We start from the raw sequence: 72089 nt of genomic DNA on the forward strand, positions 1-72089 counted from the left end.
CTAGTCCGAGAGGAAAGGTACGCGATTCCCTATATATTATGTTAGTAAAATACTGTCATGTGTGGAAACACGTTATCCACACCTAGAAAAGTTGTCTCTAGCTCTCGTAGTCTCCTCTCAAAAGCTTAGACCCTACATTCAATGTCACTCGATAGCCGTTGTGATGACTTTTCAGCTAATGAACGTCCTTCATAAACCTTAATTATCGGGTTGTTTAGCTAAATGGGTAGTTGAAATTAGTGAATTTGATATTGAATATAAACCTAGGATTGCGATTACGTCACAAGTTTTGGCCAACGTTGTGGCTGGTTTTAGTTCGAGAATGATACCTTTAGCTGCAAAAAGAAGCATTTATGGTATCGGGAACTATTTTCGGTGTTTGGACCTTGTTTACGGATAGAGCTTCCCACGTAAAGGGTTCTGGTCTTTGGATAGTGCTAATCATTCTTTCAGGAGAAACCATGAGACATTCCATTAGAACTGTTCCATTGAATAACAATGAAGTCGAGTACGAGGCTATGGTTGCAGGACTTGAATTAGCCCGAGGACTAGGCTCCGAGGTGATTGAAGTAAAGTGTGATTCCTAGCTGGTGGTAAATCAGATATATGGATCTTTGATGCTAAAGAAGAGAGCATGCAGCAGTACTTGACTAAGGTTCAAGTTTTACTCTCCCAGTTCAGGGAATGGTCAATGATCCATATTCCAAGAGAAAAGAATGTGGAAGCGGATGCATTGGCTAACTTATGTTCGTCCACAGTGATGAAAAGTGTTGAGTCTAGTGCAGTTGTTCAGCTGTTACATTTGGTCCTAGACGTAGATGGCTATTGTGAAGTTAACTCAACCAATTTGGACTGGGATTGGAGAAGTGTGTTTATCGAGTATTTAAGGCATGGAAAACTACCAGGTGATTCTAAAGCCTCCGGGGCACTACGAACAAAAGTTGCCCGGTATTGTCTCGTTGATGGAAAATTATACCGAAGGTATTTCTAGGGTCCGTTGGCTTGGTGTTTAGGACCATCAGAAGCTGACAATATGATGAGAGAAATTCGCAGAGTTTGTGGAAATCACTCTGGTGCAGATTCGTTGTTTCCCAAGTTAATGAGAGCCAGTTACTATTGGCCCTGGATGGAACAAGATGCAAAGGTGTTTGTACAAAAATGTGATAAGTGCCAACATCATTCTCAATTGGTGTATCAGCCGACGGAGCTTTTACTTTCAGTGGTGTCACCATTGCCATTCATGAAATGGGGTTGAATATAGTTGGTCATTTGCCTCAAGGGCCCAAGCATGTAAATATTTATTTTAATTTTGAGTGATTATTTCATAAAGTGGGTTGAAGCAGGTGATTTCAAGAAGATTGGAGAACGAGAAGTGATTTATTTCATTTGGGATCATATCATTTGCAAGTCTGAAGTACCAAAAGAAATTGCTTGTGATACTGGGCCACAATTTATAGGTTCCAAGATTACAAAATTCTTAGAAGGATTGAAGATTTAAAGGATCACATCCTCCCTATAACATCCAAGTGCTAACGGTCAAGCGGAATCAACTAACAAGGTGATAATTGAGAACCTCAAAACAAATTAGAGGATGCTAATAACAGATGGCCAGAAGAGTTGCCGGGAGTATTGTGGGCGTATCGAACAACGGCAAAGTCAAGCACAGGAGAAATGCCTTTTTCCCTTGTGTAAGATGCAGAAGCTTTGATTTCGGTGGAGATTGGGGAACCGACCATTAGGTATTACCGAGAAAATAAGCAGGAGAATGATGAAGCAATGTTGATTAAGTTAGACTTACGTGAGGAGCACAAGAACTTAGCTTATGTAAGAATGGTGGCCCAAAAGAAAAGGATGGAAAGATACTATAACCGCATAGTAAATCTTCGCTATTTCAAAATCGGAGACTTGATTTAACGGAAGGTAACTCATAATACCCAGGAAGTCAATGCTGGAAAGTTGGGACCAATATGGGAAGGACCTTACTGGATTTTAGCTATAAATGGTAAAGGAATATATCAACTGGAAAATCAAGATGGAGTAAAATTACCAAGCAACTGGAACTTGACTCACCTCAAAAGGTATTATTGTTGAAGATCCTTAATGAAACCGAACGTATGCGATGCACTCTTTTTTCCTTCATCCATTTTTTGTCTCAAATAGATTTTTCTTGAAAGGTTTTTAATGAGGCAGCAACGTAAAGCATCCTCCGAAGAAGGATCGTCGATATCAGCAAGAACTCCAGTGTTCGAATTCTCATACTTTGCATCCGAACACTGGAGAGGAGTTATTGTATAATAGAGCACTAAAAGTGTCAATGAAATTGGGGACTGCTAGAACCGTGAATTTTCTCTTGAACTTAAAAAGTTCAGTTACTATGAAAGACCTCGAGTCAGGACAGGGGAGGGTATGACTAGCTCTGTAGAAATAAGTTGTACAAGTTAGCTGCATGTATTGGCAGTTTTATTTACTTAAGCGAAGAAAATGTACAAATTTTTTGGCTTATGTAAATGTACTTTGAAACGAAAGGAATAAATAAAAGTCCTTTTTTTTTTATCTTATTTGTTGTCCGAATGATATGACTTGGTCTTTTTCCGTTGAATGTTACTTAAACTTCAAATGCAAGTGCCGGAATGAACAGGAGACATCCTTTTCAAAAGAAGTGTAAACATAAGAGCCCTCTCTTATGAAACCCTCAAATTAGAGGGTAAAAATCGGAAGTATGAATGCCCGGTACTAAAGTTGACCGAGTGTGAAAAATTCCCAAGTTTTGCCAATAAAAAAACAAAAAGATACTTTTGCATAGAAGTTAGGTAAAATAGTATCTTTTATTTCGAAAAATCCTGGACCAAATAAAGGCTCTGGGGTAATTACAAAAGAAAGAGAGAAAAAATACATTAGTTTGCTTTATCAGTAGAGTCTGAAGGGCGAGAAGTCTATGCTGCATCTTTTGAAGATAAAGGTTGCTCAGCATCCAATTCAACACCTTCATCTTTATCTTCTCCTTAATCTTCAGTTTTCGAGGACTCAGAGCAAGTGCTCGAGGAGCTTGAAGCAGTGGGCCGAGTAGGAATGTTCTCGAAGGAAGTTATCTCCAAATTAAGGGCTTTAACAATGCATTCATCTGTATTTAAAATGCCTTCTTTGACATCCTCCAAAGTTTTTCTCCTCATGTGATAAAGTGCAGGAGTTTTGTTCAAGCAAGAAAGAATCTTCTTGATCTCGGAGTTTGGTTTGGAGTCTTTGGATTTTCGATAGCAACCGCTCGTTATCAATCTTCAAGATGTCACATGTCCGGGAAAGGTCAGTATTGATCTTCGCATGTTCGCGATTTTGCTCCATGACCCTTTTGAGCTTTTCCTCCATTCTTTTCCTCTTTTCCTCGGCCGCAATAACTTTCTCGGTTTTGGAACGTAAGTTTGCTTCCAAGTTGTTACTTTTTTCCATGGAATAAGACTCGTATTCGGCTGCCAAAGTTATAGCATACTGCAGCTCAGCCCACTTGGCCTTTAACTCAGCAAGTTCAACATGCAACTGAGTGGCCTCTTGGCTATGGGCCATTTTTTCTTGCTCGGTTTGCTCCAATCGGGCTTCGAGTTTGCCTATCTGAGCAAGCCTTGCCTCTAAAGCCGGGAGGTGTTCCGCTTGTTGATCCCGTTTAACAGCGATTGGATCCCGTTCAGTAGCAAGTGCCTCTTTATCTTGGATCAACCTATGTAAGCCCTCAAAGGCGAGGAGTTTAGCCTTTAAAGTTGGAGATTAGAGTTTCCAAAGGCGTAGGTTAGCAAGTGAAAAGGAAAAGAGAATGATGAGATGATACCTGAGCAGCAAGGTGCATATTGTTGTTGATTAAATATTCCGCAGAGAGACCACCCATTTTTCTTCGATCTTTGTACGAAGCCAAAGGTTTCAAGTAGTTGGCTACTCCCACCAGTTTGAAAAGCAAATAGAATTCATCCGAAACCAAAAAGGTAACACTGCGTTTATCGTTAGGATTTCGGATGGACATCGGGAAGGCATTTTCTATATTTCCTTGATCGGGTGATCGGGAGAAGCACATCTTCCTCTTGTTCGGTTGCCATCGGCTGTGAGGTAGGAAATGATGGTGCAGGAGCTGGTGATGGAATAGAAGTTGGAGGAGCATCAGAAGTAAAACCCTTCTGACCGGAGGCAACAACTGGAGCCCGGAAGCGGGACTCAACATTCTCAACTAAGTCAAAGTCTGTAAAGAGTCCTTCTACATCTTCCGGTTGAGCTGGGGGGGTTCTTCTTTTTCTTCTTCTATGAAGAGAAACTGCTTCACCATTATCCTCAATTGTATCTACATGGACCACCGTGGTCGGTCCTTCTAGGATATTTTCCGTGATTGGAGGCTTCTCATGTTCCTTCACCCGAACCAAGAGCGGCATCACGAGCCCTCTTTAGGTCAAGGGATTCTTGAATTCATTGTTGAGCCACCTTCGGGTCATGTGAAACTACGACGATAAAAGTCAAAATTCTATATTGCATAGAGTTAGAGGTTAAGAAAGGAAAGGGGAAGTTTTTATTACAGGAATCAAAGGCAAGCCACCATGCGCCATATTACCGGTCCTACTTGAGCTAAACAAAATCGATAGTTCCAGAAAAACTCCAAGATCATTGGGTCAATTTCCTTGCAAAGTCTTAAAGTAAAAGGGTACGTGTAAACGTAAATGTACCCTAGTTTGCTTAAAGTAATCCTTGAAAAAAAATCGATCTACTTTCATTTGGTATTTTGGCCTAAATTCCTTGACTCTGGGTGGATGAAACCTCAATATCTTTTCAGCCACAATCCTCTTTTACGACAGGAATACTAGCCGGGAGAATAGAAGAAGGATATTCACCAACATCTCTGTTTATGTCGTTATCGGGGTCAGAAGATTCCTTTTGAATATGGAGATCCATCTTCCAAGATAACTGAGAAGGGATGATTGTGTTAGTAGAGGGAGGACCGACATCGGGTTTCTTTAACTTGTTCTTCTCGGATGGGCCACTACATATGCAAGTGCCTGTGTAACCAAAGGAATAAATAGCAGAAGACATATTGACGGAAAGTATGTATTTGTAAGTTTTTACTAAGAAAGGGGGAGTTGCAAAAAAACTTAAAGAAGACTCAAAGAAAAAAGTTTGTAATAATTAAATATGAAAGTGGTGAAAAGGGGAGAAGTTTATATGCGGCAGAATGCAAGGTCATCATTACCTAGGTAACTGGCAAAAATACTTGTCGAATCAAAGGACAACACGTGTTCAGTTCATTAAATACAAAGACACGTGCGTCCTTTCAAGTGTCAGAGACTGTTAAAGAACTTTTCCGCCAAGAAAAGAGGTCCTATTTACTTCCCCGTCACATCAAGTTGAGTCGCCGAAAAGTAGGGGAACTATCTGTATGGAATAAAATTAACGAATAACAGGTGGACATGCGTCGAGTTGACACGTGGCAGTAAAAATAAGTAGGATATGATGAGTAAGCAAATAGTTGGCACCGGCTACAAGCATGCGACTGATGTTGCATGAGTTCCGAAGACATTGAAACCGGAGATAAGAGTTTGCAAGCAAGATATTAGTTCAAGAAGGCATCATTAAAGGAGCAGTCGTTACAGAGTATCTTGAAATTTACACACAACGGTTATACGACCATCAAAAAAGGGTGTTTATTCACTTTAAAAAGGATTTTGATTTGGGGATCTTGTTTCCCTTAATTTAGCTATAAATAGAGAAATTTGTACTCATTGAAAGACACGAAATACTTGTATGAAGAAAGGCTAATATTACTCTTTTATTCTGCTAAACATTGCTCCGGTACTCCATAATTTTGCTCCTAATATTATTCTTGTTTCCGGAGAAGTTCAATTCAAGGCCCCGACTTATTTTTCCTTCAATTATTCTTATTTTATTCAAGTTTGTTCTTCATTACTTTATATTCTTGGATTAATTTGATTCACATGTCTATAAACCACGTTACAAATTCAATTATACTATTTTACGGGTAAACATATTTTTCGACAATCTCTTCGGCATTACGTTATTCCTTGTCTTTAACCGCCATTAGCTAATGAATACTTTTGAATCCATCTAAACTAGTATTACGATAGTAATTTAATTGTGTTTTTATATATCCCTATCGGTTGGAAAACCCCCCATTGATTTGAGACACAATCAGAATTCACAAAGGATTTCTTACGCGGCTAACTGTTCCTTATGCTCTCTTTAGCTAAAAAATGGAATTCATCAAACATTGCACAACTCGTTATTTAGTATTCTACTTGGCCTACTTAATTAAAAAATAAGGCATGCATAATAAATGCCTATTTTCTCTATTTTCTGAAGAGTATATGCTATCTTTAATTAGAAGAGGCGATAGCGCCTAACTTAAAAATAAATGTTCTTTCCATTCTTTACCTTTAAAGCTAGGGGAATATATAGCCTGTGGCGCAAGGTGAAAAACAGAAAATGCCATCACTAGATTGCAACTTTTATTAACTTCTCTTTACTATTTAATCTTGTTTATATTAAATCATCTCCACAACATTAAGAGTGCTGACTAATGATTATAGTAGTAACTAGTGTTATACCCGCATCATGCGCGGACAAACTTAAAGAATCTTATGAAATTATGATCTCATATATCATATTATTTTAATAAATTTTAGTTGCTATTTTATTTTTTAATACAATGTGCAGAAATATAACAAAATTTATATAATTGAAGGATACACATCAATAAATTATTTATTTGTTATTTTATTTTTTATTAAATTAGCAAGCACTTAGTACTAAATATTTACTAATATAACTTTTTATTAACTTGTCAATTGGCTTAATATTTTGTTACTGTTTTTCTATAATATAACATAGATATATATTTTCTTAATCTAAAAATATTTTTATTATTTTTTATGTTTAAAATTCTTTAACTGTAAATTTATCAATATATTTTTTGAGTATTATTTACTTACCTCTCATTTTTATTAATTAATTTAGATTATAAATATTCTAATATTATCTTTATCCCTCTCTTTTTATACATTCTTTTCTACTGTAATATTTGATTAGTCTTCTCATTTTGCATTCTACTTGTAATTAAAATTATGTAATATCTTTTTTTTTTGTTTAAATTATAATTTTGAATTCATCAAAAATATAAAAAGATAAGCCTTTTATTATTTTTTAAAAATATATAATATTTTATATATATATATATATATATATATATATATATATATATATATATATATATATATATATATATATATATATATATATATATATTATGTATAAATATCCTAATATTATTTTATTTATTTAATTATTTTTCAATAAGGAATTATGAGTTATATTCTTCTATTTAATAACTAAAACTTCCTATATGAAAACATTAATTAATATATACATTTCACGTTATCACTTGAAATTCCTTCTTTCTTTAATATTCTTCCTTTATGACTCTTTGTTTATTATAATTTCAATTATGTGTATATGTACGAATTTTCTCATCATAATTCTACTTATAAGTCTTATATTTCTATATTTTTTCTAAAATTTATATTTTTTTTGTTCCTTGCTTATTTTAATTGTATTATCCGCTACTTAGTATTGTCAAATTATGACATGAAATTTTTAGCAACTTACCACAGTAATATAATAAAATGGATATAGTTTTGTATTACTCATAAAATTTAACTTGACTTTATTTTGGATGACTATTTCTCAGAATTTTCTCGTTGTTCAAATTTATCAATAACATTTTTTAGTATTATTTATTTATATTTTTGTCAAATAAATTTAAAGTATGGATAAAATTATATTATCTCTATTTTCTCTTTATACATTAGTTTTTGTTCTATAATATTTTAACGTTTTTTGTTTAGCTTTTATCTATAATATGAATATTTTATATTATTTTTCTAAATGTGTGGTGTTGAATTAGTTCAAAGCCTAAACAGAGAAGTTTGTTTGTTATATGTCATAAATCTACTAATAACTATAATAAATATTATTTTAGTATCACTTTCAATAAGCAATTAAATTAAATTCTTCTTCCTTTTTGTATTTAGTATGAAAGTTGACTTTTACTTTTTTTATTAAAATTATTACATAAAAATTTATATTATTTATTTATATTTTTATTTGTTTCTTTGAATTATGTCAAATGTCTATATTTTTTATTTTAGTTTTAACTATTATAATATTTTCAGTTACGTGATCTTATCTATAGAGAATGACCATATGAATTATTTCAAAAACAAAATCTTATCTCAAAGATCAAATAAGTCTTATCCTTTTATATATCTCAATACTGAAATCTTGTATTTACATATTTTTTTCTCCCTTTTGGGGGGTTTTTTTGTCCATATTATTAAGTTACCCATAATTTAGAATTGTTGATATCTTCCGCTATTCTCATTATAACAATGACTTTTGTTTTTGTTTTTCTTGTAATAAATTTTTTTATCTACTTTTATTCTTGTGTTCTTTTATTCTATAGCTTAGATTAATGTTTAAACTTATCAATAATATTTTTGAGTATTATTTATTTATTATCCTTATTTTATTTTTTACATTACTCAAAGTATAAATTTTCTCACACTATCTCCACCCCCTCTTTCTATATTATTTCCCTTACTATAAAATTTGATATAATTATTTCATCTAGTATTTAATTTAATAATAAACAAAAAAAAAGTAAGTGTGCATATGCTCATACTTTATACTTTATCAAAATCTCAAAGTATTTTTTCGTCTTTGGAGTTCTTTTTTGTTTTCAATTCAAAAGCTTGGATAAGTTTTTGTTTGATTTTGTTTAACAGAATAAATAGAGAGAAGAATATAAACTATTATTATTATTATTATTATTATATACGTAAATCTTGAACATATAGCTTAACGCATATGTCGTTATTTCAAGCATAAATTTATGTTCTCCTTTATTTTCAATATAGAATATTGAGTTTTAATTTTATTTTAAATTTTTGCTATTTACTGTGTGGAAGAGCAATTTACTCTTTTCTTTTTTTAACAGTTTATATAGCTTTATTCATTTCGTCTTCCTTTTTGTTAAAGTAATTCCTATAACTTTTAATATCCATGACTGTTTCGACGGATTTGTCTTCTCTTTTTTTTTGCCATAATTATAGTATTCTATATGGCAACTGCATCTTTGTAGGAAATTGATGCGTCTTTTAATTATCTTAATAAATTTCTACTTTTCTTTTTTTCATATTTGTCGGGACAAAAGAAACTACTTAGCCGGATATGAAACAATTAAAGATTCATTACAAGATTGAATTGAAGATTGCCATATAAGAGTCAAAACTAAATTTTAAAAAAAATTAAGATTTTCATTAAATGGGATTCCATATAAGTTCTATTTTCTTATTTGAAAATCTCCCCCCTAAACTTACTTTAAGAATGCCAAGTGGCTTTTTAATAGCTTGTCATTTGGCTTAACCACAATACCAATTATATATGAAAATTTTATTCCATATATATATATATATATATATATATATATATATATATATATATATATATATATATATATATATTCGAAGGTTAATTTAACAGAGAGATCGAATCAAAATTTACAATATAAAAGGTCGATGAATTAAAACCTAGAATACTATTATAAATTTTCAGTTGTATATATTTATAACGTAAGAAGAATTCTATCATTAGTTTCATTTGACAAGTCACAAAGATGGATACCAGAAACTTTATTTTGGGTCTCGCAAGTTGTGTGGTTTTTTTGTTTTACAAACTAGTGGACAGTGGACACAAATCTTACACTTTTTGATTGCAAATTTTGGCCCGTTAATTTGTGAAACAAGAAAAAAGAAAAAAGAAAAAAGAAAAAAGAAAAACTTACATAACTTGTGTGAAAGTGTAAAACACAAAACAAAAATCCTAAAATATACAAAGTCTTCATTTACCATTTTTGTAAATGAAACCAATATGTCGACACGTGGTTGCCTGGCGAGGCCATTGTATTAAGCATATATAACACAATAGTTTACCAGTTACTATGTTGTTATGTGATCACCCGGCTGCTGCTATTCTTCAAAGAACTTTTCAAACAAATCCCACCTACTCTTTCTAATTCTCTCTCTCTATATATATGGCACGAATGTGTATGAAAGAGCAAAACCAGGAAGCGTGGAATTCATGTTAGAGAGATCGGTTGAGATGTGTTTGTTTCAAGCACGTCATTTCAGAACGAAGAGTTTAATCTAATCCCTATGGTAATGTCAAATTCCCCCCCCCCCCCCCCCCCAAAACCCACCCACAACTTAGTAATTTTTTGAGACTACTGAATATATGCACTTAATTAGCAGATAAAGCACTGAAAAGAACGCAGGGAGCTAAAGCTAAAAAAATCTTTACTTACTACTATTTACCGGAAGCGAGAATGCAGCTGATGTCATTTTTAAGGTCATCTCCTACCAGCTCAAAGCGATCCAGTTACAACCGGAACTTTGACATGCCAGAGGATTCTACGGCGGAAACGTCGGAGCATGTTGGTGGCGCAATGTTGCCGATTTTCCTCAACGATTTACAGAGAAACAACGACAAAGACATAGTTGAGGTCAGGCTAGAACTTGATGATAATTCCATTGTTTTGTGTAGCGTAACACCAACTCCACCGCACAATACCAATGTTGCTGCTGGGGAAGAAGAACATTCTCCCAGCGGAATTCCATCGAACAGCACGTATGCATCTGCCATCGCTTCTAGAATTTGCCGGAAATTCCAGTGGCTGAGATCACCGGGAAGGGATGATCACCATCAGTTTCATGGCAACCAGCTGATGACGACGAATTTATCGGCGGCACGAGAGGAGATGAAATCGAAATTGCAGGTGGAGAGGAATAAACCGAGTGCTGGATGCGCGCTTGGAGGGTTGAGATTTATAAGCAAGAGCACGAGAGAATCTGACATTAATGAGCTTTGGGGAAAAGTTGAGACGCGCTTCGATGCTTTGGCCAAGGATGGTTTGCTCTCTAGAGAAGATTTCGGTGAATGCATTGGTACATTCAATTTATTTTTTCTTCCTAACTACTTGCCCGATGAATTTAAAATATATGGAGAGATTTGCCCTTTCATGCAAATCACAAAATGCCACTGCCGGATTCACAATGCTTACAGTGGACACTTCCCTCTTTCATTTTTAATTTATTTTTAAAAAATAACAAATTTATATTTAAAAATAACTTTAACATAGGGTCGTACATAGTAATATCTTCAACTGTAATTATAAGAGTATGTAATTAGAAGTAACTCTAAAAATATATATATATATATATATATATATATATATATATATATATATATTTATGTGCAGGAATGGAGGATTCAAAAGAGTTTGCAGTGGGGATTTTTAATGCATTGGAGCGACGACGACGGAGACAAAAGACGGCAAAAATAAATAAAGCAGAGCTTCACGAATTTTGGTTGCAAATTTCGGACCAAAGCTTTGACGCTCGACTTCAGATTTTCTTTGACATGTGTGTCTCTCTCAATTCTCATCTTCTATACTTTTCGGTTTCCGCTGTCTTCCTCTTCAATTCCCCAGTTTTTACTTTGTTTGTAAGCGTGCATTCGGCTTGCCACACGAAAGCTTTATCGTCCTCTTCTGTGAAGTAAATAAATTATGTACATTCACTTCTTCTCACGTACATCAAATTCTCGCCTGTACGTAATATATATAATCTGATTCTGACAATCTACTACGTCAATAATCCCATTTTTCCCAAATTATATTCTACGAGGTAACAGGTAAAGCAGAAAATATTAATTATACGCCTAGAAGGTACACTGAATCAGATTCTACTGATAAATGCCTTGAAGGACCTAGGGTGTGTTGGGGGAAAAGAGAACATAAAACAAATAAAATGCAAAACAAGAACCTCAATAGCACAAGGCAAACTACATGTGATATTGGAGAATACGCCAATAATTAAAAATAAAATTAAAGTAATTTAATATTATAAGACCTGATTGAGTAAAAATCTCTTTTATCTACGGTTATGTTGGTCAATTTCAAAAAGTTGACAATCCCAATTTCCACGTCAATAATTAGTTCACTCTTACTCTTAGTGTAGACACTTCTCCGTGTAAACATTTATTGTTGTCTAATAATTCACTGTTTAAACTCTCAACCTTTCATTAATGACGATGTAAATATCGTGCTTTCCTTGTAGGGCTGATAGCAATGGAGATGGGAGAATCACGAGAGAAGAAGTTCAAGAGGTAAGATTATCATTGGTTGAACTTTCTCAATCAAAACAAAAAAGGGTGTACTACTAAAAGAAAAAACAAAAAGAGTGGTTACGTTTTGGTCGACCATATATTACTTGTGTAATTTCCATCAGGAATAGGGCCATCTTAAATTATTGGGAAAATACAAATCCTATTTCTGGGTTTACTGCATAATATTCCCTCCGGTCCCACTTTATTATTTTTTTTTTTGGCCCTTTTGTAATGCTTACAATATTTGATTTTTTTTCTATATAAAAAACGAATTAACTTGTTTTTTTATTTTCAAAGTTGTCTCGTAGAAACAATCTCTATCTCAACAAGATAGAGATAAAATCTACATACACACTACCCTCCCAAATCTCCACTATGTAAGATTACACTAGGTTTTTTGTTGTTGTTTTCAAAATTGCCCTTGGAGTAAAGAGTCTAGGAATATTTGTTATATTTTTAATGAACAAATTAAGATTAATATGGTTAATTTCGTTGTTAATTAATACTAAAAGGTGTATTATTTAATATGTGTGAAAACAACAAAAAAAATCAATTAAAGTGCATCGAAGAGAGTAGTATTTGTAAACCAATTTCGCAAATTTCATCCATAGATAAGGGTAACGAAAAGAATTCCTCAATCAAGTTATTATCAGTAATTATATATAGTAAGTTAAAGTCAAAAACTCAAGATGATAAGTAACTCGCTGCAACATGTCGGACTAAACTAATTGAACATGTACAAATTCTTACATTTTGAATTATCACTATTCACTAATCTGTTTCTTCTTGTTCCTTCACCAGCTGATAATGCTGAGTGCTTCAGTAAATAAGCTCTCCAGATTGAAGGAATGTGCAGCAGAGTATGCTTCTTTAATAATGGAGGAATTAGACCCAGAAGGTCTCGGTTACATTGAGGTATATAACAAGAGATAAAAAAATGTTCGTACCTAGTATCTACTAATTTGCCCTCCTTATTTCCCCAGAGTATTTAAGCACAGGCATATTTAGGATTTTAAGTCATTTTGCAAAGTGCTACTGCAAACACAATTTCTTCATATTTATTTGGGACAAGGAGGGCGGGTCCTGTGTATGTACATTCCAAATACTTTCAACTATATATAGTTTGAGACAAAGACAACTGTATTTACTACCAATAATAACGAAACAGAGACCTCATCTCGAAGCTTCTAGCTCTAAATCATAGGAAATCCAAGCATCCCCTTGGATTTGCCTCCAAATAAGAGAAAATTATCTTCTTAAGTTTCTCCCAACTTCATACCAAAGAAAGAACAGAAAGGAATTAACACTTTCTCCTTTTCTTCTCTAATCATTGCTTGAACATATCACTACGAAACAGCCCAAGTATAATGCAGCTTCAAGCTCAAACAACATCAGAATACTTCCACTATGAACTATCAAGTCATCATTTTATCTAGGCATTACAACATATAATTAAGCATCAGCACAACACAAATGTGTCTATCTGATTCATGTACCAACACTTGTTTGGTTTAGAACTGCAAGTGATAAAGATCTCTTTATGTGCCTTTTCATTCAGTTATGGCAGTTGGAAACACTTCTTCTACAAAGGGACAACTACATGAGCTACAGCAGACCTTTAAGCACAACAACCCTTGAATGGAGTCAGAACCTAGGAATCAGCAAGACCAACATCATAGTAAAGAAAGCAAGTTGTGCCCTCAAATGCCTTGTCTTAGATAACTGGCAGAGGGGCTGGATTCTGCTGCTATGGTTGTCGGTGATGACTGCACTATTCACTTGGAAATTCTTGCAGTATAGGCAAATGGCAGCATTTCAAGTTATGGGTTACTGCTTGGCAACAGCTAAAGGAGCTGCCGAGACTCTCAAGTTTAACATGGCACTAATCCTTTTACCAGTTTGTCGAAACATATTAACTAGGTTACGGTCAACAAGAGCCAGGATACTTATTCCATTTGATGACAACATCAATTTTCACAAGGTAAACACAGCATACCTGAGTTTCTTCTGAATTTGTCAGTAGTATCATATTCTTCTTAACTGTGTCATCAACTTAGCAGATTATTGCACATGCCATAGCTGTTGGCATAATACTTCATGCAGCCAACCATTTAGCGTGTGATTTTCCCCATCTGGTTAACTCATCGCCAGAAAAATTTGCACTCGTAGCTTCTGATTTTGACAAGTTAAAGCCAACTTACAGAAGCCTTTTGATTGGTGTTGAAGGCATAACTGGTATTTCTATGGTAACGTTGATGACTATAGCCTTCACACTGGCAACACGACGCTTCAGGAGGAGCATACTGAAGCTACCACCCCCCCTGAACCGATTAACAGGCTTCAACGCATTTTGGTATTCTCACCACCTTCTGGCATTGGTCTACGTATTGCTAATACTACATGGAACATTCCTGTTCTTTGTCCACAAATGGTATCAGAAAACGGTACGGATTATGAATAGAATTAGTACAAATCGAACATTAAATTTATTTACATTTTTCCATTGATTATATGCCAACAATGTGTCGCTGATAACTATTGCAGACATGGATGTATATCTCCATTCCCTTAATCCTCTACATTGCAGAGAGGAGTTTGAGAATATGGCGTTCAGAAGACTATGCAGTTAAGATCTTGAAGGTAAGTTACTAATGAGGCCTTCAACTCTAGCGAACTAAAAGCAAGATACTGATACATATGGGTAAATAGATGAAATTCATTAACTACTCTTGTATTCTTGGGAAAATACAAGCAACTAGCCCCAAAAGTTAACTGTAAAACCACCTAAAAATATAGAGAGAGGAAGATCAAGAACAAAAATAGGAGGAAACAAATGAAGAATTGATTTTCGGACCTTACAGGTTTCTGTACTTCCAGGAGATCTCTTAAGCTTGATCATGTCAAAACCAGAAGGCTTCAAATACAAGAGCGGCCAGTACATATTCCTGCAGTGCCCAACAATATCCTCATTTGAATGGTAGGTATGGTTGTTTCACATTCAAGCTGACTTTGTTCCACCAACAGGCATTAAACGTACATCTCAACTTTTCTCCAGGCATCCATTTTCTATAACATCCGCACCAGGAGACAACTATCTCAGTGTTCACATCCGAATTGTAGGTGACTGGACAAAAGAACTTAAGAGGGTATTCACAGAGGATAGAAGTTCAGCATGTGTAGTTGGTCGAGCAAAGTTTGAAGAACATGAAAATGTTGATCAAAGAGGGTAACTTTACCTGTACTTCTGACCTGTCAAACCTACATCAAGATTTCCCTTCTAAGGTCTAAAAATTCTATGTATTACGCAGCTTACCTCGAATGCTAGTCGATGGACCCTATGGTGCCCCAGCACAAGACTATCAAAATTATGATGCCTTGCTTCTTGTAGGACTTGGTATTGGAGCTACACCTTTTATAAGTATCCTAAAGGATCTATTGAACAATACAAGACCACATGAAAACGTAGTAAATCTTACTTCATCATTAAATTCAAAGCAATAATGTTGAAATCTAGGCTCCAACTAAATATCTTTCTTTCATGATGCTGTTTCAGGATTTGAATACTGAGACTAGCGCATCAGATGATAGCTGGACAAGTTTTGTCTCTTCAAGCACAACATCAAGTGTAAAAAAGAAATCACAAAGAATAAGAAGTGCACATTTTTACTGGGTTACCAGAGAACCTGGATCCTTTGAGTGGTTCAAAGGAGTGATGAATGAAGTTTCAGAGATGGATCACAAAGTAGTAGACACATACTTCTTGATAGATGTCCTTAAACTGCCCACCCCTCTTCGCTCCTCCTAATTGGAATTCTATGTTGGTCTATTTTTGTTAATTGACTCAGTTATCTCCTGTATTCTGGTAATGGAACAGGGTCTGATAGAGATGCACAATTATCTAACGAGTGTTTATGAAGAGGGTGATGCCAGATCAACTCTCATCACCATGATCCAGGCACTTAATCACGCAAAACATGGCGTTGACATCCTGTCTGGCACGAGGGTATGATCCATCACTACCCTCTCCACAGCTTCTCAAAGAGAAATGTAAAAGAAAAAACAAATTGACAAGTAAATGAAAAAGGAAATAAAAAGGTGTTTGGCTTAGCTCAATGACTTAATTCCAGCCAAAAAGGAAAAGGTTTTACTACTATATAGCTGCCAAACCTTTATGAAAGGTCTTCAACAATAGAACAGAAAATAGTAAGATTGCAATACAACAGTACTGACACCAAAACAAATTATATTGCAGGTGAGGACACATTTTGCAAGGCCCAAATGGATGGAAGTATTCAAGAGAATAGCTTTGAAACATCCCTATTCGACAGTAGGTAAAGAATTTCTACAATCTCAACAATGATAAGTTATTAAGCATGGGCAGTTCCAACAAATGATGCCTCCTACCTGATTTTGCTTGATCCCTTCTAGAGCTAATGGTCACAACCCACAAAAACGAAACAACCTTGTTCCAATGAATAGCATTACATCGTAAAGACAAATAATAATTAATATAAAAATTATATACAAGCATGGCGAAGAATCTAAAAATGCAGCAATATTTGCTATATCCAAAGAATAACATGGTCGTTGATTAGACGATGATAGTGGACAGAACTCTACAATGATAGCACATCATCAAGCGGTTTAATAGCATCCAACAATATTCAACGGGGACTTGTATCTTAAGTTTCTTTAGAGAGGCATAGGTCAGCTGTTATAGAAGTCATGGATAGTAACTTTTTTACTTCATGAAGTATTCAAACAGTTAAATCAACTAATAGCAGAAAGTATTTAGCTTCTTAAAGCATTTAAAAGGTGGAACATCCAACCAGGCACTTCCCAGTTAACATTGAATATTCAAAATGAAAAGTGAACAGAAATAGAACCACAGCCAAAAAACAAAAGAACAAGTAAAAATTAAAAAGAAAAACTGCAAAATGAAACTGGAGATTAAAAATAATCAAAGTAAATTCACTAACAAAAAGATTTGCAGGAGTCTTCTACTGCGGGATGCCTGTCTTGGCAAAAGAGTTGAAGAAGCTATCACAAGAATTAACTTACAAGACATCCACGCGTTTCGAGTTCCACAAGGAGAACTTCTGATATTAGAAAATTTCGCTTATAAGCCAAGTGGTTTTTTCCCTTTTAATTTTGTAAGTATTTTGTGATACATTTACATGTATACATCGATTCGGAGAAATGCAAATGCGAAGTATCAAACAAGATACTATGCTGAAAGAGAGTTCTTTCACTAGAAGACTATAAATTTCATTAAAGTAATCATTTTCCAGAAATACATACGAGCCATATTATTGTACCATCATGCACATCTCATGTGCTGCATGTCAAGAATGGTGTATCAAATTCTCAGAGCATTTGCAAAGATCAATAAGTTGCAATTGTTAGGACAGCCAAAGACAGTTACAGAAAGAGGGGCAAGAGCAATAATAAGGAAATAAAAAGAGGGACATCTGCTTTGTTCGGGCACCAAGTTACAAGGCATTCATAGTATCAAGGTTTCTGAGCAGCAATAGGATGTTTCTTTTGTTATTTGTACATAAAATTTGTGATTGCTAAAGGTAAGTTTGTTCTTGTGTATAATCATTAGTAAAGCCTGCTGATGCATTTCTATCAATTTTTGTTTCTCTTTTTCATTCTGTCAAAAGAGAAGTCCAATGACGTATCAGAAATTACACATGGAAGACCCTTATCAAAAAATTACTAATAGAACAGAGCAGTCAATCGGAAAAGCAAAAGGATTTTTTTTTAAGATATCGAATAAAGCATCATAACTTTCTGAACTTCCATGAAGAACTCAAGTAATTTGTATTATCTTAGAAAGTCAATGTACTCTTCTTATATCAAATATTCCATGATACATTCAAACAAAATTTCTCTACAACACAGAGAAAATTAGTATCATCACACTTGGACATTTGTCATGCATAATTGATAATAGAATCACAACCTACCTACCAAAAAAGAAAAATCATAAACTCTACATCTCAGAAAGTTATTCATCCTTCAATCTCCTGAGAAATTTGGAAGCCCATCGCCGCACCCTACGTTTCAGTGTATAGCCAACAAATACTCCAGCAATAAAACAAATGGCACAGAGTTTTGAGCAAGTCCACAATGATACCAGTTGTCTGCAGAAAAAGATGGACAGAACTTTCCATATGAAAATCACAGCATTTTCATTACTATCTACATCTTTTCCAACAAGACATTAAATAAATTGATCACATGTACATGATTAATGCATTGGTCACATGGTGGAGGCTTGGATTTAGTAAGGGAAGATCACTTAGATGGAAACAGACCTTTTGATATTGCAAATAAAAGAGTTGCAAAGTTTGGTTAGCTGAAATACAAAAATGATCAAGGATAAGGTGTATGATATTAATAGCAAACTTGAATATGGACTTCCCATCTTGGAAGTATAGAGTTCAGGTACCCATTATCTCTCTGGGTTCACACATATAATCAATCATATCAATTAACTACCTCAATCCTAAACTAGTTGGGGATAGCAATATGAATTTATACCTTTCTCTATTTGCGCCCATTTCAGATTGGATCTGATAATTGTTATGCGACACAAAGACATGACATTTTTATTGCCTCTACACATATCGTGTATCTATGGGATTTAAAATACAGATACCTTGTTCAACAATTTCTTTGAGTGAAAAAGAATATGTGATGCTAGCCAATTTCTTCATGTTAGTAGACATCAATCACAAGTCACAAATTGGAAGAAAAAGATTTCTTTTAGTCCCATACCCTACACAGAGACAGGGCCGGCTCTAACAGTGTATGGGGTAAGGCAAGTGCCTTAGGCCCCCAATTTTTGGGGGGCCCCATTTTTTAGGAATAATATATATTTTATAGGTTTATAGGTTTTAATATATATATATATATATATATATATATATAGTACTTTTGTACTTTTCATATAAAAGGAAAGAAAACCTTTTAGATATATTAATAAAATAAAGATTTGACTTACTTAAAAATAGTAGAAACACGTTGGGAAAGTCGTATTGAAAGTATTAAAGCAATAAGATTTCAGTCTCCACAAATAAGAGATGTTTTTATAAAATTAGTAGAAGTTAGTAAGGATCCAAAAACAAAAAGTGAAGCAAGTTGTTTAGCAACATATGAGCTTGAAAATTTTGAGTTTTTATTGGGCATGACTATTTGGTATGATGTATTATTTGCTGTTAATTTAGTTAGCAAAAATTTACAATCAAAAGATATGCATATTGATGTGGCCATAGATCAACTAAGAGGTCTAATTTCTTTTTCTAAAAAATATAGAGAAGAAGGATTTACAAATGCTATGATTTCAGCTAAGGAAATTTCATTTGAGATGAATATAGAACCTGAATTTCGTAATAAACGTGTAATACATAGAAAGAAACAATTTGATGAGAATGTTGATAATGAAATCACAAAGTCTCTTGAAGAATCTTTTAGAGTTGATTACTTCTTATACATAGTAGATCAAGCCATTTTTTCACTTCAAAATAGATTTGAACAGTTTGATGTATATGAAAATATCTTTGGTTTCCTATTTAGTGGTAAAAAATTGAGATCATTAGATGACGAGAATTGGAAAAAATATTGTCTTAACCTTGAATGTTCCTTAAAACATAACAGTCACTCTGATATTGATGGTTTAGACTTATTTTCCGAATTAAAAGTGTTAAGAGAAATAGTACAAGTAGAAGATAATACTTTAATCGATATACTCAATCAAATAAAAAGACTTGATTCTTTTCCAAATGCTTGTATTGCTTATAGCATAATGTTAACAGTTCCTATAACAGTTGCTTCAGCAGAAAGAAATTTTTCAAAATTAAAATTAATAAAATCTTACCTAAAATCAACAATGTCTCAAGAAATATTAAATGGCTTGGCTATATTATCAATTGAAAAGGAATTATTAGAAAAAATCGATTATAAAAAAATTATTAATAACTTTGCATCTCAAAAAGCTAGAAGAATAGATTTTAAATAAAAATATATATTATAACGTTCTTATAAATACTTAGGCCCCATATTAAACTTTGGCCTTGGGCCCCGCATGCGCTTGAGCCGCCCTGCACAGAGAATTGCTATTTTGGTTCCTGAATATACGGTAACTCCTTAGTCTAGTTCTACTTTCTTCGTTTATCAAGAGCACAAAGAAATCTTTAATTTCTTAAAACAGTATTAATCAGATTGGTAAGAGATCATGAGAAATGATAATAGTGAAGAAGCTGCAAACCCATTTTTCTCCGAAGTGATTTGGAACGAAGTGGGCTTCTAGTCCCCTTACAATCAAATCGATGTTTCGTATTTAGAACTCATTCAGTTACAGGATAGCTAAAATCTCCTCCGTAACAGTACTTTTATGAAGTTTCTAGAAAAAAAATTATCTTAAGAAAATTAAAGAATCCACGTCCCAGTTGAGACCAAAATAACATGCTCTGTTACTCTGAACCCCTCAATTATCATTGGTACGGAGGAGATGTTATTGATAAAAATTTCAACTATAATATATATTTCGAGTTGAAGGCACACAAGAAATTTGAAAAATAATAATAAGCAAACAAGAAACAGAGGAAATTGAGGGGGAAATACCTAGGAGGCCGAGCAAGCAAGAGCTGAGACTGGTCAGCTGCTGAAACGGAACGAGACCCAGATGATTTTGAGCTTGACTTTTCAAGAACAGCAGAAATTGAGCTTAAGTTGCTATCTCCATCCTGTGACATCGCACTGCGAAAAAACCCCTTCAACCCCTCCATAAATAGAGAAATTGGGTTTGAATAACAACTAAATCTTGACCGATTTGGTATTCCCCTTCGACTCTTTCTAGGGTTTTAGGACTTTGGAGTGCTTTTCATGACATCTTCCTTTTTTTCTGCTTAAGGTTTAAGAATTAAGAGGGTGTTTGGGTGTGTTTGAAAAGACTTTTTGACCAATATTGTATAGGTCTATTTTGATGATTCAAATATAATGGTGATGACATTTAGTCCCTCGATTATATTAAAGAGTAGTACATTTAGTATTAGTGACACAATACATTTAAAAATTAACTGTGTTACCCAACTCTGATTCATAAAGCAAATCTTATGCTCTGAAGCAAACCGTTTTCTCTCCTTTTATTGGATAACACAAATTATCACTTTAATTTCTCATTTTTAGATAATATCTTCTAAAATTTTGACCTTAAAAATATCTCCCTTTGTACTAGTTTTCAATGAGAAAATGATATTATATAGCCGTTATAAAAATAATAGCCGAAAAAAATATATAAAATTTATATATTTTTATATGTATATATATATATATATATATATATATATATATACATTTTGTATGTTAATATACAAAAATTATACAAATTTTAAATACTTTTTCGCAACCAAATATAAATAATTTCTGACACGAACTAAAAGTGATAATACAACTTGGTTATTCGTTTGCTTTAATAATATGCTTAGAAGTGATCCCGGCAACTCTAATTTTTTTAAATTTTAACTTTTCTTTTTGAAAAAATCAACAGAAATTTTTAAATGTTTATATATATATATATATATACAAATTTTATACATTTTTTCGTCTATTAGTTTTACATCGGCTATACAGTATCATTTTCTCATTGAAAACTAGCACATGAGGAGATATTTTCAAGGTCAAAATTTTAGAAGACATTATCTAAAAATGAGAAATTAAAGTGATAATTTGCGTTATCCAATAAAAGGAGAGGAAACATTTTGCTTCTGAAGCAGAAGATTTGCTTCATGAATTAGAGTTGGGTAACACCGTTAGTTTTTTAATATATTGTGCCAGTGAGACTAAAGGTGCTCCACTTTAGCATACTTATGGGACTAAATATACTCAGGGTTATATTTGAGAGACCAAAATAGACCTACCCTCAAATATAATAGACAATATTGATCAAAAACTCTGTTTGAAAATAAGTCAAATTAACTTTACTAAAAAGATCCATATTTCGAACCGGAGGGAGTAATATTTTAGAATCAAATGTTGAGTTAAAGAGTTTGATTTCTTTTTCTTTTCTTTTTTTAAACTTTTACTTCAAAATTATTATAACTCTAAATTATGAGTAATATTTAGAAATGAAATGACTTATCTTGACTTATTAGAGAGAACATCTTCGACGATTACATATCAAAAGAAATGTCTTCATTTATAAAAGATATCTTATAAACTTTTAACTTTAGAAAAATATCAAAATGAAAGTTTATTAATTTATCGAAAAAGATTGCATGCTATATATATATATATATATATATATATATATATATATATATATATATATATATATATATATATATATATATATATATCTACATATAGTTCATGGCCTAAGATATGGCGATTTTTAAAGCTAGAAATCATATTTATCTTGTACAACAACTTTTTGCTCTTTTCCCCTTTTAAAACAAAATTATGTTATTTTTTAGAATATCCAAAAGTCACCTCATTATTTTTCTACATAATTGCACCTATTCTTATTACTCTTCAAAAGGCACGTCTCTCTCTCTTCCTAATATCTTAATACTAAATAAAAGTTACTATTAACGAAACAGCGTTACTTCAGTTTCTTCAAATACGTATGTGCCACTGCTTCTTCTTTTGGAAGCCTCATCAGTATGTTCTTTTAAAAGTTTTGTTTGAACATCAAAACATCACTATTAATTTTGTTAACCATGTAATCGTACTGACCAATCACTTTTGTTTCACCCCCCTTACATTTGAGGCAACTTCTCTAATTCTTTTCTTTTCCTTGTATTTTTATGATTTTCCTTCTATATTTACATAGTTGTATTTCAATGGTTGGATGCTAAGATTCCAATATATTTGTATACATGTGCTTTACTGAATTTATGCGCTCACTTTTGTCGGAATGTTGAGCGGCTATTGAAGGTATTTATAAAGCCTTGACTTGGGTTGTTATAAACAATTTATCATTTCTTCTCTTTAAAGAATTACAAAATGCAAAAGGTCCTTTGAATCTTCATATCTCCAAACATGCAAGGGTATTTGAAATATGTAACTTCTATTCTCAAATTTTCACTCATCTCGTTAACAAGTTAAACACATTTACACTTTGGGACGTCTTTTTGTGATCAAAATCCTTAATTACTTTTTTCTATTTTTTTTTTTCATTTTTTCTTTAATTTTCAATTTTCATTATTCTTAAAATTCAGATCAACTCTTAATGCCTTGAGTCTATTTTTTACATGCCTTTATTATTGGGAAGTTAGAGAAGAAGAAAGGGAGAATTAACGCTTTTTTCCAAAAAAAAGTGGGTAGGGATCTATAAAAAAAGAAGAAAAAGAGAGATAAATGGGGAAAGGAATAGATTAGTTAAGACTAAAATTAAAGAAAGATTGACACTATTTGATTTAACAAATTTGGGGTGATGGATTCAATTTTGTGTTTTTCCTTATATTTTTCTGTTGTAATTGTTTATACTCTAATAAAAGAAAAAAATTTAGATACTTGTGAATTACAAAGGAAAAGAAGGCCAAAAAGGAGCCAGCACTATTAATGGTACAATCCCAGTATTTGTAGAATCTTCCTATACTTCTATAAGTAACTCTTTGATACTTCTCTCTCTTTTTCTTAAAAACGTAGTTTACGTCATAACTCTTTGATACTTGTATTATATTCTACATAAAATAAATTACTTATGTAAGTAATATTCAACAATTCCCTTTAGAATTATTTAGGGGAAATTTTTTAAAAGTACAATTAACTAAAATTTTATCTTCCAAAGATATTAAATGAAGAGAGACAATTGTAGTGCGCACAATCTTATTACATAATTGTTAATATTATTTATGAACATTATTTATATAGGAATGTTACACAATTAATTTATCTTTCAAAGATATTAATTGAAGAGAGACAATTGTAGTGTGCACAATCTTATTGCATGGTTGTTAATATTATTTATGAATATCATTTGTATAGGAACATTACACAATTAACTTCTCTTTGAGAAGACTGTTTAAAACTACAAATAGGTATGCAATATTTTATTTATTTGTTTTGTTTCTGCTTAATTTTTCCCTTTGAACATTTGATTTGATTTTATTTTTTGTATATTTGTCTCAGATGATATAGTTTTAATTTTAGTACTGCAACTTTTTTTTTATATCAATTCAATTACAAAATAAAATATCTAATGTGGTTAATTAACTGGTGAGAAAAACAAGAGAGGGAACTGATGTTGATCGCACTGGTAGTTGGTTGGGGTCAGCAACGTTCCACCGCGCAGAAACCAAATTCCCACTTTCGCCACATATACACTTTAGCCTCTTCAATCTTTTACTCTATACAACAAAGCAAACAATCTTGATCTTTATTAGTCACTGCCAAAAAATCTTAGAAAAGTTACTCTCTTTCTTCTTTCAATCCCTCCACCCCCACAAATGGCTTCTTTGTCCATATCTGTAAAGCTGGCTCTTCCAAATTCACTGCTCTATTCTCAAACCCCTAAAACCCTCCTTTGTCACAACCTAAGCATTGTCTCAAGATCCAATTTTTATGGTCTCAAGCTCCTTCATTCCCCTTCTTTGACAACCCCTTCTTCAACTAAAAGTTCTATTTTTGCTAAGGTACATACATTGCTTTCCCATTTTACTGCTTTTTCTTTTTTCTGATTTCTTTAAACACTATTAGGAATTTGTGGCATGTTTGGTAGGTGGAAAAAGGCTCAGTGCCTCCACCATTCACATTAAAAGATCAAGATGGAAAAGATGTGAGCCTCTCCAAGTTCAAAGGCAAGCCCGTGGTGGTTTATTTCTATCCTGCTGATGAATCTCCTGGCTGTACAAAACAGGTAGAGTAAAAAGACACCTTAAATGTGCGTCTAAATTCTGTTAATTTCACATTGGTTTGCACATTTATAATCATAGAAAAAACATGATTTTGCTCGTCTTATTGAAGTACAATCCAAAAATAACTGCACGTAATGCAAAAAATTGCACAAAGAAGGGCCTTCTTAGTATGATGAGCTGATAATTAAAATTAATTAGCTGAATAGATGCGAATGAAATCTTCCTCTTAATGCTAAGTATTTGATTACAAGGTTAGGTTGGATGAACTCTATAAATTTTATCACCGAAAGATATCTACAAACTGAAGTCCTATTCTGTGAAGTTAGATCATATGAGACTACTCTCATTTTTTTTTGGGTAAAAATGTAAATAATACCATTAACTCCCAAAAAACCCATACACCTAAAGAGCACCTATCTTCCAAAACCACCTTCTAGGAAGGGTGCAATGAAGGACAGGCCTCCGACGTAGTCCGTGAAGCAACTAATTACAAAGTAACTTGTGTAGTAAACTATGACAACTGCTAGCTTTCCTCAAATCCTTGAGTAATTCTATTCTTTCTATGTCTATTGTTCCTCTGAAGATCTTCCAGTTTACAATTGTTCCTCTGAAGATCTTCCGGTTCCTTGCTTTCCACACATGGTACACCACTGCTCCCCAAATTGCTGCAATCAGCTCCTTGTGGAATTGTTTCCATTGCCTTCTCTTTATCCCTTCAAGCACCTTATGAACTTCTCCTTGTCGTATAGTAATTCCTGTCCGTTGTTGGATGCCTTCTCGCACAACTCCTATCCAGTCACATTCTGCAGATAAATGCAGAGGGGTCTCCACAGCTTGGCTGGTGCAAAGACGACATGTTTCATCTTCCACTGGGATATGTAGATGCCTCGGTCTATCCTTTGTAAGCAATCTGCCCTGTACAGCTAGCCATACTATAATTCTATGTTTTGGTTGAGCTAATGCAGTCCAGATTAGTTCTGCAATCTTTAGTCTCCCATGTTGTCCCACCAATGCATTATAGCTGCCAGTGATAGAATATTGTCCATCTTGCTTCATGTTGTATCTTCCCTGAGTGTACCAGCCTTGCATGACTTATTTTAGTGCATTCACCTTCTTCCAATACCAACTGCAATCTTGGGGTGGTTTATGAGTCCAAATATTAGTATCAGTCTTCATGTAGATGCTATGCACTCACTTCACACATAAGGAGTTTTTCTTCTCGGCTAATTGCCAGAGTAGCTTCCCAACAGATGCCATGTTCCAACTCCTGCAATTTTTGATATTAAGTTCCCCATATTTCTTTGGCCAACACACCTTTTCCCCTGCCACTAATGATACTTTCTTTTTCTCATCTGTACTTCCCCACAAATATTTCCTGCATTTCCTATCAACTTCTTTGAGAATGCTTTGGGGTAGGATGAAGGCAGATCCCCAGAAGCTATGGATAGAAAATAGAACTGCTAATATGACCTGTAGTCTCCCTGCATAGGAGATCCGCTTTGAGTACATAGTGGTGATCCTATTGGTGATTTTGTCAACTAGTTGACATTCCAATTTACTTCATTTCTTGGATGAAAGAGGCAGACCAAGATACCTGGTGGGAAAGGTACCTTGTGTAAATCCAGTTATTTCAATCAATTGGTCCCTGGTTTGATCATCAATCCCAGCCATAAAGATACTTGATTTGTCCATGTTTGCAACCAGCCCTGAAACATCACTAGAATGTGATAAGGCCTCCATTACTATTTTGACAAAATTGGTATTTGCTTTGCAGAAGATCCTAAGATCATTTGCAAATATCAAGTGTGAAAGTTTTAATTGTTTACACATGGGGTGGAATGCAAAATCAGGAAGGGCACACATGTATTTCAATACTCTGGACAAGTACTCCATAACAAGTACAAACAGGAGAGGAGACATAGGATCGCCTTGTCTAAGTCCTCTTTTTCCATCAAAGTAGCCATGCTCTTCCCCATTTACTTTAATAGTAAAGGTTGGAGAGGATACACAAGTCATCACTCATCACTAAGTTTATAAATCTGTCTGGAAATCCATAGCCCCTTAGTACGACCTCTAGGAACTCCCAGCTTACCATGTCATAAGCTTTTCTTAGATCAATTTTCATCAGGCATCTTGGTGTAGTTTTCCACCACAGTGTCTCAATAAGTCGTGGCAAATCAGTACATTGTGTACTATGGATCTACCTTGCACAATGGCAGACTGATTGTCAGCCACAATTACACTTATTGCATCTTTAAGTCTAGTATAGATCATCTTTGATATGCACTTGTAAAGCACATTGCAACATGATATAGGCCTATACTGGTTGGCTCTTTTAGGTGCTGCAGTCTTTGGAATCAATGCTATGTTAGTTGAGTTTAGCTGTTTCAAGAGTCTTCCATTGTGGAGAAATTCCAGAATAGCATCAGTTATGTCTTTGCCTACAATATCCCAAGCTGCCTTGAAGAAACCACTACCATATCCACTTTGGACCTGGACTCTTGTTTTGATCAATTTGGAAGATAGCTTTTTTAACATCCTTCTCAGTGTATGGCTTAAGTAGTTTAAGCTGCTGTATAATGTCCAGTACTCGACCATTCTTCAGCTTACTGTTAAAAGCCTTAACTCTGTGATCACTCCTTCTTCCTAGCAGTTCCTTATAATAATCAATAAAAGTATTGGCAATTGTATCAGGATCAGTCTGCCAATTACATGCTGCATCCTTCAGTTGAGTGGTATTGAGTGGTATCCTGCTTCAATCTTCTATGCTTGATTACAGAGTAAAAGTACTTGGTGTTATCATCACCAAGTTTCACTTAGTTTGCCTTGCTCTTCTGTTGAAGGTACATTTCAGCTATATAGGAAGATTGTCTGAATTTGGTGTATTTCTCTTTCTCAAGTTCTTGGTAAGCAGCATTCAAAGGGTCAGAGTGAAGAAGCTCCTAGGCTTGCCTAAGAGCCTCTCTGTCCATCTCAGATTCAGTAACAAGATTCCTGAAGGATTTAGCACTTAGCTTCTTCAACTTCCTTTTCCTAAGTTTTAACCTTCTAACTACCTGTAGCATTGCACAGCCTTGAATCCGCACATTCCATCCAGCTTCCACCTTGTCTCTAAATTGAGGATGTGTGGCCCAAACATTACAATACTGAAATGACCTCCTGATCCTAAGATTCTCATCCAGCAGTATAATATTTTACTGGGCTATGATCACTTATACTTTCTGGAAGGTAAGTTGATGTATTTAGTGGCATTGTGTCCAACCATTCATTGCTGATGAAAATCCGATCTATTTTTGAAAATATCCTCTGTCCACTATTGCTTCTATCATTCCATGTTTATCTTTGCCCCAGATGAGGAAGCTCAATCCACCAACAAGTGTCCACACAGTGATGAAATTCTGAAACCTCTGCCCAAGTTATTGGATTACCTCCCACTTGATCTTCTGCAGTCAGTACTGAATTAAAGTCACCTATCCATGGTTGCTTGCACACCATACTGTAGTTCACCAATGTGTTCCATAGTTCCTTCCTCCCTTCTCATGTGTTAAAAGCTTACACAAAAGATATGACAAAATCCAGTTTCAATGTAATATATCGTATAGCACAAGTGACAACCTGAGCTGTTGTTCTAATGTCATCACAGTGTAGTAATTTGGCCTCCATGTAATCCATGTTCTCCCATTATAGTGAGCTACTAAGTTAGTGACATATGGACACCCCCCAAACATTTTTCCGGCAGTAGATTCAATCTTGTTACTCTTTATTTTTGTTTCTAGTAAACCAACTAGTCCCACCCTTTCATTACTGCAAAGGAATTTAACTTCTTTTTGCTTATTAGGGCAGTTAAGCCCTCTTATATTCCAGCATAGGCAGTTAACCATTCCCATAATTGGGAAACTTCTGGCCACCCACATTTGTGTCATTACCTTTTGACAGTTGTTTGTTGTTATCTTTATTATTCATGTTTACTATATTATCTTCTGTATTACTTGGACGTTCCTTGTTAGTACCTGAAATGTGTTTGGAGTTACCACCTTTTGTTGTTGGTTAATCCTCAACTATTGCTGCTGTTTAGCTCTAAGTTGCTCGGACTCGGGAGCAGGTGTCCGATATGGGTGCGGATCTAGAGGTCGGATCCTTCGTGATCTGACTTTTAAGATTCGGGGATACGGATCCAAGTGTTGATATGAGTGTGGAGATTCGGCTAAAAATAATTCAAATATCTAAAAATAGAGTTATAAAAATATGTCTAAATTATGTGAAGAACTTACAAGGTATTCCGAGAAGGAGAAAATATTGATCAAGAGTATAATTCGAGAAGGAAATAAAAGGAAAAGAACTGACATATAAATTTTTATATACTAGGTATTCCATTTTCTCCAATTTCACCCTAGCTTTCGTTTTTATTTCAGAAATGGTTATTTCGTTTTGGTCAAAGTACCCAAAATCGGTTGACCGGTTCCGGTGCGGATCCCCCACCCTCACCCCCACCCCCACCCCCACCCATGTCGTGTCGACATGGGTGCGGCACCAAAAGTGAAGAGTCCGAGCAGCTTAGGTTTAGCTTGGTTGCGACCATTTCTCTGAGGGGTAACCCCTACATTATCTTTGCGGCCTCCTGAGTTGGTTTCTACCTCCTTTGCAGTTTCCTCAGTTCCCTTTTTCTCCACTGGTAATTGCTGATTAACAGTCACTTGCTTCTCAACAGTAGGTGCTTTGTCATTCTTCTCCTGAACTACATTTTTTTGGCCTTCTTGAGACAATTGACCTCATCATGGCCATATTTCTCACTGTATTTACACAGGGTTGGCTTCCATTCATACAATACCTTCTGCTCTACCAAACTTCCTCTTTCATTCCTGAAGATAACATTATCTAGTAGGTTAGCATTCAGTTCTACCTCAATCAATAGTCTGGCAAAGTTCAACCCGTACTTGCTTTCAGTGTTTTGATCTATCATTAGTGGTTTACCTACCAAACTCCCCGTCTTACTCAGTCCCTTTGGACACCAATATTAAAAGTCGAGCCCAGGAAATTTGATCCAAATTGGTACTGTGTACAACTCATCTCTAGTAAATTCCATGTCAGGATTCCAGGCCTTCACAATAAAGGGTTTATTATCAAAATGATAAATCCCCCCTTAATTACCTCATTTTTCCCAGCTCAGAATCAAATCGAACCAACACAATTGCATCTTTTAGCATGGCAATTTTATTGATTCCATGCTTTGCCCACAACCTTCTGATATACCCCTGTGACACAGTGAAGGGAGTGTGAGCACCTAGAACATAACACACCACCACATTCTTCCAATAGTCAATTTCAGAGCTTATGTTTCTAACTCGATGTCAACTATGGTTGAATCTGCAGGCAGTGTCGGAGCAACGTACTCCAATTTAAATCCTGCGTTTGACACTTTCGAGATGTCAAAATTGTCCCAAATTGATTGCTTCTTCTTTGGTACAGTCCTCTCTTCCTCTTCCACCATATCCGCTCATGATTTGTGCCCACTGCTTGCTGGGGAATGACTCCCAGCACTAGTTGAAGCTTGCACAACATTAGCCTACTGTTTCTGAGCTTGCAATTGAGAAATCTGTTCACTCTCTTTTTGATGAGTTACTGTTTCATTGATTTTCTATCCAATCTGAATCTCTTCTTGGATGTCTAAAGCTGCCTTATTCTTCTGCCCTCGAAGGGCATGGCCTTGTGATAATGTCGCCTGAGCTTGGAGAGCCTTCTGCGATGGCATGCATGCCCTCTTTCCCATGGCCGTAGCAGTTTAGCAAACGTGCGCCGAGAGAGAAAACATGCCTAATTTATACTTTTATAGTTATAGTTGTGGAAAATAGTATTCCAATAGACTACTCTCATTTACAAATTATATACCAAAACATACACAAGATATATGAATATTAGATTAACCATGATCATTGGACATCCGTACTTGTCTGAGTGGTCCCCCAACTTCCTTTGGCATGTCCTGAACATGATGAAACATATCTGGGAGGCGGCACTCCTGTAAGGTTCCCTCCATACTTAGTGCTAAGTATTTGACTACCAGGTTCTAGGTTGGATGACTAATTTTAATAGACTAGCAATTTCTCTGGAATAGCAGTGGGCCCCTGAATAGAGTGGCAGGCAAAGCTTTTGGTGAGATTGGAACCCTGCACCTAAGTGATGTTTAGTGAAGTTTACCATTAGACTACAACATGCTTTAACTCCTATTCCGAGTAATGCTCAATTCAAGTCTGACCATTGTGTGGCTTGTCTAATATATTAGACTTTTGGGTAGCTCCAGTATTTCACCTGGAACTTCTTGAGTGTATCTATGTTGGATGGATTATCTCCTGTATTACTGATTCAGAAAGACAGTGCAATTGGTGAAAAATATTATCGTTAGACATAAATTAATTGTAATCCAATCCAGGAAATTTCTCAAATATGTAAACAAATTTATTATTTACCTTAATTTCATCTGAAATAGGTTTGAGACAAGTTAAAAATACAAGATTAGACCTACTGTTTGAATTCTATTTTAGAGATAACTAGAATTATGTCATCATTCTTATTTTATTTCTTTTTTTAGCTGGAAGTTAATTGCTTTACTCCTGAAAGCAAAACTGTTCTCTTCATGCCTCAAAAGTGTAAGCATAAAAAGTTACCATGGTGATCGCAAATGTGTGAACATTTTATACAGGCCTGTTCCTTCAGGGACTCGTATGAAAAGTTCAAGCAAGCAGGAGCGGAAGTTGTTGGGATTAGTGGTGACGATCCAGAATCCCACAAGGTATTATAGATTTACTTGGTTGGTTAAAAATAGTTAGCTGGAGTTCGTCTATGATAGGTAGTCAGTAATCTGGAGTTTTGATTCTTATAATCAAATCAAATTACATTAAGCTTGCTCTTCCTATATGTGTCTTTTCGTCTAAAATTTGCAAAGAGTATTAATAGCTGTGGTTTTACCCAAAAATACCTTGTATGTTTGTTTTTATACACAACTGGTCAACTCCCTGATGGTCTGATTTCACAGACAGACAACAATCAGGTTCCTGTTTCTAATTGTACTTGGGAGAGCTGGATAGTTAATTACTTAGGCTGTATTGATTTGAATTTCTATTGGCACCCTGTCAAAATTATACTTTTCTTTGCAAGATAGATTTACATTTCATTACTTCTTATGTCAAGGATGTACACCAACTCATCATGTTTCAAACTTCTTGTATTTTTTTCTTCTTATTATGAATTTGTACTCTCTACATTTCTGCTGTTCGATATTGCCAACTGTTATAACCGAGGTATTTGGGTTGTACAGGCTTTTGCAAAGAAATACAGACTTCCATATACCTTACTGAGTGATGAAGGCGACCAGGTTAGAAAAGAATGGGGAGTCCCAGCGGACCTTTTTGGTACATTGCCTGGAAGACAAACTTATGTACTTGACAAGAATGGAGTTGTTCAACTTGTATATAACAATCAGTTCCAACCTGAAAAGCATATTGATGAGACATTGAACCTACTTCAAAGTCTCTGAATGTCCACCAAATTTTCTTTGAATATTTCCATTTCTCCCACTAGTTTCCTTTTATGCTTAATATATATTATGTGATTCTGATAAGATATACAACCACTGTAGTTAGATGTCAAAAGGAATTATCACTTCAGGATCATAGCACAAATTATGCTCTAGATTGTTGAATCACTATATGTGAGCTATGTTGCGCGGGCTCGTCAAAAATATTGTCTAGTGTGTCGGACTCTCCAAAAATAAATATTGTTGCACCTGATAGCAGAATTATTTATTGAGCTCAATCGTATACTATTTGAAGGTTTCTGGTTAACAAATGTTTAGTTCTTACACACCGATTCGCTTAGAAGTTTTACGCTCAGGTGGCTTAAGAATCAATTTCTAGTAGCGCATATAGTAAGTTAAGATTGGTAACTTAGAACATATGGTAGGTAAGATGGTAAATAGTATGTTATAACTGGTTTAAATGTATTTCACTTTAAAATATCAATTAGTTTAAGTTATTTTTTGGGTTTGCTTTATTTTTTTTCTTTGGGAAACTATTTGTGTGTTTGGATTTGTTTCCAGAAGAAATAGTTTTGCATGTGTTTAAATAATTATTTTTCCAGAAAATAACCTTTTGGGTTTTTTATTTTACTTAAAATGGAATAGCTATTTTTGCAAGACAAATGTTTTTTTTATTTTTGGTTTTGTTAAAACAGAAAATTTATCTGCATTTATTAAAATAAATGAACAATAAAAAATTGTTCAATAAATAAATGAAATTAGCAAATAGTCACTTTTAATCCTTGCTATTAGAGTTTAATTGGTATTTAAAAAGCAATTAGCATTTAGTTACTTCTTTTACACAAATATTTTTTTGGAGAAAAATACTCCCAATTAAGACATGAAACAATTCCGGCAATTGGCGTTGAAGTTCAAAAATTTTACAAGTGAAACACCAATTTAATATGCTGAATTTCAAACTACAGTAACGATTCAGGGGTAACGATTCATGGGGTTCAAACCTTTATAAGTTCAAACCCTAATAACAATTTATGGGGTTCAAACTTTACGATCTAAGTGCGAAGATTTATTGGAGTTTTAAACCATAGGAATGATTCTTAAGATTCAAACCTTTATAAGTTTAAATCCCAATAACATTTCACAGGATTTGAAAATTCAAACCTTTTTAAATGGAAGTGAATAAGTGATAATTAGAACCTTTTTTGACAAAGCATATGAATAGCTGGAAAACAGAGTTAGCCTTCTGAAGTTTTTGGCAGCCTCTTCATAAATACTCTTATCAGTAATAAGCACAAATAAGTAATTAAAAAAAGTACACATCCTTCGCAACAGAAAAATATCTTGGTTAATAAAAGTCTCACTTAGGCATCCTGTACTTGTGAAGCAATTTAAAATCTATATTTTAAAGAAAGATTTTAAAGAAATTTCTAGGCTTTTTGTCTTTTTCTCTCATGACCGGATTTCTAACCGAGTCGCGATTAGCACTCGGTGTGCCTTAACTTGACCGAGCAACCTTCTAATCTATTCTTTCTTTTCTACTAAGCGGGTCAATATGTAAAACTAGAAGAGACATCTTTCTTCAAAGACTGAAAATTTAATCTAAAAACATTATGCAAAAGTCCAGTTCATAACATTCAATATCGAATAGAAACAAAATAAAATCTAAACTTTACTTTCTGATTTGGTAACGTATATGAAGCCTCTGTAGAATCTGGGTGGATTGCTCTGGACTCCAGCTAACCCTCAACTAGAAATAATAAAAATAAAATAAAGAATAAAGTCAAGCAATAAATTCTATGGCCTGAGACGAAGCTCATAAAAAGTCTGCTAGGACGGGAGGAGGTCATAACTCGTGGCATGCTCGTCTATATAACCTGCGCCTTTATTGATATAAGCCAATGTAGGTTCCATAGAAAATATCATAGACCCAAATTTCACCAAGTTGTGATAGCACCTAACCCAACCTACTAGGTAAGCCAGCTAACTTATAACATCATCCAAATTGATAATCATTAATAAATCAAGAAGTACAAATGCAGAAATTGATACAGCTATTCCCAAAAACGGGTGGTACAAGTCATGAGCAACTAAGAATTGAAATTTTACAATATTGAGCAAGTAGATATACATCATATGTTTGAATATATATAAACAAAAATACAAATTTTAAACTACCATGAACAAGATGGTAGCTAATAACTGGAACGCTAAAGTCTTCAATGCTCATCCTCGAACTCCACGGCCGCTTAGCCCCAAAATCTGCATGCAAGATGCAGAAGTGCAGTATGAGTACAACCAATCCCATGTACACATTGAGTATCTTGACTAACCTCAGTAAAGTAGTGGTGATGTTTTAAGTCAAAAGATACTCACTTTATAAACCTGTGCAAGTAATGAGCAGAAAGCAAAACAAGAGCATACACGAATAATGATAAAAGGATCAAATAAGAGAAAAACTCAATTAGTTTCACGGTCATAACAATGTAAGCAAAACCTTAGGAAGCAAATTCCTCGAAAGGAGGAGAAATATACAAGAAACAAGTACAAGGCATCATTTCTGATGCATTGTGCAACTCGATCCAATTATAATACCATTGTAGTGTGCAACCCGATCTAATAATCATACCGTTACAACGTACAACTAGTCCCAACACATATCGTTACAACGTGCAACCCATTCCTAATCACATCATTCTATATAGAATCGCTCAACATATAGGTAATAGTAATACACCAGGTAGGATACACGTAAATAACAATAACAAACAAGGCAGGTTGCATATAAGTAACAATGATAAACAAGATAGGATATACATAAGTGATAGTAACAAACAAGATAAGATATGTCTGTGTGCGCGTGAGACATTAACAATAAGATAGGATGTACATAAAGTAACAATGACAGACAATGTAGGAAGTATATAAGTAACAATAACAGATAAGGTAAATGTATGTAAGTAACAGTAATAGTCAAGGTAAGATGCAAGTAGGTAACAGTAACGACCAAGGTATGATGTATATATATTTGAATGAGGAAAGAATAAACATAATATAATACATGGCTCTTATCCTCACCAACACGGAAACAACCATCGTGCCATGAACTCTCATCCTCACGGCACAAAAATACTCATCTTGCCAATATCATATCAAATCGCACAGAAACACCCATCATGCTAATATTATATCAAATTACAAGAAAACATCCATCATGCTAGTATCTCTCACCTCACTGCACAGAACACTAGTCATGCAATATGTCACAACCTAAAATCCCAACCAAGGAGTCGTGATGGCGCCTAACACTACTTTCTAGGCAAGCCAGTACTTAGCAACAATAAATAAAGTGTCACGACCCAAAACCATAACCGGTCGTGATGACGCCTAACGCACTTGCTAGGCAAGCCAAACATAACAAAAATAAAATATAAATACTGAATTAATAGAAATTGTACAATTCTAAGACTGACTAACATAAACAACAACGTCGATACATACCAAATCCCCGGAACTGGTAAATACAGAGTCATGAGCTCTAAAACAAAAGTACAAGTTTGAAACGCCAAATAACAATATTGTCTGAATGAAAAACAACAACACATAAAGGAAAAGAGATGCCAGACTATGGTCGAGATGCAACTCTACCTCGTCTCTCCAAGATACTCAGCAACAAACCTCAGCTACTGGTGGGTCGGTCAAACACCTAGATCTACACAATTAAGTGCAGAGTATAGTATGAGCACAACTGACCCCATGTACTCAACAAGTATCATAACTAATCTCGGCGAGGTAAAAGAAGCAAGCATTATAAATGATACTCGCTAATCACCTATGCAATTCATAAATTCCAACAAGTATAGAACAATAATGGGATCAAGTCATGAATCATAGATAGAACCACCTTGGTGCACACAATAACATAACGTACTCTGCTCAGTCAACAATCCAGCATATAAAGAAGCTATGCATCAAGTCAGGTAAATAACCAAGGAAATTGCACGTAAAGATGAAATGCAATAACCAAATCAAACACTGGCCAGCCTTTCTTCAAAACTTCAATTAGCGAACCAAATCCCTGATCAGCTTTCCTCAAACATCGTGTACACCATCTAGAAGGAACATGAGAGGGTGACCCTAGTGGGACGGATTCATATCCACACGCAACACAGATAACTCACCTGTTGCACGAATAACTCACATGCCAATAATATCAATATCTCAGATACGCACAGACAACTCACATGTTGCACGGACAAATCACGTGCCAACTCACATGTTGCACAGATAAATCATGTGTCAATATCACATGTTGCAGGCTTAATGTCACAATCTACCTGGCGTGTCCACAGGCTTAATATCATAATCCGCCTGGCGTGGTCATAAGCTACCAGTCCAATCGATATCATACAGAAAGCAGTTATATAAGAATACATGTACATGATTAATGAACATCAAATTTTATACTCTTGGAAAAGTATAAGTGATACGCTAAGGTATATGCATGTGCAAAGTGTGCTATCACAACTCAGCCAAGCAAATACATCACGAAAGTAGCAATTTATTAAGTTCAATCAGGAGATTAACCTTTATGTAACCTCAAACATGGTACAAATAGCTCACAAAAGAAGTACAGATAGAACAAACATCACAATATAAAGCTTAGAAATCAACTCAAGGCATATCATAGCCTATGCACAACCCCGACCATGAATAAATACCCCGATGCATGCACATGGGCTCAACCCCACACGTGCGTCACCCGTAGCACGCATCTATCATAAATAACTCAGGCAACTAGTTGCCTCAACTAAGTTTAGGTAAGATACTTACCTCAAGCAAACTAAATCAGTACTCTAAGAAGCCCTTCCTACGTGAATCAAGCTCCGAACAACTCGAATCTAGTCAAAATAACTTATTATCATCAATAAAAGCCATAGGAAAAAAATTTCAAATGATAAAGCTATGTTCTTTATCGAAATCAAAAAGTCAACCCGGGCCCATACCTTGGAACCCGACAAAACTCAAAAATTCCAAACACCATTCCAATACGAGTCCAAATATATATGTTTCATACAAATCCGACCTCAAATATATCCTCAAATCATCAATTTATGCTTTAGAAAAGGTTTTACTAAAATCCTCAATTTCTTCACTTAGATTCACCAATCAAATGCTCAAATCAAGGTTGGAATCATGAATAATATACAAATCCGAGTAAAAAAACACTTACTCCAATCCAAATTGTGAAAATCCCCTCCAAAATCACCCAAATCCGAGCTCTATAACTCAAAATATATTAAAATGGCTAAAACCCTTAAAAAATAGAGTACTTATGGTCTGTCCAGGCATACCCTTCGCGATTGTGGGACCAACTTCGCGATCGCGAAGTACAACCAAACACTGCCCAGATAAAGCCCTACGCGAATGCGAGACCTTGGTCGCAAATGCGATGCAAAACACCCCTGAGCATACGTGGTCCTCCTCTCGCATTCGCGAAGGCTAAAAGCCTGACGCCCAAAGCTTGCCTCCCCTTTTACGCGAACACGTCTCCCCTCTCGCGATTGCGAAGACCACTGCCTCTGAAAGCTCCGCGAATGCGAACTCCCTTATACGAACGCGATGAACAACTACACCTGCCAACAGATTTCCCTCAGCGAAGGCGACTGCCCTATTGCGATCGTGAAGAAGGAAACTAGATAATAGATATAAGCAATTCCAAAACACGGAGAAATGGCCCGAAACCTATCCAAAACACATACGAGGCCCTCGGGACCCGTCCAATCACACTAACCAATCCCAAAACCTAATACGGACCTACTCGAGGCCTCAAATTACACCAAACAACATCAAAATCACGAATCGCACCTCAATTCAAGCTTAAGGAACTAATCCAAAATTCCAAATTCAAAACATACGCTGAACAAGCCTAAACAACTCGGAATGACCTCAAATTTTGCATGCAAGTTCCAAATGGCATAAATCATAATGGACCTATTCCAATTCCCGGAACCAAAAGCCGAACCCGATATCATCAAAGTCAACTCTCGGTCACATTTATCAACCTTCCATACCTTTAACTTTTCAAATTTCGCCAAAAAGCACCTAATCAACCTACGGTCATCCAAATCCACATCCGGACGTACCCATAAGTCCAAAATCACCATACGAAACTTTTGGAATCATCTAAACATCATCCCGGAGTCGTTTATATAAAAGTCAAATTTTGGTCAACTCTTACAACTTAAGCTTCCAACCTTAGGACAAAATATCCCAATTCACTTCAGAACTTCCCGAAAACCAAACTAACCACCCCTGCAAGTCACACAACTACAAATACACATATGTAAAGCATAAAATAGGGGGAAAGAGGATAAATTACTCAAAATGATGACTAACTCGTTACATTCTCCCCCTCTTAAATAAACGTTCGTCCTCGAACGAGTCTAGAATCATACTTGGTGTCTCAAAATGGTAAGGATATCTGCTCCGCATATCCTGATAGGTCTCTCAAGTATCCTCCTCGACTGGTTGACCTCTCCAATGAACCTTCACTGATGCTATATTCTCCGACCTCAACTTTTAAACATGCCAGTCCAAAATGGCCACCGACTCCACCGGTTGAAGTTTAAAATATGTGACGGATCTCCATAATACTTCTGGAGCATGAAAACATGAAATGCTGGGTGAATTCCTGATAAGCTATGTGACAAGGCAAGTCTATAGGCCACCTCCCCAACTCTCTCATGCACCTCAAACATACCAATATACCTAGGGCTCAACTTTCCCTTCCTCTGAAGCTCATCACACCCTTCATGGGCAAAACTCTAAGTAGAACCTCTCACCCACCATAAATGCTACATCACGAGCCTTCCTGTCAGCATAACTCTTATGCCTGGACTGTGCTGTACAAAGCTGATCCTGAATCAACTTCACCTTCTCCAAAGCATCACAGACCAAATCAGTGCCCAATAACCTTGCCTCCCCAGGCTCAAACCAACCAATCGGAGAACGACATCGCCTCCCATATAAGGCCTCATACGGAGCCATCTAGATACTCGACTGATAGCTGTTGTTGTAAGCGAACTCTGCTAATGGTAGAAACTGATCCCATGATCCTCCGAAATCAATGACACAGGCCCGTAACATGTCTTTCAAAATCTGAATAGTGCGCTTGGACTGCCCGTCTGTCTGGGGATGAATTGTCGTACTCAGCTCGACCTGTGTGCCCAACTCATGCTGCACTGCTCTAAAAAAATATGATGTAAACTGCATGCCTCGATCCGAGATAATAGAAACAGGCACACCATGAAGGCGAACAATCTCCCGAATACAAATATGAGCCAACTACTTTGAATAATAGGTAGTCATGACAGGAATAAAGTCTGCAGACTTGGTCAGTCTATCCATAATAACCCACACTCAATCAAATTTCCTTGAAGTCCGTGGAAGCTCAACTACAAAATCTATAGTGATATGCTCCCACTTCCACTCTGGAATGTCAAGACTCCGAAGCAAACCACCGGGTCTCTGATGCTCATACTTCATCTGCTGGCAGTTCAAATACTGAACAACATACTCAACAATATTCTTCTTCATCCTTCGCCACAAATAGTGCTGCCTCAAATCATGGTACATCTTCACAGCCCTCGATGAATGGAATATCGCGAACTATAGGCCTCCTCAAGAATCAACTCTCACAACCGATCCACATTTGGATCACAGATCCGACCCTGTAGTCTCAATACCCCATCGTTACTAATAGTAACCTCCTTGGCATTACTATGTTGCACCATGTCCCTCAGGACAAGAAAATGGAGATCATCATACCGACGCGCCTTGATGCGCTCGAACAAGGACGACCATGATACAACACTCGCAAGCACCCTGCTAGGCTCCAAAATATCCAACCTCACGAACCGATTGGCCAAGGCCTGAACACCAATTCTAACGGTCTCTCCCCAACTGGAATACAATCAAGACTCCCCATGCTCTCAGCCTTTCTATGCAAAGCATCGTCCACAATATTGGCCTTCCCTGGATGATAAATAATGGTGATATCATAGTCCTTTAGTAGCTCTAACCACCTCCGTTACCTCAAGTTCAGATCCTTTTGCTTGAATAAGTGCTGGAGACTTCTATGATCTGTGAACACCTCACAAGACATGCCGTAGAGATAATGCCTCCAAATCTTAAGCGTGTGAACAATGACTGTCAACTCCAAATAGTGTACATTGTAGTTCTTCTCATGGGGCTTCAACGGACATGAAGCATAATCAATAACTCTACCCTTCTGCATCAACAAACATCCAATGCCAATTCGTGAAGCATCACAATAGACTGCATGAGAACCCGATCCCGAAGGCAAAACTAGAACTAGAGCTGTAGTCAAGGCAGTCTTGAACTTCTAAAAGATCTCGTCATACTCATCAGACTACCTGAATGGGGAACTCTTTCGCGTCAATATAGTCAATGGGGCTGCTATAGATGAAAACCCCTCCATAAAATGACGATAATAACTAGCCAACCCAAGAAAAATCCGGATCTCAGTAGCAAAAGACTGTCTGGGCCAAGTATGAACTGCCTCAATCTTTTTTGGATCTACCTAAATCCCTTCACTGGGCACCACGTGGCCCAAGAATTCCACCGAGTCTAACAAGAACTCGCACTTGGAGAATTTAGCATATAGCTTCTTCTACCTCAAAGTCTGGAGCACGATCCTCAAATGTTGCTCATGATCCTCCCAGATACGAGAATAAACCAATATATCATCATTGAAAACTATGATGAAGGAATCAAGATAGGGCTGAAATACGCTATTCATCAAGTGCATAAAAGCCACTGAGGCATTGATCACCCTAAAAGACATCATCAGAAAGTCATAGTGACCGTAGCGGGTCCTAAAAGTCATCTTCAAAATATTTGAAGCCTAGATCTTTAACTGATGGTACCCCGATATCAAATCAATCTTTAAGAATACCCTTGAACTGTGAAGCTGATCAAACTAATAATCAACACGTTGTAGTGGGTACTTGTTCTTCATAATATCCTTGTTCAACTGCCTGTATTCAATGCACATCCTTATTGAACCATCTTTCTTCTTCACAACTAGTATCGGTGCACCCCAAGTGATACACTAGGCCTGATGAAACCCTTATAAAGCAACTCTTGTAACTATTCCTTCAACTCTTTCAATGCTACTGATGCCATGCGATACAGTGGAATAGAGATAGGCTGAGTGCCCGGCACCAAATCAATACTAAAATCAATATCCCTGTGGGGTGGCATGTCCGACAGGTCTGCAGGAAACACATCTGAAAACTCTCTCACCACTGGAACTGACTCAATAGTAGGAGTATCGACACTAACATCTCTCACGAAATCCAAATATGCCAAACACCCCTTCTCAACCATCCGTTGAGCCTTCAAATATGAAATCACTCTACTAGGAACATGATCCAAGGAGCCTATCCACTCTAACCTCAGCAACCTAGGCATAGCCAATGTCACGGTCTTAGACTGACAATCAAGAATAGCATGATGTGGTGACCACCAATCCATGCCCAAAATCACATCAAAATCTACCATACTGAGCAATAAAAGATTGACTCTAGTCTCATCACCCCAATGGTCACCACATAAGACCGACATACACGGTCCACCATAATAGAATCACCCACCGGTGTAGATCCATGAACATGCATATCTAAAAAGTCACGAGGCATGTCCAAATAACGAGTAAAGTATGATGACATATATGAATAAATGGAATCAAGGTCAAATAACACTGAATAATCCCTGTGGCACACTGAAACAATACTTGCAATCATGGCGTTGGAAGCAACTGCCTCTGGCCTAGTGGGAAATGCATAGGAACGGGCCTGGCCATCACCTGGATGACCTCCCCTACTAGGGCGACCTCGAACTAGCTGGGACCTATCCCTAGCTGGTCGTGCGGGTGGTGTAGCTACCGGTGTTAAAATAATAGGTTATGAGCTCTGCGGTGGGGCCCTACTCAGAATTCTGGGTCAATTTCTCTTGAGATGAGTCAAGTCTCCACACTCAAAACAACCATTCCTCTAACAAAGCTAACCTTGATAACCAGAATAACTGCATATGGAACTGTCACGACCCAAACCGATGGGCCACGACGGGCACCCGGTACCTTACTCAACCGAGTACCAAAATAACATATCTTTTTGGATCATACTATCATAGATAACTGAGCCGGAGAGGCTGCCGTGAGATAAGTAGAATACAATATGAAATACCAACTTATACTTAATACATACGGGGCCTATAAGGCCAAAATAACCACTCGTATACTGAACATAGGCCGACAAGGCCATACAATCTCTTACGTATATGACATCTATTTACAAGCCTCTAAGAATACATAATTGTCATAAAGGTCGGGACAGAGCCCCGCCATACCAAACAATACACGTCTAAATCATACTGACCAAACAAGCAACTCCGGAGCAAATGGAGCGCACCAACATCTTTCGCTGAGCTGATAGCCTACTTGGAGGACTCTCAACCTGTCTATCGGACCTGCGGGCATGAAACACAACGTCCCCAGGCAAAAGGGACGTCAATACAAATAATGTACCGAGTATGTAAGGAATAAAAATCAGTAAATAATAGACATGAGAGAAACATGGAGTAAAAGACTCAACATGTAAATCTGAATAACTCTGTGAATCGCTAATATTTACAACATCATGCATATGCGTATAAATGTCATACCATGCTTAGGTATATGCGTTCATAACATCATGAAGCCTCTGAGGTCATCCCATCATATCATCTCGGCCACTGTGGGCAAATCATCAACGTATACCAGCTGATCAGGTGTGGTGCGTATATAACGCCGTAAACTTTTTCCATATTCCATATATATATATATATATATATATATATATATATAATATACACACACATACATATACATATATACGTGTATATAACGCCATCTGGTCATGGGTCAATATAAATGAATGCAGTGCATGAGAAGTACGCCAATAAAATCTGTCGGAGTGTCACAAGACCATTATGCCTTTGATTAACATCATGAAATAAACTTTATCAACTTACGTATTTTTTGAGACCCATGAACAGATGATAGAATAATATGACACATGGGGAATCAAGAACATAAGCATCTATAGTATTTCTATGAATAAAGTCATTTATGGAAGTTGTGCATTTGCTCGTTTCGTTCGTGTTGTATAGATCATGCCAAAAAGAAAGAAGGGATAACCTTAATATACCTGGAGTAGGGAAAGATTCGTATAATATTCTTGAGAAGGATTACACCGTACTCCCTTAGAATCAAAAAATCCTGTTGCTATTATAATATGGAGTCTCATATGAATTTTGAAATCCCCTCACCTTCGTTCTTGGCTTTACCTTTATGTATAACTCCCTTACCAAATGGATTTTGGTATTAAATCAAGATAAGTGTAGGGATGAGTATCGTTCTTGGCTTTTCATTCTGTCATGTCTTCAACATTTCTCCAAGCTATATTATTAACAAAGAAACCAACAAAAGGTAAATAAGGACTTATTATACACATTGGTGTTATGTCCAAAACAAAGTTGTATCAAAGACTTTCACGTGTAAAGTAGGTACCATATGTGTTATGACTCATCATACATATTGGTGCCATTTTGGCTTATCTTTAATGCCATGTGGCATCCCCAAAGGAGATTTTAACCACTTAATTATCAATTATTCACATAATTCCCTAATTAATTAGGTAATATCCCATTACCCAATAATTAAGAATTATGTCAACTTACTTAAAATACTACTCACTTTTAATACACTTTATACACCTTACTATCATGGCCATGTGGTACCTTGTATGGTACTAGTCCATAAATATCAGGTATTTTAGCTCGGGTCGTATTTTATCCAAAAATGTCAAACTTCGACGAAAATTCATTTTCTTTGATTTGCTTACCCTCTCACCTTCACGAATTTACTCATCACTTGTTTGAAATATCATAATGCCTATAATCTCAAAATAATCTCATTCCCTAGCTTACGTCGATTAACTTACGACGAAACTTTAACGTACGAAATTGCGGGATGTAACATCATTCCCCCCTTTGGAACATTCGTCCTCGAATGTTGACTGATGCACTTATCATTACCATAACCTATAGTTCTTCCGAATACTTTAGTACTCTTCTTGACATCTAGGCAATTGTTCTTGTGAATAAATCCAAAGGCCAGAGCATTCCCCCATTTAGGCCTCTTTTCACACCATGACTTGTGGTCGGAATCCTTCTAATCTCGTAACTGTTGCTAACTTCTATCATGTAGCCTGTACGACTTTTTCCCTGTAAGTGCCCCTATGCGACTCTTCTTTCCTTTTTCCTCCAGGTTGTAGCCCATCTCTAGGCCTCACTTTGTAAACATATACAGAGCCTAACAAGATGTCCCTCTGGGCATCTATAGGTATACTGAAGTTCTTCGCTCGGTTCTTTGTCGAACTTACGAATATTGCTATATCATATTTCATAGACCCGATTATCCATCTGTATGACTTTACTGCATCTAGGTAGGTCATACTATACCATAACTCTTACTTCGATTTATCGTTACTGAGGTCTGCTACCGAACTCCAGGTTACTTTCGTTGCTTATCCCATATGTATAAATCTAAGTCCTTTAATGCTTCCTCATTACTGTTCATCTAAAGGTTGGAATCCTTATCTCCTCTCATACGTTGGAACTTTATCCATATAATGTCGATTCACCGTAACGTTGATCCATAGTCTACCACTGATAACTTGACCTCTTATGTAACACTGCCGCTAGGGCTCACGTTGCATCGTGGAACATTTGAAGTGATTTTCCTGATCCACCTGGGGGCGATACGATACTATACTTCCATAATCATATTTCATAGCATCCCAATGTGATTCTCCTTACGTGGGTATTTTAATCCCGTACAATTTATCAAATCATTACTCAATCGAAGGCCCAATAGTCATCCTTTATCTATCACAATTACACCCTCATTGTACTATCAGGGCGGCATTCCATCTCTTCTAAATGCCATTAGTCTTAGACTTCTTTGAGTTCATTCAGGCTATACTGAGCTTTCTATAACTTAGAGAAATCATCAGCTCTCTTGTTTTCATAGGCTTAATCCTGAGGACTTATCCATTCTCGTCACCTTCTCACTCGCCCTTTCTTATCCCTATTACTGTCATAAAACCTTGTCTCTTTACTATACTTTAGCTTGCGACCTATACATATCTATTTATACTACTCGCAACCTTCCTTCAACTTGCTTGCACCATAGATTTCCTTATGTCATCCTGGAACATCAAGCGAGACATCACATCATCTCTAACTCTTCTTTACTCTCTTAATTAGACCTCTCGATACTTAGAAACCATAGGTTGGGATATATGCCACTGACGACCGCTACCATTCCTGGATATTGAATCCCAGTGCTTCTAACCTTCTATCTGTAGTATGGATTATTCGCAACTTTCTGCATTTGAGTATCTCGTACGCTGTTCACCTTTACCTTACTTACCTTAAAATCTCGCATCACGTCTTCTATCTCTTTCATGACCTCGCTTTAACACATGTATAATTCACATCCATAACTTGAAGCTCTATTATAATACTTGCACCTCTGGTGCATACACAATCCAGCGAGAGCTTCATGCTGACTTCTTATGAGGCCGGTACTCTTCTGTCTGGCTTTATCGTAGAGCCGTTATAAAATATGGCTATTGTACTATCTCTCTTGTACTTCTGATATTAAGAGTGATTCTGCAATGTCCTCAATCATGATTTCTATAATTTTCTGGGTCTAATAATCAGATTCCTGATTTACTTTGTTGATGTAACTCTTTAGTTTACTCTTCCTTTTGATCAAGCTATCTTCCGATTTGCGGCTCATGGTATGAGTTATTACTTTAGCCTTTCATAGACGCTATGGAATATCCGTGATATCATCATTTAATAATTCAATCCCTTGTCTATGATCTGGACTCAATTCTTTCTTTTAACTTATACCAGAGTCTTTTACAACTGTATGATTGTCAACATACATGCTGCATGGATGATACTCCAAAATCTTGAGTGCGTTCATAACGTAACTAACTCTAGATCATTGATCAAATAATTCCTTTCGTTCCATCTCATCTTTCTCTAAACATAAGCAATTACTTTTTCTGGTCTTTCTGCCCCTTGTTACGTGCATACTTAACTTATCTTAGTTCCCATGCATGTCGGAATTTTGTGCAATTCATATGGTCTCGAATATTACTTTTGGTTTTATTTCCCACTCATTAGCCACTCTAGGTGCCACTTCCTTATGGAGTGCATACAATGTTGTTGTAAGACTGTTGTTACAAGACCATTTCCTCTTTTGGTCACTGTGCTTAGGTTGAAGCGTTCTTCCTTATTTCCTCAGCTAGTCTTTCATTGTAGTACTTAGGGAGGATCCTCTGATTCTTGTAAAGCTGTGAGCTTATCACACCGTATACCCGATGGAAGTTTTTGATGTCCTTCCTCGCCTGTAATTACCCGTAGTTACTTACCTCCAAGCCCTTGTGCTTGTAGGGTTGCTTCTGAACTGATATTTTTACTGTCTTCCCAGTGGGACTCTCTTTTATTTCTGTAACACTCATACGGTACCTTTACTATCCCAACTCCTATCTAAATTTATCTCAAGGGTCACGATATCATTATTTGCGAGACTGAATTCCCCATGTTAGGGTTCACTATGTTTATCTTGCACGATCTATTGATTTGTCTGTATCCTCTTGTCTAGCCATAACTAGGCTCTTCCTGAATAAACTACTAAGTACTCGTTGGCCCATTCTCATATCATTATTCCACGTAATCTTTCTTGGATTATTTCCTTTGTCTTAACTTACGTCTCACACTGGCTCCTTATCTTTCAATAACATCTCGGGCAGGAACCCTTACCTCCTTTCCTTGACGTCGTGTTTGCCTAATGTTCTGGAATCGTAGCATATCTGTAAGGTTTGAATAAGTGCAATCTCATTCCTTTCTCATATTTATCGTATTCTTCCTTTACCATTCCATAGTTACTAGAGCCACTTAATTCTGACTTAACGCCACATCACTCCATATTTCCCCCTTTAGGGGAGTACTAAGATTTAGCGCTACGACAATCTACCTATAGATGTTTTACCTCTTCATATTTGGCATCCTTGCCTATCATCGATAACCCTTACCTGCCTTGCGGTAATCCTTCTGTACCAAGGATAACAAAATTCCTTACTCGCGAGGGTGACACTTAGTGTAACTGGCACATACAGTCCCTTAAGATTAACTTTGCTTACATTGCTTGCTTTAGGGAAGCGTCTTCCTAAATGACCTTAAAAGGGTATTCTTCTGTTGTCCATTCTATTATCGCCAGAATGCAATCTGAAATTCTCATGATGTCGATCATTATCAAATCATTCAGTCCCTAATTCATGTTTAGTTTATCTTGTTCACCAGCCCATACTGATTTCTATTACTCTGGGGTCTAATTTTTCCTTATGGTAATCACGTTAGAGTCACGAACTTATTTCTCGAAAGGAGGATATGACTTTATGGCCTATACTCTTTTGGTGTCTCAAGGCCTGTCACCTCTCGTCTTTTCCTTCACTTGACTATAGACTCTGTAATACTGTCATTTTTTGATATACCGTTGTCATCCATGTATCATATCTTACTCATAATGCTTCATTAACTCTTTTCTTATTTCCCGTTAATATTTCTGTCTATCACTTTATTTTGAAATTTTCAACAGGACATTCTTTTGCTTTTAGCTCTTCTTGCTCCATCTACTGGCTCTTCGGGTTGCCTAACATTCTTTCTTTACTAGGTACGGGAGCCACACTAAGGTAATATTTATCCCTTTCAAAGACTCTAGTGCCTATCTTTGTAGTACTCATATCTAGCTGTACTATTTTAGAGTGCACCATCTGGGTGTCTCACAAGGAGATCTATTACCACATTTGCAATATCATTCGGAAATGTCAACTAACACAAACAATCCATTCACCATTTTGGGTTACTCTAACCCCAACCAGATCTTGATATTCCGTCCTTCTCTTAAACTATCTCTGTTAGCTCCCATAGGGCATAACTCAGATCGGTGTGGCCGATTGTACATACATCTGTCACTGTTGAAGAAAACTCAAAATGCTTATATCTCCCTCCCTGAATGGTAAATAATGATAATCTTTATTAACTGGGTACCTTGTATCCTTCTTCATCTTGCTTCTTTTACTTCTTGAAACTTGTATTTATCTTCTGAATCTCTCATTGTCTTTCACCATAAAGGTGGATAAATATTCTTGCCTCAAGGTTCCTTATCAATAGGCTTATACGTCTTAGTATACACATGATCTGCTGAATACCTCATATTTATCCATCATAAGCATGATGCAAAAAATTGAGTTCCTCTGACTCAACTCTTCCACAATTATATCTCTTACCAACCGTCTTTCTGGATGTGGGCATCGTTGTATTGCGAATAAGATAGAGTTTAGGAAATTGAGTTCTTACAACTGAGCTCTACCACACGATCTAAAATAAGAAGAAAGAGTGACAGTCCTAAATGCCATGTAGCCTACTGCTTATAAGTGTGGTGCACGACACACCCATAAACAAGACTCTACTAGACACGACTTGTAGACTCCCTAGGACAGAACTGCTCCGATACCACTTTTGTCACGACCCAAACCGATGGGCTGCGACGGGCACCAGGTACCTTACTCAACCGAGTACCAACATAATGTATCTTTTCGTATCATACTATCATAGATAACTGAGCCGGAGAAGCTGACATGAGATAAGTAGAATACAATATGAAATACCAACTTATACTTAAGACATACGGGCCTATAAGGCCAAAATAACCACTCGTATACTGAACATAGGCCGACAAGGCCATACAATCTTTTACGTACATGACATCTGTCTACAAGCCTCTAAGAATACATAATTGTCATAAAGGTCGGGACAGAGCCCCGCCATACCAAACAATACATGTCTAAATCATACGAAAGCATCTCTAGTATTTCTATGAATAGAGTCATTTATGGAAGTTGTGCATTTGTTCGTTTCGTTCGTGTTGTATAGATCATGCCAAAAAGAAAGAAGGGATAGCCTTAACATACCTGGAGTAGGGAAAGATTCGTATGATATTCTTGAGAAGGATTACACCGTACTCCCTCAGAATCAAAAAATCTCGTTGCCATTATAATATGGAGTCTCGTATGAATTTCCAAATACTCTCACCTTCGTTCTTGGCTTTACCTTTCTGTATAACTCCCTTACCAAATGGATTTTGGTATTACATCAAGATAAGTGTAGGGATGAGTATCGTTCTTGGCTTTGCATTCTATCATGTCTTCAATATTTCTCCAAGCTATATTATTAACAAAGAAACCAACCAAAGGTAAATAAGGACTTATTATACACATTGGTGTTATGTCCAAAACAAAGTTGTATCAAAGACTTTCACGTGTAAAGTAGGCGCCATATGTGTTATGACTCATCATACATATTGGTGCCATTTTGGCTTATCTTTAATGCCATGTGGCATCCCCAAAGGAGATCTTTAACCACTTAATTATCAATTATTCACATAATTCCCTAATTAATTAGGTAATATCCCATTACCCAATAATTAAGAATTATGTCAACTTACTTAAAATACTACTCACTTTTAATACACTTTATACACCTTACTATCATGGCCATGTGGTACCTTGTATGGTACTAGTCCATAAATACCGGGTATTTTATCTCGCGTCATATTTTATCCAAAAATGTCAAACTTCGACGAAAATTCATTTTCTTTGATTTTCTTACCCTCTCACCTTCACGAATTTACTCATCACTTGTTTGAAATATCATAATGCCTATAATCTCAAAATAATCTCATTCCCGACCTTACGTCGATTAACTTAAGACGAAACTTTAATGTACGAAATTGCGGGATCTAACCGGAACCCTGTGCAGATGAAGCACAGTAAGAACTCTGTGCCGGCAGTGCATTGAATGATGACTGAACCAGACGAGTACTATATGATTTGTGGCTAACTTATGAACTATGATGAATATGACAAACTATCTGAGCAGGCCTAAAAGGACGACCTCTGCTATAACATGACTAGCCTCTAGATGAGGCACTGCTAAAACAACCTGAACTACGGGGCCTCTTGGCCTCCCGCTCCTCCCGCTTAAGCTTGTGAACATGCTCCAGCTGCCTAGCAATCTCAACCACTTGGTAAAACTTATCATCCGTCTTGGCCTCTCAAGACAAATTGTAACGTAAGCCATAGTTGAGGCCGTCAATGAACCTCCTGATCTTCTCTCTCTCTCTATGGAAACTAACCATACTTCATGACGTGCCAAATCTGCAAATCCTATCTTATACTGGGTCACAGTTATATCTCCCTAGCGTATCTACTCAAATTCCCTATGCAACTCCTCTCTGCGAGTCTGTGGAACAATATTCACTAAGAAGAGAATGGAAAACTCATGCCATATAAGTGGTGCTGCGTCAGCTGGCCTGCCTGACTCACAGGTCTACCACCATCTGTAGGCTGCCCCTGTCAGCTGAAAAGTAGTAAAGGCAACTCCACTGGTGTCCATAATACCCGTTGTGCAAAGAATCCAATGACACCAATCCAGAAAACCATGAGCATCATCTGACTCTCCTCAACTGAGCTCGGGAGGATCAAGCCTCTTAAATCGATCCAACTTCTTTTGCTCCTCATCGGACATACATGGATCAACTCTGGCCCGGGCAACAACAACTGGTTGAACTGGTAACACCCCTGGTGTCTGATAACCCTAAGCTAGGTGCTCCGGCGTACGGGCGGCGGGAGTCTTGGCTCCTCCCCCAGCCTACAAGATAGCTGGTGCAACTGGTACCATACCCGCCTGAGCCAAGATCATGCATACACTCAAGATCTAAGTCAAGGCCTCATAAAGACCAGGTATAACAATAGGTATCGCCGGTGTCTGAGCTGGTCCCACCAGCTCAACACTATCTGGAACCTGCTTCTCTACTGGAGTGACTGGTGGCTCCACAAGTGCTGCTCTAGCTATAATGTGAGCCCTACCTCGGCCCCGACCTCTCGTGGCTCTAACTGGTGGTACTGGTGCATGTCCGCCTGATCCGGCTGAACGTGTCCTCACTATCTGTGAAAGAATAGAAGAGTAAAGGTTCAAACTTCAGAATTAATAAATCTGCATGACAAAAATGCAAGAAAGTGAAGTTTCCTAACTGTTTGGTAGCCTCTCGAAGATAAATATAGATGTCTCCGTATCGATCTGCAAGACTATACTAAACTCGCTCATGACCTATAGAACCTATGAACCTAGGGCTTTGATACCAACTTCTCACGATCCAAAATCACCAACCAGTCATCATGACGCCTAACGCACTTTCTAGGCAAGCCAAACATAACAAAAACAAAATATAAATACTGAATTAACAGAAATTGTACAAGTCTAAGGCTGACTAACATAAATAACAATGTTGATACATAACGAATCACCAAAAACTCGTAAATACAGAGTCATGAGCTCTAAAATGAAAGTACAAATCTGAAATTCTAAATAAAAATACTGTTTGAATGAAAAACAATTGTACATAAACGAAAAGAGATGGCAAGACTGCGGTCGAGATACAACTCAACCTCGTCTCTCCAAGATACTCAACAATAAACCTCGGCTACTGGTGGCTCGGTCCAACACCTGGATTTGCATAATTAAATACAGAGTGTAGTATGAGTACAACCAACCCCATGTACTCGGCAAGTATCATAACTAACCTCAGTGAGATAAAAAAAGTAAGCATTATAAATGATACTCTCTAATCACCTGTGCAATTTATAAATTCCAACAAGTATAGAACAGTAATGGGATCAAGTCATGAATCATAGATAGAACCACCTTGGTGTACGCAATAACATAACGTACTCTGCTCAGTCAACAACCCAGCATATAAAGAAGCTATGCATCAAGTCAGGTAAATAACCAAGGAAATTGCACGTAAAGATGAAATGCAATAACCAAATCAAACACTGGCCAGCCTTTCTTCAGAACTTCAATTAGCAAACCAAACCACTGATCAACTTTTCACAAACCGTGTGTACACCATCAAGAAGGAACATGAGAGGGTGACCCTAGGGGGATGGATTCATATCCACATGCTGCACGAACAACTCACATGCCAATAATATCAACTGCATGGACAACTCACGTGCAGCACGGACAACTCACATGCTGCACGAACAAGTCAGGTGCCAATATCACAATCCTCCCGACATGGTCACTAGCTCAATATCATAATTCGTCCGGCATGGTCGAAGTCTCAATATCACAATCCGTCTGGCATGGTCACACGCTACTAGTCCAATCCATATCACACAAAAAGCAGATATACAAGAATACATGTACATGATCAATGAACATAACATTTTATACCCTTGGTCTGGTATAAGTGACATGCTAAGGTGTATGCATATGTAAAGTTTGCTATCACAGCTCAATCAGGCAAATACATCATGAAAGTAGCCATTTATCAGATCCAATACGGAGATTAACCTTTATATAACCTCAAACATGGTACAGATAGCTCACAAAAGAAGTACAGATAGAAGAAACATCACAACATGAAGCTTAGCAATTAACTCAAGGCATATCATAGCCTAAGCACTAACCCGAGCATGAATAAATACTCCGGTGCATGTATATGGTCTCAACCACACACATGTGTGTCACCCGTAGCACGCAACTATAACAAATAACTCAGGCAACTAGTGCCTCAACCAAGCTTAGGTAAGATACTTCACTCAAGCAAGCTGAATCAGTACGTTAAGAAGCCGTTCCCGCGTGAATCAACCTCCGAACGACTCAAATCTAGCCAAAATAACTTATTATCATTAATAAAAGCCATAGAAAATAATTCCAAATGATAAAGCTAAGATCTTTATCGCAAAATAAAAAAGTCAACCCAAAAAGCCAACCTCGGGCCCACACCTCGAAACCCGATAAAACTCATAAATTTCGAACACCCATTTCAATACGAGTCCAAATATTTGTGTTTCATCAAAATCCAATCTCAAATCGATCCTCAAATTATCAATTTATGCTTCAGAAAAGTTTTTACTAAAATCTCCAATTTGTTCACTTAGATTCACCAATTAAATGCTAAAATCAAGGTTGGATTCATGAATGATGAACAAATCCTATTAAAAAACACTTATCCTAATCCAAATCCTGAAAATTCCCTCCAAAAATCCCCCAAATCTGAGTTCTATAACTCAAAATATGTTAGAAAGACTAAAACCCTCGAAAAATAGGGTACTTATGGTTTGCCTAGGCATACCCTTCGCGATTGGGGGACCAACGCTAAAAGCCTGACGCCCCAAGTTGGCCTCCCCTTCTACCCGAACGCGTCTCCCATCTCACGATCACGAAGACCAATACCTTCCAAAGTTTCGCGAACGCGAACTACTCCATGCGAACGCGATGAACAACCACACCTGCCAACAAATTTCCTTCCTCGAGGGCAACTGCCCTGTCACGATCGCGAAGAAGGAAACCAGATAACATAAATCAACAATTTCAAAACATGGAAAAATGGTCTGAAACCCATCCGAAACACACCCAAGGCCTCCTGGACCCCGTCCAATCACACCAACCAATTCCAAAACCTAAGGCGGACCTATTCGAGGCCTCAAATCACACCAAACAACATCAAAATCACAAATCGCACCTCAATTCAAGCTTAAGGAACTAATCCAAATTTTCAAATTCAAAACTTATGCTGAACAAGCCTAAATAACTCGGAATGACCTCAAATTTTTCATGCAAGTTTCGAATGACATAATGGACCTATTTCAACTCCCGGAACCAAAATTCAAACCCGATATCATCAAAGTCAACTCTTGGTCAAACCTATCAATCTTCCAAACCTTCAACTTTTCAACTTTTGCCAAAAAGCACCAAATCAACCTATGGACCTCCTAATCCACATCCGTACATACACGTAAGTCCAAAATCATCATACAAAGCTATTGGAATCATCAAAGCACCATTCCATAGTCGTTTACACAAAAGTCAAACTCCGATAAACTCTTACAACTTAAGCTTGGAACCTTGGGACTACGTATCCCAATTCAGTCCAAAACTTCCCCGAAACCAAACCAACCACCCTAGCAAGTCACACAACCGCAAATACCCATATATAGAACATCAAATATTGAAAACGGGGTTGAAATACTCAAAACGACTGGTCGGGTCGTTACATAAAGCAAATTTAATAGTTAACACCATTATAATAAAGATAAAGAGAAAAAACTCATAAATATATAATAAGTCTACAACCCAACGCTATCTAATCCTCTTCCTAAGATTTGATGTCACATGTACATGAGCTACTAAGAGTAATAAGTATAAAGTCTGACAGAAAATAGAATACTGTTTGGTACAGTAAATAGTAAATAAAGGATATGAAGGGGACTCCCGGGTCTGCAAATGGCATGTGCAACACTACCTCATGTCTCCTGAATAGTCCAAGCTAATCACCATTGAGAGCACTACTTGGACCAAAACGGGGAGTTGCACAAGAAATACAGAAGTGTAGTATAAGTACAACCGACCCCATATACTCAATAAATATCGAGCCTAACCTCGACGAGGTACTGATGAGGCTATTATGACAAGACACTTGCTAAAAACCTGTACAAGTGATAAGCAGAAAGTAATGGCAAAACAGAGAGACGCGTAAAGTCAGAAAGTTTAAATAAGAGAATAAATAACAAGTCCTAGAAATAGCATCATGACATAACCTTATAAAGCAAACACCATAGTGGAGAACAACAACCAAGAATAAGTACAAGACATTATATCCTTTGCAACGTGCAACCCGATCCAAACATATACCATTGCGGTGTGTAACCCGATCCAATCAAAATACCATCAATATTCTATACTATTGCAGCATGCAACCCGATGCAACATACCAATTCATATGAAAATGCCCAATAACCAATCAAGTATGGAAAAAATCACAACATAACATAAAAGAGAAATAAAATGCATAATTCACCAAGGAAATATGAACAAAAATAATGAATGATAGGCAACCTAATATTCAATAACTAGCCTCACACTTATATATAACAACAAAGACTTCAACAAGTGGTAAACAAGAGAACAATATAAAAGTCACACCATCCGATATAGCATAGTAGAGCAAGACAAGAAACGAGTAAAGGCATAAGGAAAGTAAAGGCATGAGACAGGTAAAGACATGAAGCAAGTAAATGCATCTATCTAATAGCATATAAGGGCAGGTAACAAATAAAGGCATACGAATAGTAAAGGCCCGATCCAATCATAATACCATTAATACTCAATACCGTTACAGCGTGCAACTCGATCCAATATACCAATTCATATGAAAACGCCCAATAACCAATCAAGTATGGCAAAACTTACAATATAACATAAAAGAGAAATAAAACGCATAATTTACCAAGGAAATATGAACGCAAACAATGAATGATAGGCAACCCAATATTCAAGAACTAGCCTTACACTTATATGTAATAACAAAGACTTCAAGAAGTCGTAAACATAAGAACAATATAAAGGTCACGCAATCCGACATAGCATAGTAGAGCAAGACAATAAACGAGTAAAGGCATAAGGAAAGTAAAAGCATGAGATAGGTAAAGAGATGAAGCAAGTAAATGCATCTATCTAATAACATATGAGGGCAGGTAACAAATAAAGGCATACAAATAGTAAAGGCATGAAGCAAGTACAAGCACGTGACAAATAAGGCATGTGATAAGTAAGGCATATATCAAATGGAAACTTGTATTAAGTAAGAGTATATAACAAGTAGAAGAATTAAATAAGTAAGGACATGGTATAATTAAAGGCACAAAATAAACTAGTTCTCCCCGCATGCTTTAACCGATAACAAAGTATTTACACTCATCACCTTGAATATACGTTATCCCCACACATAGATCAAATAGAAAATAAACCAATCACGTCCTCATTCCCTTAAATCCAGGTTAACAACGTTACTTACCTCTTTCCGGAATAAAATCAACAATCCAACACAACATTTCCTCTAGAACAAGCCTCCCAACCACTTGAATCTAGTTAAATAATGCCCAAGTAAGTCAAAATAAGTTTTAGCAGCCACCCTAGTATAAAAAAGGTTCGATCTTTGATATATTTAAAAAGGTCAACAAAAAGTCAACTTGGAATCACTTGATCAAAATCCAAAATCAAGACCAAATCCCAATTACTCAATTACCCTCGAGTCCAAATATGCAATTTGTTTCGAGATCCGACCTCAAATCGAGGTCTAAATTTCTAAAATACAAAATCTTAAATTTCTACCCAAAATCCTATTTCTACTTTATGAAATCTTAGATTTAGGGATGAAAATCTATGATAAGTAATGAAAATTGATCAAAAACGTCTTAAAGTTACTAACCCTTGAAGTTGGGAAGACAATTCTCTTCAAAAATCGCCTCCACAAAGTTTAGGTCTCAAAAATGGAATAAATGAACAAATCCCGAAATTTTCTATTTTTACCCAGATGCAGATATCGCAATTGCGAACTCTTGTTTACAATTGCGATGTTCACAAAAGCTAACAGCTGGTCGCAAATGCAAACTAGCCCTGAGCCACTGACATCGCAATTGCGACAGATGCATCGCAATTGCATTCATTGCAAATGCGACAAGGAGATCACATATGCAAAGAAGGAACCATCGCAAAAGGGAGCTAAGATTCACAAATGCGAATTTGCCTAATTACCTCCATTATTTCGAATGTGTGACTCGAATTTGTTAATAGTCCATCGCAAATGCGATGTCTGCAGCACCAACAATAGCCAACTCTATAAAATCAATCCAAAATCAATTTAAAACTCACGCGAGCCCCTCGGGCCCTATTGCAAACATTCACACAAGTATAATAACCTCATATGAACTCGCTCGTAAGCTCAAAACATCAAAATAATATCTAAAATCAAGAATCAAGCATCCAAACTCAATCATTTCAATATTCTTAAGTTCAAATTTTTAACATTTCACAATAAGCACCGCAATAGCCTCGGGGCACCCGGGATCCCAACCAAACGTGCGTCCAAGTCCGAAATTATCATAAGAATCTATTGGAATTGTTAAAATACGGATTCAAGGTTATTTATCAAGATTGTTGACTGTGGTAAACTCTAACCATTTTAAAGTTCAAAAATCAAGTTTTCTTTGAAAAATCACATTTAAACTTTTCGGAAATCAAAATGGAATACACACGCAAGTCAAAAATTATCAAATTAGGCTATTCAAGGTCTTAAAGCATGAAACTGAAAGCTAGAACTCAAAATAACCTATTGGGTCATTACACAATATCACTTCTCCTCACGATGCGCACGTATATAAGTACCAAGCAAGGTGAGATGCATAAATACGATCAAGAGGAATGATTACAGTACTACATGCACATAAACATTTCAAAAGCCATTTTGTCCAAATATCACAACAAGGACTAAACATGATCTTTAGTATGAACATAGAATCTCAAGAGTCACAAGAATAATATATATATATATATATATATATATATATATATATATATATATATATATATATAAAATATAAGGTATGACTACGACCAAATCAAGCATGTCAACAATCTCAAAAATAGTCCATCACGTTCAATTAAGATGTCATAAGCTGAAATATGATCTCTAGAATGAATAATTGTACTCATATTGTCATAAAAATCAAGTAAAGCATAAGTCAAGAAGAACACGCAATCAATCAAAGCGTAAAGTAATGTAGAATCGTCCCCGAGTATGAATAACCATGACACATGCATATACGTTCGTCACCTCACATATACATTACTCCTACATATAGCAAACAATATTATTTATAAGAAAACATTCCCTCAAACCAAAGCTAGGCAAGACACTTATCTCATATGGGCTAGTTTAAAGCTCCAAAGCCATTTTTCCTTTAGTGTTCACCTCTAACCGGCTCAAATATTGTCAAATAATACTTAATAAGGTTAAATAAAGTCATTGAAATAAATTTCAAATAATAAAGCTTCAATCTTTAATCAATTCTCAAAAAGTCAATAAAAGTCAACTCGGGACCACATGGTCAAAACTCTAGTCGAGGACTAGATACCGACCCATAACCTCATGAGTCCAAATATATTCTTTGATTCCAAATTCGATTCCAAATCCGCACTTAAAACCTTAAAATAAACTTTCTTATTTTTCAAGAAATAACCCTCTTTTTTTCTTTTAGAATCATTGATTTATAGCCAAAATCAATATATATTCATGTTATAATCATAGATTTGAGTAATAATCACTTATCCCATCATCTTAGGTGAAAATCGCCTCAATCCGAGCTTCCTAGATCCTAACATGATATAATACGAAATGAGAATTTGGAGCAAAAAGCTAAAATTTCAGCTCTAGGTGTTGGACCCACTCGGAAGCAAAGCGTCCACTCTTCACTCTTCCTCATGGCCTGAAACAAAGGGTGGATGCTAAATGTCCAACTTGGCCTCCACATCTGATGTATTTTTTTGCGCTTTCACTTCCAAAACACATCTGCTAACACCCCGAAATTCACTTGAGCCACCCAGGATCTCGTCCAAACATTCCAAAAAAGTGCATAAACACCATCCAGACCTATCCAAGGTCTCAAAACATATACGGAATTATCATATCTAAGAATCAACGGCCAAACCACATATTAAACCCTCTTAAGTTCAAAAGTTCCTAAACTTCCAACCAAGAGTCCGCATCACACCTAGGCATATCAGACCTCAACCAAACTTTGCATACAATTTTAGATCAACAAATTGAACCTATCGACAGTCCCTAAGCACCTATCGAAATTCGATAACCGCAAAGTCAACTATCAGTCAAATTCAAGAACTCTCAAATTCTTCAAATTGCAAATTTTTGACAAATGGTGCTGAATCCTCCTAGAACCTCCAAAACCAAATACAAACATACGCCCCAGTCCAAAATCATCATACAAACCCACTAGAACCTTCGAATCCTGATTCCGAGGTTGTTTACCAAATAGTCAAATCTTGGTCAATTCTCACAACTTAAAGCTTCAAAAATGAGAATTACTCTTCTGAAACACTCCCGAACTTTCTGTAAATCAAAACCAACCATGCGCTCAAGTCATAATACATCAAATGAACCTACTTAAGGTCTCGAATCACAAAATGAAAAGCTAAAATTCAAAATGACCAATCAGGTCGTTACATTCTCCCCTACTTAAACATACGTTCGTCCTCGAACGTGCCAAGAGTTATTACAAAACCATCAAATAGATGTATAAACACATCATACACATTCACAATAATGATCTCATGTTACCCCACACATACAAATCTACTAACATATCCTGACTAAAGATCGTCCATGTCAACCTCCGCTTGTATGCTTTTCAGCTCAACTCCGATCCTGAAATTTTCTTCCAAAATATGATTCTAGCATATACCTCTATTGTGTCACCCTCAATAACCTCTATTGAGTTATAATAAAATACCCAAACACAACCTCTATGATACATCACCCACCATTCATATCCTAGCCATTTCTCTTAGTCATAACACTGCTCATTGCCAACCCACTACCGGTCAAAATGACCAACTTCAAGTAGATTCTCATTCCATTCCTTCATAAAACTGCCAGTGATGATAGAAAACTATGGAAACTCATAACCACACATCATATCAACAAGTCATGAAATCCTTTTGTCCGATAAAAACGATTGCTAATTTTCGAGCTAGCTAATGACATTCTTCTTCCAAGCATTACCTTATTCATATTCGATTGCGCTAATTCTAGGTCCATCAACTTTTACTCATCCTGTACAAGCTTTTTGACTGACAAGTCATACCAAATTCCACATGGAACATCAGACGATGTGGTCCGTACACCATACAAGCAATAACCCAAATATGATGAATCTGCGGAAAGGCAACTTATCTCTCAATGTCTCCTCGAGTCTATCATATTCCTTACCAATAAGTATATGAACATATACATAACCCTTTCAAACTATTTTTCAATCAACCATTAAGAAAATCAACTCCACTTAACCCGAACACCTAAATGTACTGATCAAAATTGTCAAAGTCATATGATGAGTTGACACTCTAGAAATTTTGATAGAATAAGTACCTCATGCCACATACAACCTTCTAGCTAATATAGAACCTTTCTTGATAATACATACATAGTAAATGTTGTCCTAATTGTGCAAATCTGATCCACCGTAGAGTACACATTCTCTATAGGACTACATGTAACGATCCGATCGATCGTTTTGAGATTTAGTATTCTGTTTGGTGGTTTGAGACTTGGCGTAGCTTCACTTTATGTACTATGACTTGCGTGTATAGTCGGTTTAGATTTTTGAAAGGTTGGGAGTTAATTTGGAAGGGTGGTCCTCAATTTAAAAACCTTAAGTTGGAAGAGTTGACCAAGGTTTGAATTTTGAGTAAAGAGCTCGAAATTGGTATTTGATTGTTTCAATAGGTTTGTATGGTGATGTTTGACCAGGGCGTGTTTTCGAATTTGGATCCGGGGGTTCATAGAGGATTTTGACTCTATTTGTCGAAAGTGGGAAAGTTAAAGAATTGGAGAGTTCTTAAGTTTGACCGGGAGTTAACTTTTGTATTATCGAGCTCTGATTGTGGTTTTGAGACCTTAGATAGGTTTATTTAGTTGATTGAAACTTATCTATGTAATTTGGTTGTAATTCGGAATGTCTAAATGTGGCTCAGACACGTTCGACAAAGTTTAAAGGTTTGAAAGCAAAAAAGAAAGATTTCGATCTTTGATTCTTGGTTTTGATATTATTTGCGGTGTTTCGAGCCTTTGGATAAATTTAGATAAGGTATTAGGTCTGATTGATATGTTTGAACGAGGTCCCGGAGGCTTCACGTATGATTTGGGGTAGTTTCAGACCATTTTTGTTGAGTTTGGAGTAGCTAATATGTTGGTGTGATGCAGTGTATCGCAATCCCGGAGCAAGGCTCACGATCGCGAAGAAGTATTTGTCAGGCATGTGTTTGTCCTTCGTGTTTGCGAATAGGGTTTCACATACACTTAGTTATGGGAGTCAGAAGCATCTCGTTTGAATAATGTATTTGTACTTGTTGGTATGATTTGATGGTATCCCAAGGGGCTCAGGTGTGTTTTGGATCAATTGTTGAGAAACTAATTAAGTTATGAATTTGGAGTTTGACCATGGTCAATATCGGGTAAAGATGACCTCTTTTTGGTGTTTTGAGTGTGCGAGCAGGTTTGTAGGTTGTGTCCAGGAGGTTCCGAATGAGTTTTGGGTGCTAAAACGAAGATTTTCTTTTTGTGCTCTTTTTATTCTGGTGTAAATAATTATAAAAATGCCATTTATGTCCCTGAAATTTTTAGACTTCCTTTAAAACTTCATAACACCATATCTCCCTAATTTTAAGGCTAAATTGGGTGATTCAAAAGGCTATCTTAGGTGTAATCTCACAAGAATTATGTTGGGCTTATCAAACATGAGTTTTGAGATCATCTAGGATTTGATTCGGGTTGGGAGAGCTGCTACAGTTTTACTTATTTTGGAATTTAGTTACTTTTCCCCACAAGGTTTTGGGCTCGATTTTGGGCGATTTTGGTGGGGATTTTTCACTACTTGGATTGGGGTATGTATTTTGACCTCAGATTTATTTAAATTTCATAATTCCAATCTTGAATTTAATGATTGATTGATGAATTAAATTGAAGAAATTGAGGATTTTAGTAAAAACTTTTACGAATCATAAATTGATTATTTGAAAGGCCGATTTGAGGTCTGATTTGGATGAAATTGGTATGGTTGGACTCATATCGAAATAGTTATTCGGAATTTGTGAGTTTGTCTGGTTCCGGGGTGAGGGCCTAGGGTTGACCTTTTGAGTTGTCTTTTTGATTTTAGTTAAAAATTGAAGCTTTATTATTCGAAATCATTTCATATGGCTTTTATTTACGATATTAAGTTATTTTGGCTAGATTCGAGCTGTCCGATGGTTTATTCATGCGGGAAGGGCTTCTTAGAGTATTCATTTGGCTTGCTTGAGGTATGTATCTTACCTAAACTTGGTTGAGGCACTAGATGCCTGAGTTATTTGTGATAGCTATGTGCTATGGGTGCGCATATGTGTGGGGTTTGAGCCCATGTGTCAACACCGAGGTATTTATCCATGCTCGAGGTAGTGCTTAGGCTGTAATATGCATTGAATTGATTGTTAATCTTTAAGTTATGATGTTTCTCATATTTTTAACCCTGTTGTGATCTGTATTAATCATGTTTGAGGTTACATAGAGGCTAATCTCCTGATTGAACTTGATAATTGTTATTTCCATGATGAAATTGCTAATTTGAGATATGATAACACACTTTGCACATGTATACACCTTAGCATGTTATTTATACTAGTATGGGAATATGAAACCTGATACGTATTGATCATATACATGTATTCTTGTATATTTATTTTCTGTGAGATATGATTTGGACTGGTAGCTTGTGACCATGTCGAGTGAATTGTGTTGTTATGCTTGTGACCATGCCTGGTGTCTTGTGATATTGTGACTTTGACCACGCCGGGCGGGTTGTGTCATTGTGCCTGTGACCACGCCAGGCGGATTTTGATATTGAGCCTGTAACCATGCCGGGCGGATTGTAATTATTAGCACGTGAGTTGTCCGTGCAGTTGATGTTATTGGCATGTGTATTGTCCATGCAACACATGATTTGTGCGGATCCAGATATTGATATTATTGGAACGTGAGTTATCCGTGCAATACGTGCGTTATCCATGCGGTTGATATTATTAGCACGTGAGTTGTCCATGCATTATGTGAGTTATCCGTACTGCGTATGGATATGGATCCATCCCTCTAGGATCACCTTCTAATGTTCCTTCTCGATGGTGTACACGCGGATTATGAGAAACTGACGGGTTTCTAGTTGATGTGGGATCTGGGAGAGCTGATCATTGGTTTGGTTCGGTTATTGAGATTTTGATGTAGGCCTTAGCGCCATGATGTGATTTCCATTTAGATCGTGTTGCACACCACAACCAATTGATATTTTGTTATTGCATTTCATCTTTACTTGCAATTTCCTTGGTTGTATACCTTATTTCTCATATGCTGATTGTTGACTGAGCAGTGTATGTGAAGAAAATTGTGAGTACCAAGGTGATTTTATTTGTGATTTCATGATTTAATCATATTACTATTCTGTACTTGTTGGAGTTATGAATTGTACAGGTGATTGGCGAGTATTATTTATAATTCTTGCTTCTATTACCTCACCGAGGTTAGTTATGATACTTGTTGAGTACATGGGGTCGGTTGTATTCATACTACACTTCTGCACTTTGTGTGCAGATCTTGGAGCTGAGAATACTATGGATGACAGGAGCTGGCATTGAAGATGTACTTGCTTTCCTGATATAGCTACCACTTATCCTTGGTAGTTTTAGATTTGTAATATGTTATGTACATTCCAAATATATGTTGTATTTATTTCATACTAGCTTGTAAATCTAAGTCTTAGTGGCTCATGACTTGTGCTACCAGTGGTTATTATATAGAAATTCAGTTATTTTAATTTCTTGACCACTTTTATTTCATTAGAATTGTGTTGAATGTTATTTGGCTTACCTAGCGGGCTGGGTTAGGTGCCATCACGACTAAGTAGATTTTGGGGTCGTGACACGTTGGTGTTAGAGCTCTAGGTTCATAAGTTCTACGAGTTATGAGTAAGTGTCTAGTAGAGTCTTGCAGATCGATATGATGCCGTTCATACCTATCTTCGAGAGGTTACTGGGCATATAGGAAAATTTCCCATCTTTCCTTCCTTATCGTGCATCATTGATTCTGCTGAAAGTGTATCTCATTGAATTCCTTCCACTCATCCGTATGTTATGTTGAGCGCTCGGTATCAATTGTCCGCTGTCGGTTTGTGATGTCATGGATGAGGTATGAGATGTGTTCTCTATGTTGTGGAGTTAGGCCAGTCTGAAGGACTCGAGGCCAGGTTCAGACCGCAGCTTAGGCTCAGTGGTTCCGGTTGTGTGAGTATGTGCTTATGGACTCATATGTATGATAGTGTCCTAGGAGTGGGATTGATGACTCAGTGAGTGGTTGGATGGCTATATGATGAGTATTATGTGTGACTGAGAACTAGGCTTAGATGATCTAGATGTAACGAGAAATGTTTGCTTAGGTTGTGAGAAGGATCATAGGTGCTTGACTTCTATGTTGCTATTTTGTATGGTCTCGAGTTATGTGTGTGTTGAGGGGTCTTTCATGTTATACATTTGTGGAATGAAGTGGATTCTTATGTCTTGTTGGGGAGCTTAGAGTCAAGAGGATTAAGTGACTGCATAGTGGTTGTGGCCATGAAAGGGCGTAGAGAGATTCCAGTTTGAGGCTAAGCAGGTGGGTTATCTCCCGCGTGATGTCCTGAGGTTATATGATCCTTATGATGTTATGTAAAGAGTTTCCTTCCTATCAGTATATTATGTGCTGTAATTTGAGTTTGTATCGCTTGAGGAAGTTTGCAAGACTGTCGCAATGATCGATATGCGCTTAACAGATAATGTGAGGCACTTTATGATTAGTGCTACATGGGCTTTTGAAGGATTTAGTTGAATTACAGGACGTGATTTTGGCAGTAATGAAGTAAGGTTATTGCGAGTTATCAGATGTTGTGTTCTATGGATTTGAGCCAAGTGGGGGAGTATGCTATCGATGATCTAATTGCATGGCTATGTGTTATATTAGTTTCGGTTTGAGGCATATTTGTGGATCAGCTGCAACTTGAAGAGGTTGGTTTGAGGATGACTTGAGCAAGGGAATTTCCGGATGCATGATGTACTATACTCTATGGGCATATGGAAATCTTGGAATGATTTGGGATTGTTATTCGTGGTGGATGTAGTGAGCAAGGAAAAGGAATCACTTGATTACTTCTTTTTGGGTATTCATGTGCTACTGAAGCACAAGAAGTTCAGTGTGTGTTGGCTTTGCATTGGGGATTAGAGCAGAGTGGATGATTTTCGAGAAGGTTCTAATGAGTTCAAGATTCATATGTGGTATTTGAGGGTTTCCCGGATTTGGATATGGCTGAGATTTGAGATTTGCATTGGATGGTATCGAGACTTGCAGTATTTCTGTATCATTAGTGATTCTACACTTTAGTATTAGAGAGGTTCGTAAAACAACTTCAAATTCATAGAAGGTCTCTTTAAAGCGGGCATCTTAGTTGTAGTACTATTTGGTGTTTAAGAGAGAATACATAGGCTTAATGTGGTTTCATGCTAGGATCTCTTGGGGTGAGCTTTGGTTAAGGATCTTAGTGTACTGGCAAGGAGGAATGTTAACTTTAAGGCAAGTCGAGAGGAACCTGAGGAAATGGGTTAGCTTGGTGGTGGTTTGGATCGGCATAGTAATAGAAGTGATCGGTTCTTTCAGTGTAGTGAGTCTTTACAGGTGCTTTGTGGCAATACTCTTTGGTTGGGTGATTTGTGTGACTTGGTTAAGTTAGAGGGATTCAGTTCTGATGGCTTGGTTACGTACAAATGGGTCTCGAAGATTTCTCGATGGTGTCGACCAAGACTTGAGATGGATGTTTAATGCAGGTATAAAGAGTAGGTTGCGTGTTGTGATTTTTCTCCTGGATGGGGTCAAGTGGAAGGTTTCTAGCTGATGGAGTGTGTATCCTGCTTGTGATTTAGAGTTGATAATGGGATTCTCATGTTTTCGTATGATAGCATGATAGATGTGGTACGACATATGGGATTTAGGTTTGCATGTACAAGGTTGCAGTTCCGTTTCGAAAGGAAGGTAATGAGTTCTAGATAGCATGGACGATTTCAGATGTTTAGAAGAATGCTGGCACTATTTGGTATCACCTGAGAAGGGTGCATATTTCAGATGGCGCATTGTATTTTGACTTGCAGATGCTTAACTGGAATTACGATAATTGTCTGGTTATTGACTGCTAATGTTCAAATTTTTCCACGTGGCGTAGAGGACTCATGGAAGTGTTTCTCGTAAGATTATTGTCTATAAGAGATGCGTTAGTTACTTGAATAGTGGAGTTGGGATCGGGCATGGAGATTCTTATATTATAGGGATTTTAAGACTAGGAAGATTCTCGGAGACAGATTGTTCCTTGGGTACAGACGATGAAGGTATGTTAAGTGGATGACGACTGATTGTATATGTTATGGATAGGTTATTGTGGACTTCTAAAGATTATCTTCCTATTTTGGGAGGATCAGAATTGATTTGTAGGCCACCATTAGGCCTAATGAGGACGTGTATTTTCCACCGGGTAGGATTTGTTTACTCAGCACAGTTATTATTAAAGGTATGTTATTCGGTTAGAGTTGATCTTATTTGTATCTGATGTGTTCCACGTGTTACTCTCTTGTGCTATACTGGGTTGTGAGATTGTTGACTATTTACACACATGATGCGATTTCGTCTGGGCCTTCTGGAAAAATATTCGAGCGAGATGGTTCTTGGGGTGTTGGGTGGTTGGTGGGGCCTTGGTTATGGTCTTCCTGTTGGTGGTATATATTGAAATCCATTTCTCCATGGTTATGGTCATGCGTTTTGCGTGTTTGTTGATTGGTATGTATATGGTTATTTATTTTGAGCATCATGGTTCGAGGTAATCCATGTGACCCGGTATTTGGATTGGGTCACGCATCGCAACAGAGTTATTCTAGGATGCAATCCCTTGTGCTTTTTCTCCTTGGTATGATGGGTTCATAGCATTGCAATTTGTGGTGATATTTGTTGGACTTATTGGGTGGTTATCTCATTTGATTCTCTTTCCATATACAGCTATATTTGAGTTGTTGCTTGTTGGGTATGGATTACGTCGTATGTGACTAGGTGGAATTTGGTGGGGCTTGTCGAGCGAATAGCTTCCACTGAGTGAGTGGTTATGAGTTTCTACATATTTATTACATCATTAGCAGTGTTGTGAAATTTTAGAACAAGATTATATTTGATATGAGGTATGTTACTTGTACCAGGTATGGTAATAGGCAGCTATTGTGGTTTGAGGTATTGTTGCGTACATATGAGCGATGGGTTACGTCGTGTGGTTATATCTTGGGAATATATTTGTGATTTGCTAAAGCTTGTTGAGATGGATGTAATATGTATATGCCATGATGAGTTTTATTATTAATCCGTAGTCATACAAATGTCTTATTTGCTCCATGATTTGGTGGTTTCTATTGCGTAAATGACTCATATTCATTAAGATGATTAAACTTGTTCATGCTTAAATTGCTAATTGAATTGTTGTGATAAATTGAATTACATGATTTTCCATAGCCATCTTTTAGCTCTACGATCTTTTATCTGTATTTTTATTGTTATGACTGGTGCCTCTTAATTATTTTATTATTTTATATACATATGCATGAGTTAGAGAGTTGGATGTTGTAAAAATGGTACCAAGGACAATGTGAGCGGATATTGATTATCGATTATTAATGATATTATGATTGGAACGGGTTACGCGTCGCAATGATTAATTAATGATAATTAAATATAAAATGATCATACGCTTAGATATGGATCCGTCCTCCGGAGTCAGGTGACTACTCATGTTACCTTGGGCCCTATGAGCGTAGGCACCAAGATTTGTGGTGCTTGGCTAGACACGTAGCCTGTGTCAGGCACATGAATTTGTGTTGTGTGGTATTAAGAAAGGGATCCTGAGCATGCATATGTACATATCATAGACTCGTGTAGCTGATTTATATAAATGTTGTTGACATGTATCATGTCTTAATGCGAGGATTGAGGTATTTGACACCGGATTTGATTTCCGAATTTCTGTGAAGCATGCATAAATTTCCATATGAACTCTCTATCTTGCTTTTATATCTTATTTGATGATATCATGTCTTATCTCATACCCATTCATGCTTTATCCGGGTGTTGGGATACTAGAAAGTGTCGATGTCGACCCCTCACCACTACTTCTTTGAGGCTAGACTTGATACATACTGAGTATCATGGTTTTGTACTCATACTACACTTTTGCATATTTTGTGTAGGTTCTGAGATTGGTATTAGCCGTGCCCTTTGAGCTGAGTAGGAGTATTATTGGAGACTTCATGGTGAGATGATGTACTTGATCCGTTCCGCATCACATGGAGTCCCATTCCGTACTTATTTATTTTCTGTTCATGTATTCTTTTGCAGACAAATATATTTATTCAACTCTAGTTACTCTTATTAGATGGCCGTGACATAATGAAACCAGGTTTTGGGCATTTGTTAGACAGTTGTGGTTGTATTTAGACTTTGTTGTTGAATCGCACTTATGATATTGAATTGACATTTATTTTGCATTGTTGTTTTTATCACGAAATAGTTAATGGCTTAATAATTGACTTCTATGGCTGTTATTGTATGTTGGCTTGCCTGGCAAGTGGGTTAGGTGCCAGCATGGTATTTGGTGGGATTTAAGGCCGTGACACATTGGTATCATAGATCTAGGTTCTAAGGGTCTCATTAGTTATGAGCTGGCCTAGTAAAGTCTTGTAGGTCTTTAGAAAACTTCCTTTTTTTGATTTCTTATCGTGTGACTTTATTCTGCTTGAAGCCGATATCTTCAATTCCTTCCTATTCATTTGTATGCAATGTAGAGTACTCGATATCAAATGGGCACCGATGAGCGTGGTGATGTTGCATATATGGTGTGGGATGATTTTACCCTGCGTTACAAGACATCCTACTATCGTCGCTTTGAGGAGGGGTTTTCCATTTATAGCAGCCCTGGTGTTGTTGAATCCCATAGGTTCAGGGCCATATACAGTGTGTTGTGATGCTTCACACACTATTGGCGCGACGTTGGTGCTAAATGATATGGTGGTTGCCTACATGTTGCGGGAGTTGAAGTTCGCTGAGGAGGATTGACCGTTTCGTTGTTTGGAGTTGGCAATTATCATGCTTGTGCGTGAGACTTTGAGACATTATTCGTACGTAGTGTTATTGTCACGCCCCGAACTCGGGGAGCGCGACCGGCGCTCAACTGAGTGAACCCGGTCAAGCAAGCCTGTTAGATACTTTTTACCCAAACTCACTTATGAATACAGAGAATACATATTTTCGTCAATTATACGATAAGGAAACCATGTATACAATACCAATCCACTACTGTTAGTTACTTCATTTTAAAGTCTCAAATTACACACACATTTTTCATGGTCTGAAGTGGAACAAGTAATTCAAACACAACATAACATTGTTTGACTTTTCCAGCACCAATATACAACCCACAATATGTCTATTGAGCCTCTAATAGATACAGAAGAGTACTATGATTGTACCAGCAACAAGGCCCCGGCTATACCTTAAACACAATACACAAGGAACAAAAGATACATGACCCTGAAATAAAGTGGGGCTCACCAAGTCAGCCGGGAAGAGGATGTACTGCTATCACTGATCAATGTTTCCAACTGTGGAACCACCTGTATCTATTAAAAATGCAGTGCCCCCAGCAAAAGGGACGTTAGTACATGTCGAATAGTACTAGTATGAAAACCAAAACATCTATTCAAGATCTTGGAAATACAACATGAATATGATGAATCGTGGTAACAATCATAGGGCTTAGATAGCCATAAGAGTCAAACAGATTTGTTAAGAACTTCCAATAGCACTTATAAATTTCCAGTCGGGAATTCTTTACAACTACCTTTATACAGAGCGGCTTTTCTGCTTCAACCCAATATATGCGGGTGGAGGTGCAATCACAATACAAGAAACTCTACACAAAGCGGCCTTGCCGCCTCACCCCAATGTATGCGGGTGGAGGTGTATTCCACAATACCAAAACTATACACAAAGAGGTCTTGCCGCCTCACCCCAATATATGCGGGTGGAGGTGTATTCCACAATACCAAAACTCTACACAAAACGGCCTTGTCGCCTCACCTCAGTGTATGCGGGTGGAGGTGTAATCCCAATCACAATCTCTACACAATTTAGCATTATAGTTTTCATTTGAAACACGACTTGAAGTTATAACATTTAGATCTACAATCCATACTTTGAACACGTTCTCACAAATAGTATCACAATACAACAATAACATTTGGAACACGTACAAAATATATATCTCCTGTCACAAAGCTTATGCGGAATAATCGATTCGTGGTGAACAACTTGAAACTTACAAGAATAATGTGGGGTTCAATCTTAAGAGAAGAGTTTAGCCAGCATACCTCGCTTCAAGCCTTTCAGTTTACTATAACGTTCGAAAATCTTAGCCACTTCGATCTATTTAGAGATATAGCAAAATTGAACATAAATTAGGAAGGAGTTCATAGTTTCAGCTCATTCGAGCATTTTATCAAACACTAGGTGTGCAAATTTGGCTACAAGGTTCTTCTACAAGATTTCTTTCATTCCACAACTAATTCAACACCAAAACTACCCAAGATTGTTCAACAACTTCCCCACAATCCCTACTAGCTCATGCATGTGATAAATAATAATTCCCATACTCAAAAATCATACTCCCAAATTACCTATCTCATACCCAAGCTCGTAATTGAAGACTAGGGTTTGAATCTTACCTCTTAGATGAAGATCTTGTGGTTGGCTTCCTTGATTCTTGAAGATTGGGGCAAGAATGGATTATTAGAATGTTAGGTTTCCTCTTCCTATCTCTAAAATGCTCTTACCTCACTCTAAAATCATCAGATGGATGCCCGAAAATAAGCCCCAAAGTCTATTTATCAAAATGGGGCCGGGTATAAAAATTAGAAAAATCAAGCCCCGAAACACAATCTGCGGTCGCATATGCGATCCGCATATCGGCCGCACAATTGGTGCCCAAAACTGGGGTCGTCTGGTTGGGTCTGTGGTAGTTATGCAGCCCGCAGACCTGTTTTGCTGTCGCATAATGAACCACAGAACTGGTCTGCCGTCGCATAATGCACCGCAAACTTCCTCCAATCTTGCCCTGCCTCTGATTCACGCTGCGGCCATTATGCGATCCGCAGAGTGATTCTGCGGCCGCATAGTGGGCCGCATAAATGACTTTTTTTGGCAAAAAATTTTCTTTACTCCCCGGCGCATTGTTCAACCCAAAAATTCTGAGCCGCAGCGAGCTTTGTGAAATCCTACTGGCCTTAAACACGAAAGCCTACTTCGGCACTACGAAAACCTTAAATTCCTTTGCGGAATTTTTTTGAGCCTTAGTGTTATGGGAGGTTTCTACTGGCCATTGAGGTTTTCAGCAATTGTG

The 72089-nt window shown here is 36.7% G+C and overlaps 3 protein-coding genes across 7 annotated transcripts; 2 read left to right on the forward strand and 1 right to left on the reverse strand.

Annotated features, from left to right (window-relative positions):
- The first annotated feature begins 9804 nt into the window (after positions 1-9804).
- On the forward strand, positions 9805-17896 carry LOC104111058 (respiratory burst oxidase homolog protein E-like). Of its 4 annotated transcripts, XR_001972207.3 has the most exons (16): positions 9807-10253; positions 10347-11039; positions 11354-11516; positions 12213-12261; positions 13063-13176; positions 13820-14242; positions 14322-14705; positions 14806-14901; positions 15123-15238; positions 15317-15487; positions 15570-15723; positions 15815-16003; positions 16136-16264; positions 16514-16592; positions 17255-17414; positions 17553-17896. XR_001972207.3 is itself a non-coding variant. In XM_018775901.3 (15 exons), exons 2-15 carry the CDS (start codon positions 10421-10423, stop codon positions 17362-17364), a joined length of 2796 nt encoding a protein of 931 aa, XP_018631417.1. In that variant the 5' UTR covers positions 9807-10253; positions 10344-10420; the 3' UTR covers positions 17365-17896. The 4 variants fall into 4 exon arrangements, 3 of the variants coding, with proteins under 3 accessions (XP_033515834.1, XP_018631417.1, XP_009618954.1); XM_018775901.3 differs by having other exon boundaries at positions 10344-11039; positions 17255-17896; XM_009620659.4 differs by having other exon boundaries at positions 17255-17896.
- Positions 17897-24328: 6432 nt separating this feature from the next.
- Positions 24329-32969, forward strand: LOC104111056 (peroxiredoxin Q, chloroplastic-like). 2 transcript variants are annotated; one of them, XM_009620656.4, is made up of 4 exons: positions 24336-24905; positions 24992-25129; positions 31825-31914; positions 32440-32969. In XM_009620656.4, exons 1-4 carry the CDS (start codon positions 24720-24722, stop codon positions 32656-32658), a joined length of 633 nt encoding a protein of 210 aa, XP_009618951.1. In that variant the 5' UTR covers positions 24336-24719; the 3' UTR covers positions 32659-32969. The 2 variants fall into 2 exon arrangements, with proteins under 2 accessions (XP_070030939.1, XP_009618951.1); XM_070174838.1 differs by lacking the exon at positions 31825-31914 and having other exon boundaries at positions 24329-24905.
- An 8860-nt stretch (positions 32970-41829) lies between these two features.
- LOC138892233 (uncharacterized) lies at positions 41830-42306 on the reverse strand. The gene has a single exon (XM_070175938.1). The coding sequence runs from the start codon at positions 42304-42306 to the stop codon at positions 41830-41832; it is 477 nt and encodes a 158-aa protein (XP_070032039.1).
- Between the last annotated feature and the right edge of the window lie 29783 nt (positions 42307-72089).

This window comes from Nicotiana tomentosiformis, chromosome 5 (assembly GCF_000390325.3).
Source record: "Nicotiana tomentosiformis chromosome 5, ASM39032v3, whole genome shotgun sequence".
Taxonomy (NCBI): Eukaryota; Viridiplantae; Streptophyta; class Magnoliopsida; order Solanales; family Solanaceae; genus Nicotiana; species Nicotiana tomentosiformis.

Coding starts and splice junctions, on each gene's coding strand:
- LOC104111058 (XM_018775901.3), top strand. CDS start 10,421: ATGCAGCTGATGTCATTTTTAAGGTCATCTCCTACCAGCTCAAAGCGA. Junction 11,040..11,353: donor AGATTTCGGTGAATGCATTG/GTACATTCAATT, acceptor ATTTATGTGCAG/GAATGGAGGATTCAAAAGAG. Junction 16,593..17,254: donor ACATCCCTATTCGACAGTAG/GTAAAGAATTTC, acceptor AAAGATTTGCAG/GAGTCTTCTACTGCGGGATG.
- LOC104111056 (XM_009620656.4), top strand. CDS start 24,720: ATGGCTTCTTTGTCCATATCTGTAAAGCTGGCTCTTCCAAATTCACTG. Junction 24,906..24,991: donor AAAGTTCTATTTTTGCTAAG/GTACATACATTG, acceptor CATGTTTGGTAG/GTGGAAAAAGGCTCAGTGCC. Junction 25,130..31,824: donor CTCCTGGCTGTACAAAACAG/GTAGAGTAAAAA, acceptor CATTTTATACAG/GCCTGTTCCTTCAGGGACTC.
- LOC138892233 (XM_070175938.1), bottom strand. CDS start 42,306: ATGTCGGTCTTATGTGGTGACCATTGGGGTGATGAGACTAGAGTCAAT.